At 53.5% G+C, this 64,790-nt stretch overlaps 1 protein-coding gene across 5 annotated transcripts; it reads left to right on the forward strand.

The window, feature by feature from the left end:
• Nucleotides 1-14,752: 14,752 nt before the first annotated feature.
• LDLRAP1 (low density lipoprotein receptor adaptor protein 1) lies at nucleotides 14,753-39,689 on the forward strand. Of its 5 annotated transcripts, none has more exons than XM_009202045.4 (10): nucleotides 15,517-17,297; nucleotides 17,481-17,623; nucleotides 24,390-24,532; nucleotides 25,330-25,442; nucleotides 27,570-27,684; nucleotides 33,165-33,237; nucleotides 33,591-33,674; nucleotides 34,182-34,312; nucleotides 35,682-35,713; nucleotides 37,652-39,689. In XM_009202045.4, the coding sequence occupies exons 1-10, from the start codon at nucleotides 17,227-17,229 to the stop codon at nucleotides 37,794-37,796; spliced, it is 1,050 nt and encodes a 349-aa protein (XP_009200309.1). In that variant the 5' UTR covers nucleotides 15,517-17,226; the 3' UTR covers nucleotides 37,797-39,689. The 5 variants fall into 5 exon arrangements, with proteins under 5 accessions (XP_003891403.1, XP_009200322.1, XP_009200309.1 ...); XM_009202039.4 differs by having other exon boundaries at nucleotides 15,519-17,297; nucleotides 35,679-35,713; XM_003891354.4 differs by lacking the exons at nucleotides 15,517-17,297; nucleotides 17,481-17,623 and adding an exon at nucleotides 14,753-14,954 and having other exon boundaries at nucleotides 35,679-35,713; nucleotides 37,652-39,685.
• Nucleotides 39,690-64,790: the final 25,101 nt, after the last annotated feature.

Below are 64,790 nucleotides of genomic sequence, written 5' to 3' on the forward strand. Positions count from 1 at the left end.
GTGTGTATATGCGTGGTGTGTGCATGTGTGTTGTGTTGGGTATATGTGGTGTGTGTGTTGTGTATATGTGTTGTGTGTTGTGTGTATTGTAGGTCGTGTGTATACTGTGTGTGCTACACAGTGCAAGGAGAACACAGTGCAAGGAGACAGCAGAGACAGCTCCCCTCCTCTCCCTTCCCAGCAGGGGAAGTGGCTTGGTGGTCAGGGAGGGGCTGTGAGGAGCCGGCCCTGCTGCTGGCACACCTCACCCACTGGAGCAGAAGAAGGAAGGGGTGCCCAGTCCCGTCTGCAGTGGGATGGGGGTACTGCCCATGCTCCTGCCACAGGGCTCCTACCCTGGCTCCACCATGGGCATCAGCAGGGGGTCCCTTTCTTCATTTGCAGATGGAGGCGCCTACGGCATCTGCTCCAGGGAATAGCGGAGAAGAGGGGAATGCGCAGGGCACGCCACACCGCAGGTGCGGGGCATTCTTCTGAAAACACCACCTTTGTTAGTTTTTCCTCTTCAGAATCCCTTGGTGCCCTCTGATGGAGTCAGTCCTAATTTTTCTCACTGGTGTGGGAGACCCTGGGGGCCTGGTCCCTCTGCTCTGTCTAGGGCCCCTCAACACCCCCTCCGCCCACCCCCACACACCTGGCTCATTCCACTGCCCTCCCTCCCCGCCCAGCCCCACCAAGCCCACCCGCCAGCCTCCAGCGCCCTCCCACCTGCTCAGGGTCCTCCTGTTCCTTCCCTGAGCGACGCAACCTCTAGGGACCTGCAGTGTCCTGTAGCCCCAACTAGACCCAGAGGGCGGGGCCTGGGCCTCCTCCAGCCTCCCGTTCCTGCAGTGCCTGGTGGAGGCTGCACCTGTGATCAGGTTGGATCCCGGGATTGCTGGATTCAGAGGATCTCATGTGAAGCCTCTGAACACCTCTGTCACGACAGCCGCTGCTCACTTGAGATGGGAGGACACGGCTGAGGCTGGGGGCGCGCTCAGGGCCCAGACATTCCCAGAGCCAGCAGTCTCCCCTCCCCAGCCGCAAAAGGTAGTTCTTCCAGCCACTGCCCAGGACTTCCTGGGAACGTTTTTCACGAGGAGGAGACACATTCATGAAGCATGTGGGCACAGCCTCCACATCAAGGGAGAAAGTGATTCCATCCCTGGCGAGAGGGGAGAGCCTCTGCGGGGCTGCGGGCCTCCTCTTTGAACAGAGGCTGGCCCTGGGTTCAGAGCCCTGGGGGCACCAGAATCCAGCCAGAAGGAAAAATACCCGCATCTGTTTATGGCAACCGAGTTGTTTTCTATTTGCATCGTTTCCTTTGAAAATAATTATTTAAGTAAAGAGGAGTGAGTTTTCCAAAACACACCACATAGCTATCAGTGCAGGCAAAGATGAAAGTGATTTTGGATGTCAGAGATTTGGGAAACACAGCCTAAAGGGTTTCTGGGATCTGGGAGGTGACACAGTCGTCTTGGTGTTCTCCGGGTGTTGACAATGGTAACTGACTCACAGGTGGCCTTGTATCTCAAAGCATCAGGGTGTCAGCCTCCGGGTCTCCAAAGCAACTGGAGGGAAGTGTACTGGGGGCCAAGAAGGCCACTCCTGGGTGGGGGCCGGCCTTGCTCGGGCTGTCCCGCTGGACCCTGTGTCCGCCCCAGAGTGTGAGCTCAGCCTGCAGAGCCCAGGTCTGCCGTGGCCTTCTCTCTTCCCCACCCCCTTCCCCACAGATTTTCCTATAAACCCCTTGATCACCCCTCGATCACAGCTGATTACCCGGCCCTCCCTTCACTCCTCGATCACAAGCAAGGGGACTGATTACCCGGCCCTCCCTTTGCTCCCCTCCCATGGGCGTCAGGTCACCCTCTTTCTAGGCAAGGCCGACTTCCCGGCACAGCGCCTCCCCTGGCACCCAGCTCCCTGGCCTCTGTCTCCTGCCCTGGGTTCCTCTTGCAGAGTCAGCCTCCTCCATGGCTCCCAGCTGCTGAAAGAAGCTGCCCGCTGGGAGTCTGAGGCGGTTTTCTGGCACTTTCCTTTAAAACACTGCCACCGCCTCCTATAGCTGTTGGGAATCCATAGAACAGACCGGGGTGAAGGTGAGGCCAGCGAGGTGCCTTGTGTGCGAGGTTTACGGAGGCACTCTCATCCTCAGCGAGCCCTGAAGATGAGTCTTGACTTTTGTACCCCAGGCCCCACACTAGTCCCAGCCCTGTTGCAGAACCCAGGAAAAAGAAAACCTGCTGGTTGGAAGGGTTGGCCGGGCACAGTGGCTCATGCCTGTCATCCCACCACTTTGGGAGGCCAAGGCAGCCAGATCACTTGAGGTCAGGAGTTCGAGACAAGCCTGGCCAGCATGGTGAAACTCCGTCTCTACTAAAAATACAAAAATTAGGCCGGGCGCGGTGGCTCAAGCCTGTAATCCCAGCACTTTGGGAGGCCGAGATGGGCGGATCACGAGGTCAGGAGATCGAGACCATCCTGGCTAACACGGTGAAACCCCGTCTCTACTAAGAAATACAAAAAAAAAAATAGCCGGGCGAGGTGGCAGCGCCTGTAGTCCCAGCTACTCGGGAGGCTGAGGCAGGAGAATGGCGTGAACCCGGGAGGCGGAGCTTGCAGTGAGCTGAGATCCGGCCACTGCACTCCAGCCTGGGCGACAGCGCGAGACTCCGTCTCAAAAAAAAAAAAAAAAATACAAAAATTAGCCAAGCGTAGTGGTGGGCGCCTGTAATCCCAGCTACTTGGGAGGCTGAGGCAGGAGAATCGCTGGAACCTGGGAGGCGGAGTTTGCAGTGAGCTGAGATTGCGCCACTGCACTCCAGCCTGGGTGACAAGAGCAAGACTCCATCTCAAAAAAAAAAAACAACAAGGGTTTTCTGGGGGTCATTGATGCTTAGACCCGTTCTCATAGCAGTTACGGCCTTGGGAAAATACGTCTCAGGGAGGCTGATTGGCAAGACTGCTGCCTAAACACAGCTGTGTGGGTTGTGCACTGCACAAGCGCATAAAGTGAACGGGTAGGGTGGCTGAAAGACAGCCTGTCTCCATGCTGATGTCTCAGCATAGGGGAAGGGACACCTGTTTGTGTTTTGTCCATTGGTGAGGGAACCTATCAGTAGTTCTGACATGGGTATCAAATATGCTACTGGTGACTGTGTAGACACAGTGAGGAAATTAGACAGGGGCAGGGACTTGCCCTGGGTGGAATACACAGAGCAGAACCCAAGTTTCTTGATCCTTTTTTTTTTTTTTTTCAGACAGGGTCTCACTCTGTCGCCCAGGCTGGAGTGCAGTGTTGCGATCTCGGCTCACTGCAACCGCCACCTCCTGGACTCAAGCGATCCTCTCACCTCAGCCTCCTGAGTAGCTGGGAGCACAGGCATGTGGTTTCGGAGCCAAAAAGGACTTGAAGCTGGAAGCAGATGGGGAAACCAGCAACGGAAGCTTTCCAACATGGAGAGATTAACTCAAGAAGTTGCAGCCAAAGACAATCGATGGAAATGACCTAAGGAATCCCAGGAAGGAGGGAAGCCCGGAGGTCCAGGCTGAGTGCCTTGCAGCCTGCTGGGCAGTCGTCATTCAAACCCACAGTCCCGGGGCTGGCAGGAAGCAGAAGGGCTGAATCACTCAGGTCTGGAAAAGAATGCTGGAACCACCAAGTTCTGATATGAGATATCGGAACCAAAATGGGCAAAACGGACAAGGGGAGGGACTGAAGCCTGGGCAGCTGGGGAGTGGAAAGACGAGGGACCAAAGTCAGGCTGGAGAGCATTCATCATGCCATACTCCCAGGATGTTTACTGAGCACCTACTGTGTACTGGGCTACTCTGTGCCCTGGGGCTATGCCCTGAACCCAGCATTCAAAACCCCATCCTCTAAGGGTCCACATTCCGGTGGCAGGAGCAGACCATAGACAACAACCTTAAAAAGTCAATCAGTTACACAGAGTGTCAGGATGCCATACGTGCTATTTAAAACAAATCAACCACAGGCTAAGAGGGATCAGGAGTGACCAGAGGAAGCCAGGTGCATAATTTACAAAGTCCAATCCCAGATGAAGATGTGTGTGGGCCTGTTGTTCAAAAAGCAGACAAAAGGGGCCATTAAAGGTACTTGTGGGCAGGTAAAGGTGCAGTGGTTCACGCCTGTAATCCTAGCACTTTGGGAGGCCAAAGCAGGAGGATCGCTTGAGCCCAGGAACTTGAGCCCAGCCTAGGCAACAAAGCAAGATCCTGTCTCTATTTGAGGGAAAAAAAAGAAAAAAAAAAAAAAAACAGGCACGGTGGCTCACGCCTGTAATCTCAGCACTTTGGGAGGCTGAGGCGGGTGGATCACTTGAGGTCAAGAGTTTAAGACCAACCTGGCCAACATAGTGAAACCTAGTCTGTACTAAAAATAAAAAATTAGCCAGGTGTGGTGGCGTGCACCTGTCGTCCCAGCTACTCAGGAGGCTAAGGCTGGAGAATCACTTGAACTGGGGAGGCAGAGGTGAGCTGAGATCATACCACTGCACTCCAGCCTGGGCGACAGAGCGAGACTGTCTCAAAAAAAAAAAAAAAAGAAAAGAAAAAAGAAGAAAAAGAAGGTACACGCATAATTATTTTTTCTTTCTTCTGAGGTTTTTCTCTTGTCACTGTGTTTTTTATTTGCTATTTATGTGGTTCTAAGTAAGGAGAAATTAAACATTTAAATTATTAGCATGAATTTTACCATTCATCTTTGTATTATGCAATGTCAGTTTACAATGCAAATATCAGAGCCTTTAACTTGTGTGTGGAATCACAGAAATTACTCAATTTTTATTTCACGGCTCATCCCTGAGGATGCCTCAAGCCGGCCGGAAGAGACAGACAGAAGTCAGACCCAGGAAGATTGGAAGGAGGAAGAGGTCTCCCCTCAGCACAGGTGAGAAAGTGCTTCTGGGCACAGGGAGACTCATAAAGACCCTCATAGGTGCCCAGGGGCACCACCCCCCAGTGGAGGACACTCCTACTCTCTGGAGCCTGACAATGGTCAAATTGTCCACGTGACCCATACTGTGAGCACTCAACTCTCCCGGGCTCCCCTCTAGTCAGACACCGGACTGAGGCAAGGTACGCCGGGTGTGAGTGGGGTGTGTTGAAGCCAAACCAGGCCTCTCCTTCCCACAGGTCCACTGCCCCAACCCTTTGGCAGATGGGCCATCCCCAAGGGTCTTTAAATCTCCATGCCAGGATGTGCTGTGTCCTTAGATCAGAGTCTTTCCCCCACTGAGATGTGGCCTCTAGCCAGCTACCCACCAGATGTGTCATGGTGCTGCCAGCCCAGGGTGGGGAGAGCTGCTGCCATGCCCTGCCCAAGATGATGAAGGGCGTGTGCACCTGGTTCCAAACCATCCCCCCTCCCCCATGCCTGGGCCCAGGGTCCTGCCTGGCACAGGAGACAGCACAGCTGCAGAGTGGGGCTGGGCAGAGGAGGCGAACAGGTGCTAACAGGCGGGGAGCAGCCGCGGAGCTGGCACACACTTAAACTGAGGCTCTAAATCCTCTAGGCATGCTCCGCTGTCCCATCAGACTTCATTTAAAAAACACAAATTCAAAGATGAAATTATGAAGAATTGGCTGGGTGTGATGGATCACACCTGTAATCTCAACACTTTGGGAGGCTGAGGCAGGCGGATCACCTGAGGCCAGGAGTTCGAGATCAGCCTGGCCAACATGGTGAGACCCTGTCTCTACTAAAAACACAAAAATTAGCTGGGCGTGGTGGTGCGTGCCTGTAATCCCAACTACCGGGGAGGCTAAGGCAAGAGAATTCCTTGAACCCAGGAAGTGGAGGTTGCAGTGAGCTGAGATCGCGCCATTGCATTCCAGCCTGGGGGACAGAGTAAGACTCTCAAAAAGAAAAAAAAAAAAAAAAAGAAATTATGAAGAATTGCAGGACGATAACGGCAGAGCATAAAATGCCAAGTGGGGACCCTTCTGAGCCTCGGAGACGAAGGGGTCATAGGAAAGGAGGCTAGAGGAGGTTGTGCACAAGCTTTCTCTGATCTCCATTGTGACCAGGTTTAGCTTATTCACTTGCAACAGTGGTGGGGACAGGGTTATCGCAAATTAGGCCCTGTGAGCCGCATGGCTAGCACCCTCTTGCCCAGGCCCCCAAGAACCATTGATGGATGGATCTGCCAGGTCCCTTAACCAGCCTCTGTTCTTCCTTCTGTGGGAGGAGACAGATGAACAATTTCACAGGCTTTTGTCTCAGAGAACAAAGGGGCTGGAGGCCTGGGGGAGGGAGATGAGTGAAGGCCTCTGTGTGGGGCATGGCTGACCCTATGGCCCTTCCCTGGGTGGTCCTCAATGTGCTGGCTGGGCAGAGAGCATGGGAGGCAGCCTGTCCCTCAACCGGGACCCAAGCCTGCTCTGGCTCATCTTCTGTTCAGCATAGTCACACCCAGAGGGGTGCAGGAGCCGGGTGGCTCAAATGAGCAGATTGTTTAATATTTAGCAGTTCTGCAAGATGGTTATTAAACTTCTGGTAACTTGAAATTGGCTGTGGTGGGTGTATTTGCATCATGGAAATTGGCAAACAGTACAAATCAGAAATGGGGTTAATCAGCACGTCGCTGACAAGGTAGCAGCTGCCAGCACCGTGGGGCAGGGAGCACCCAGAGACCCACATTCAACGCACAGCTCCGTGCAAGCCCTGGGCTGGGCAAAGGGAACATCTAGGCAAACCAGACACTCTCAAGTGCTTCTGCTCTCAAGGAGCACCCAGCCTAGTAGGGAGACAGAAAAGCGACGTGGAAAGTTATGAACCAAAGGGATACCATTGACAGCAGCTGTCATATCTGAGGTCTCTACTGTGTGCCATGGTGCTGGAAACTTTTCACACATCACCTCTAGACTCCACTGCACAGACGGGAAAATGAGACTCAGTGGTATTAAGTCACCTGCCCAGGATTGTGCAGCTGGTAAAGTTAGGTCTGAAGCCCACCTTGTTCTGACTGCTGAGCCTGTAGCCTTAACCCCAGCAATATCCTGTCCCCACACATGTTCCATGTGAAGCATGGAGAAGGGAGCAACCCCACCTGGGGTGAGTGCTGGGGTGGCATTGGGAAAGGCTTCCCAGGCTTGGTGACATTTAGTCTGGGCTTTGAAGGATGAATAGGAGTTCGCCAGTTGAAGGGCAAAGTGGAGAAAGGCATTCCAGGTAGAAGGAACAGCAAAGGCATGGAGAAGTAGGAGGATACAGGAAGTTTAGGGGAAGGGGCTACAGGGTAGTATCACAAGGCTGTGTGGCTGGGGAGGACGAGGGATGGGAAGGTGGGTTGGGACTTTAGTGAGAAGGGCCTTGAAAGCCAGGCTAAGAGGTTTGGTCTTTATCCCATAGGCTTCGGAGAAGTTAAAGGTCCTGGAAATCAAACCCTGGAACTATATAGATATTATGGCAAGATTGCCACCGATGGCTGTTTTATAAAGTCCACTAAGTCGTGCTTCTCAAAGCATCAGTGGAGCAGGACCGTTTTTAAAAGAATTTCTAATCTGTCACAGACCAATGCTTTTGTAAAATACAAGGAAAATGAATTACTAGAAAAATAAAATAAAATAAGACAGAAAACACAAGCCTAATTTTAAAAATGAGATTCAACAGACATAAAATTATCAAATTGCTCTAAAAGTTCTCAACCCTTAATATCTGTACTCTCTCTGATAGGACTGGGCTTGTCCAGGGATCTCTTTATAGGCCCAGATTCAGGACACATGCAGGTTGTCCTAGTAAGAGCTAAGTGCTCTCAGACGAGTCCCATTCTAGAGCTGAGGAACCTGCTGCCTGGAGACGGTAGGTAGGTGGGCTGCCCACGATCCCACAGCTGCTGAGTAGGGCTTGGGACTCAAACCTGAGGCTGTCTGCCTCGCACTCAACCAGTCTGGCAGGTGCAGCAGACCCCTAAGCAGAGTCCTCTTTGGCCTCGTCCCTTCACTTTGTCCCTCCTCCTACCTCTTTTCAGCACAAGGTCAAGATCCCTGTAGACGGAAAAGGGGAAATAGAGTCAATTTAAAAAGGGAACTTCCTTGCCCAAAGTGCCATTGCAAGAGGGTGGCAGAGGCGGCCAGCCCCCATGTCTCCTGACACCAGCCTGTGCTCAGTCACACCACTCTGCCTGCCTCCGTGTCTGTGCGGTGACCTCCAGGCCAGACAGTGCCAAGGAGGATGAGGGAAGCGGGGGCAGGAGGAAGCAGGGGACTCATCAATTGCTGGCAATTACACGGTGCTTTGTCATTCTTAATTAGCTCAGTGGCTCCACAGCCCAGAGATCTCCCCGTAGATGCCAGGCTGGGGGAGGAGACAGCTGCTGGTCCCACCATGGAGGGCGATTTGGAGGGGTAGGGACCAAGGGCCCCCCCTCAGGAGCACCTCCCCAGGCCCATTAGGGGCTGCTGTTTCTCCACCTGCTGTTTCTCCTCCTTCCTCACCCACTTGCCAGACACTGTGAGAACCAGAGGACAGAAGTTAAGCCACTGGATGCGTGTGAGACACCTCCTCTGCACCAGGCACCGGTCAGCAGCTCTAGGAGTCCCTGGAGCGAATGCTGATTTCCAGCCCCCATGCCTGAGGCATGCCCAGATGCTGGAAGAGGCAAACAGGCTCACCATCATCATAATAATGATCATCGGAGTTACTCTTTAAAAAAAATTTTATCTTTATTTTTATTTCTTTGAGACAGGGTCTCTGTCATCCAGACTGGAGTTCAGTGGCGTAATCTCAGCTCACTGCAACCTCTGCCTCCCAGGCTCAAGCGATCCCCCGACCTCAGCCTCCTGGGTAGCTGGGACCACAGGTGTGTGCCACCATACTCGGCTAATTTTTAAAATTTTGTTTTATAGAGACGAGGTTTTGCTTTGTTGCCCAGCCTGGTCCTGAACTCCCGAGCTCAAGCGATGATCCACCCACCTCAGCCTCCCAAAGTGCTGGAATTACAGGCGTGAGCCACCGTGCCCAGCCCTGTTACCATTTACTGAGCACTTGCCACACGCCTGGCACTAGACTAAGTATTTTCCATATATTATCCCACAGAAGCCTTACAAAGCCCTCTAAGGTAGGTATTATGCCCACTATACAGATGAGGAAACTGAGGCTCAGAGATAGCTAAGGTTACATATACATACATGGAGGATTTGTTTTAGAGCCAAGGTATGTGGAGCTCCAAGGTCTAACAGTTGTTTAGGAGTGTGTGTGTGTTGGGGAGAGATTACTGGTGTGTGGGTGGCTGTGACCATGGGTGTTAGGGAGGAGGCCAAGTAGCTGTTCAAGGCAAAAGTGGGGAGGCCAGGAGAGTTGAAGCAGTCTGGCTGGATGTTCCTGGAAGAAGCAGCTGCATGGGAAGGGTCTGAGGAAGGACGGGTTCAGAGGCAACTGGTTGGGGTGGTCAGGTCAGCGGGCACAGCAGGCAGGAAAGGCCCTGCATTTGAGGTAAAAGGTCAGAGCCCTGAGGCTTGTGACTCACCAGTAAGTAACCCAGGCTTCTTCCAATTCCCTGGGAGAGGACTGTCTCCAACCTGGGCCCCAGGGAGGGTGGCGCAACCCTATCCTGTCCGTTGAGGGTGTGATGTTAGCCTGCCTACCGCTCAGACTGGGCTATGCTGGTTCTAATCCCAAGACAGAGCGCTCCCTTCCCTGGGGCCCAGCCAAGAACTATGATATTCATAGGTGCTCCAGCCACGCCATCTTCATTGTCCACCCAGTTAGGAAAGCAATTTTAGTTTTATTAAAATATGTGGCCGGGCGTGGTGGCTCAAGCTTGTAATCCCAGCCCTTTGGGAGGCTGAGGCAGGAGGATCATGAGGTCAGGAGTTCGAGACCCGCCTGACCAACATGGTGAAACCCCTGTCTCTACTAAAAATACAAAAATTAGCTGGGCGTGGTGGTGGGTGCCTATAATCCTAACTACTCAGGAGGCTGAGGCAGGAGAATCACTTAGACAGGAGGCCCGAGGAGGTGACAAAGGCAGATGGCACACTGCGCTCCAGCCCTGGGTAACAGCTAGACTCCATCTCAAAAAAAAAAAAAAAAAATGCCTGCCTGTGTGTCTGTGTGTCATGTGTATGTATATATGCAACATATATATCACTTACTGTGACAGAATTCTAAACATATCACAAACATTAACTCTTTTTTTTTTTTTTTTTTTTTTCTGAATAAGTCTGCAGCTCTATCCTGGGCTGGAGGTACATTAGCTAATCTCAGCTCACTGCAATCTTCTCCCGGGCCAACAAATTCTCAATCCAGCTCTTAAGGATTACAGGCATAGCACCATGCCGGCTATTGTTACAACAAGAACGAGGGTTTCACCGTGGCTCGATCCTGACTTCGTGATCCACCTGCCTCATCAAGAGATTACAGGCATATTCCATGCTCGGCTATTTTTAGATGGGTCTCACTCCTGTTGCCCCGGCACGGTGGTGGTGCAATCTTGGCTCGCTGCAACTTCCACCTCTCGGGACAGTGATTCTCCTGCCTCCAGCCTCCGGTGGCTGGGCTACGGGCGCCTGCCACCACACCCAGCTAATTTTTATATTTTCAGTAAAGACGAGGTTTCACCACATTGGTCAGGCTGGTCTCAAACTCCTGGCTTCAGGTGATCTGCCCACCTTGGCCTCCCAAAATGCTGGGATTACAGGCATGAGCCACGGCACCCAGCCAGCATTAATTTTAATCCTCATGATGACTCCATGAGGTGTAATCCCCATTATTCTAGTCTATTTAGGCTGCTCTAACAAAATACCAAAGACCGGCTGGTTTATAAACAACAAAAATGTATTTCTCACAGTTGCAGATGCTGGGAAGTTCAAGCTCAAGGTGCTGGCATATTCTGTCTGGCGAGGGCCCGCTTCCTGGTTCTTAGACGGCTGTCTTGTCACTGTAAGAGTGAACAGGGCCAGGAATCTCTCTGGGGTCTTGTTTATACTCATGCCATTCATGAGGCCTCTGCTTCCATGAAGGGATTACCTCCCAACGGCCTCATCTCCTTATACTTTGAAGGTTAGGATTTTGATATACGAATTTTGATAGGACAGAAACATTCAGTCCATTGCACCAGTTTTACATTTTAGAGGAAACTGAGGCCCATGGAATTTAAATGACTTGCCAAAGGCCATGTAGTAAAGAAATAGGGAAGCCTGGATCCTGGGATCCAGCATCGGTGTGCTTAACTACTGCGCTCTGGTGTCTTCCACTAATAACTCCCATTTTACAGATGAAGAAACAGAGGAAGGCATTGGCTCAGGGAAGTAGGGAGGACAGACCACCTGAGGACCCCAGGGCCTCTCATCCCAGCTTAGGCTTTTGTCTTGGTCCCACTACAAGCCCAAATGATGGCTGGAGAGAGGCTGAGAGCCCTGTCAACCCCTTGGCATCCACTATCTTGCTGGGGTCCTGTGGGTCCGCTGAGGAAGAAATGAGTAAGATTGTAGCTGATGCCATTTGACTAAAGACAAAAGCCATTTATTCCCATAGGTAGCTCCCCCACCCCTTTTACTGTTCTTTTTCTGATCACTAAAGGAACATGATCACTACAGAAATGTTTACGAAGTGAGGGCAGATAAACAGAAAACCAAACAACAGAAGAGAAAAGAAAAATCCCCTTTCAAGCCCCTCTTGAATACTGAGCTACTTTCAGGACTTATTTTTTTCTTTTCTTTTCTTTTTTATTTATTTATTTATGTTTTTTGAGACGGAGCTTTGCTCTTGTTGCCCAAGCTGGAGTGCAATGGCGTGATCTCGGCTCACTGCAACCTCCGTCTCCTGGGTTCAAGCCATTCTCCCATCTCAGCCTCCCGAGTAGCTGGGATTACAGGCATGTGCCACCATGCCCAGCTAATTTTGTATTTTTAGTAGAGACGGGGTTTCTCATGTTGGTCAGGCTGGTCTCAAACCCCCAACCTCAGATGATCTGCCTGCCTTGGCCTCCCAAAGTGCTGGGATTATAGGCGTGAGCTACCGCGCCTGGCCCTACTTCTTTGCCTCCTCCTTGTTGTTATAAGCATCCAAGGTGGGAGGCAGGAGACCTGGCATTTGTTCCTGGCTTGCTGTGTAACCTTGCACCAGTCCCTATCCCTTTCTGGGTCTTAGCCTCCTCATCTGTGAAATGAGGGTTCGGCCACAGTGACCTCAGAGGAGGCCACTCACAGCTCTGACATTCTGTTTCTGCTTCTGTTTCTGCGACTGGCAGAAGGGGCACTAGCAGGCTGCCCCTCTGCAGGGGACACATGGCTGACAGCTCCCAGCAAGCCATCTCCGGGAAACTGCAAAGGCCGGTAAACAGCTTTCATTGCACACGCAGAGTTCCCAGGCCTTCCTGCTTATCAGGCCCATATGGTGCCCCCTGCCAGCCGGACACCACCAGCTGCCCTTGGCCAGTCTGCCCTGGGGGATCACTTTTCCTCCCTGCTCCAGAATGCTCTCTCTACTATTCCAGAATCTAGCTGGCTCGGGATAAGTGAGCCGGGGGGCTCAGCCCTGTGGACCCACCTACCTATTGCCACAGCCCTTTTGCAGAAGGCAGCCTGGTTTAGTGAAAAGTTGGAGAAAGGGAGAAGGGGAAGAAAGGAGGGAGGAAGGATAGGAACACTGACTGTGTTCCAACTCCATTTGGACCCCTTACTAGGCATTTGGGATTCAGAAATGAATCAGAAAAACTTCCTGCTTTTGGAGGGTACAGAGTCTAATGGAGATGAGAAGAGTATAAACAGGCAGCAGCAGTGCTTGCAGTGTGAAAGTTCAGGATTGTGGGTGCCCACAAAGAGAAACTTAATCCATGGGTGGTAGTCAGGGAAGGCTTCCTGGAGGAGGCAACTTTAAAGGTAGGTTCTCAAGAACAGGATTCAGCCATTCCAACTCCTGTTATTTAGTCCTTACGGATAGCCCCGTGAAATAGGTACAGTTGCCCCTTTTACAGATGAGGCTCAGAAGGGTGAGTTCACAACCACCAAAAGGACAGCTGAGTTCTAACCCCTGGCATTATACTCTACCCCATCGCCTATGGGCCTGAGTCTGATCCCAATCTCTGACTCTCGGAGACTATCAGTGAATGCTTCCCTCCCTGACCTAGGGCTCTCATCTGTTAAGTGGGTCCACCTAAGCAGTGTTGCTGGGGAAGCCAAGGACAGACTGGCTAACAAAGCACCTGGTTTATAAACAGGGGAATGTCAGTGAGGCCACCCTATCCAGCTGGGGACAGCACAGTGCTATGTTTCTCCCGACACAGAGAAGACTGCTGGCTTCTGAGCTGGGAGTAATTACAGAGGCTGAGGTTGGCCTTGCCTGCGGCACCCTCTTCTAAAAGAAGCCAGGCTGTGGCTTGGATGTGTGTATCCTCCCTCTGGCTACTTTTGGCACAGTTTGAAAGGAAGGCACGGCATCCTAGAGAGTTAGAATAAATCCTTCCAATCCTGGAGTTAGAACATCTGTGCCTGAGCAGTTCTGGGGTTCAGACTGCCCTCCGAATGCTCCTAGGAAGCAGCATGGGGTCAGGGTCAAGGTCATGCAGATTCTTGACCCTGGCAGGTTGGAAGGATCACTAGAGATAGCACTGACTGTCATTCACAGAAAAACAAGACTCAGAGAGGGGAAGGACTTGCCTGAGGTCACACAGCAAGTCAGTGTCAGGGGCACATTCCAGATCATACCATTTCTGAGGCTACCTAGGAAGTTGCAGGGGCATGGGGTGGCCCAGCATGCTCAGGTGGCGCCAGGGAGCAGCCAGGGAGCTATGTGGATGAGTAAAGTAAGGGCAAACTTTTATATACCGACCCTGCGCCTAACAAGGGTCTATACTGCAAGCTTGTCCAACCTGTGGCCCACTGGCCATGTGAGGTCCAGGACGGCTTCAAATGGGGCCCCACACAAATTCGTAAAGGTTCTTAAAACATTATGAGACTTTTTGGGCCGGGTGCGGTGGCTTACAGCCATCCAGCACTTTGGGAGGCTGAGGCAGGCAGATCACTTGAGGTCAGGAGTTCGAGATCAGCCTGGCCAACATGATAAAACTCCATCTCTATTAATAATACAAAAATTAGCCGGGCATGGTGGTGCATGCCTGTAATCCCAGCTACTCAGGAGGCTGAGGCACGAGAACAGCTTGAACCCGGAAGGTAGAGATTGCAGTGACCCGAGATCGCACCACTGCACTCCAGCCTGGGCGACAGAGTAAAACTGTGTCTCAGGAAAAAAAAACAAAAAAACAAAAAAACAAAAAAAAAACTCATGAGTTTTTTTTTTTTTCTTTTGAGAGATATATGTGTGTGTATATATATATATTTTTTTTTAGCTCATGGGCTGTTGTTAGTGTATTTTATGTGTGGCCCAAGACACTTCTTCCAATGTGGCCTAAGGAAGCCAAAAGTCTGGATATCCCTGATTTACAGCCTCCACTCTTTCCTAAGTCTCCCACTGCCCTGGACATCGCATTGTTCTTGTCCCTGAACAAGACCTTTCACCATTGGAGGAGCCCTCAGTCTTCCCATCTGTAAAATGGTCACTGGAAATCCTAGGCCGCTGCTCTCAGACCCTCAGGCTCCTACGGGGTGGGGATTAGGGAGAAGGAGGAAAGCGGGGGCGTCTGGGGCTTGCGATTCGCTATCTTCTGGCGCCTTCGGGCGGCCTCAGAAGCTCTTGGGGCCTGGACCCTGGGCCTGGACAGGGACCGGGCGGGGCGAGATCGGCGGTCGGGGGCGGGGCCCGCCTGGGGGCGTGGCCTGTCCTTCCTTGCCCCGCCCCGTCGGACGCCGCGGCGGAGCTCGCGCCGGGAGGGGAGGAGCGCGCAGTCCGCGCGCTGCAGGGCCGGGCGGAAAGTTTTTCCTGACGGAGTTTTGGTGGCGGCAGCGGCGGCGGCGGCCGGAGCGGGCCATGGACGCGCTCAAGTCCGCGGGGCGGGCGCTGATCCGGAGCCCCAGCCTGGCCAAGCAGAGCTGGGGGGGCGGCGGCCGGCACCGCAGTGAGTGTGCGCGCGTCAGCCGGGCCGGGCCGGGGTCGGCGCGCGGGGCCTCCGCCGGCGCCCGGAGTGCGGCCAAGTTGGGCAGAGGCGGGGCCTGACCGGCGCTCAGGTCCCGGCGTGGCCCTTTCCCGGCCCTGCGGGGCAGGGGGTCGGCCGGGGTCAAGTTGCGCACCTACTCCCCGGCCGCTCGGTGCCGCTGCGAGGAGGGGCAGCGCTGAGGAAGGAGCCCGAGCTCGAGGTCCCCAGGTGCAGCCGGCATGGGGTGGGGTGCAGGTTGGGAGAAGAGGCCCCCGCCACCCGCGGCACCTCCCGCCCTGCTGCCCTGGCCAGCTAGGGGGAGGCAGGCCCTGGTCGTCGGTGCCTGGGGGAGGAGGAAAGGGCGCAGGAGCTTGGAAAGACGCCCCCGTCCCGCACCCCTGCGCCCCAGCCAGCGGCTGCGGCGGGCGGGAGCCCACTGGCCCGTTCTCCCGCCCCCTGTCCGACCCACCGGGCCAACTTTTGACTCCGGGTGTCCAGACACCCACCCAGGTGTGAGCCCGGGGTCGCAGGTACGTACTTGAAATTGGGAGAGAGGCCCCGCCTGGGGTGCCTCGGGAGAGCCCCACATCAGGCGGTCTAGACCCCTGCGTCCCTTCCTCTAGTCGGGTCCAGGTGACGAGCCTGGCGTCCCAACTATTTTTGAAACCTGTTTTCTCTCGCACCTTTCCCTTCGGGCTTCTAAAGTCCCTTGGGCGCCCAGGCAAACGGCAGACTCGCTGTCACCTCTCCCTGGAGCGTCTGGGAGGCTGGGAGGGGCCTCCCCGTGGCTTCTTTCTCTCCTTGTCTCTGGTTACGCTCAAGGAACTTGTCACCTGGCACCTTCCCCTGAAGCCAGAAGACCAGCCCAGCGCAGGTCGCAGGTCTCGTTGTTTGGGAGGGAGAAGAGAGTGGCTTGCCTGGGGTCACACAGACCTTCCTGCCGGTTTTGGAGCCAGAACCCAGGACTGCTGCACACTCCCACCTCCCTGCCAGCCACTTCGGGCCACAGCCTCTCCCCTCATCAGGAAACAACTGACAGTACAGCACCCCCTCACCCCATTCCGTCTTGGCCTTACAGGGCTCCACCAGGGGAGCCCGAGCTCCCTGGTCCCAGGAATGCCAGCGTGTCTGGGCCTAGAGGGCCCGCCTTGCTCCTCCTCTGGCCCCACTCTGTTGTTCAGCTGTGGCCGCCTCCCAACTGAGACTGGCATTGGCATTGGGAATGTGGGGTGGTGCCTGCTGGTGGGGGGTGGTGTCAGAGACCCATTAGGGCTGGGCCAGTGGGCCAGGGGATGTACCGTTTATCACCCTGATTGCCTCCCAAAATAGACCCTTTAAAAACTGGCAAGATTTGACCAGAACTTCTGAGAATGGCCATCTGTTCCAGCGGGAGAATCCTGCGGTTTTCTCCAGGAATGAGGGAGGGAGTGTGGCAGGGCAGCCCCCGGGGAAGTGGTTTTGAAGGAAGGGGGGCTGGCAAGGGAAGGGAGGCTAGAAAGAAACATCTCTGAATCTGGGGACGCAGAAGAGGTAGCCACTTTGGATGGTGGAAGAGAATTTCTCTTGCCATCTTCAATCTTGGGCAAGTCACTTGTCCTTTCTGATGCTTGGTTTCCTCATCTGCAACATGGGGATAAAAACTCTTACCTGGCAGGAGTATCAAGGAGATTATTAGTAATAATTCTCCCTCCTAACTGGTGGCTTTCTTCTGCCCTGCTCCTCTTCCCCCTGCCTATCCTTGGGACACCGCTAGCATGATTAGTACTGTGGTGAGATGGGTTTTGGGGGCCCAGAGCTCGTCTGCACCTTTGGAGGAAAGGAGAGGAGCACCTCTCCCCCTCCTCCAGGCCCCAGTAAGCCCAGAGTGCTGTCCTGGAGCCTCTGGACCTGAAGGAGGGCGGGCCGAGCCCCACCTGTCCCTCGTGATGAAGTCTCAATTTCCTCACCTGTAAATTGCAAATAACAGTAGTACCTGCCTCCAACTGTTTGTGGGGATCAAATGAAATTGCGTTTGCCTGGCATAGAGGAAGACTTTGGTAAATGGTAACTACTTTTTTTGTAACTGTTTTACCACGTGTTTTTGCTTCCATTCTCTCATTGACTCCTGTGAGGTGACAGAGCAGGCCCATTTTAGAGACAAAGGAACTGAGATTCTGAGCATTGGAGTCATTGGCCCCAGACACAGAACGTCTAAGAGGCAGAGCTCCACATTCCTAGCGCAGAGGTCTTGCCAGTGTGCTTGGTGGATTCTGCCATGGGAGGAGCTGGGAGCAGTCCTCACCCACCCCAGGTTGGGCTGGCAGCCTCTGACAGCAGTGGCCACAGGTTAGAGCAGGGGCCATGGGGTATGTGGGGGTGGGGGTGCTAGGGTCACCTTGCTCAGGGTTGTGACCCATCCGGGCCTTGGACCTGGTCCCTGTGGTTGAGTTTTGAGGCCAAACTGAAGCCAGTGGAGTTAAAGTTAGACTGGAACGCTGCTCTCAGTTGTGACCTGTTCCTCCCCGTCAGGGTCCCCACTAGGATTAGCATGAGCATTGCTTATTTGTGGAGAAACAAGCCCAGAGAAGGGCAGCACCTTGCCGGAGGGGAGGACTCCTGGGGATGGGAGATCTTCATTCCCCAGTCTGCACCGGCCTCAGCATCTCCAGCAGGTAGAGCGGCAGGTGCTGGCAGTCAGCACAACATGGAAGTGGTATGCAGAGGGGGTAAGGGTGGCCATTGACAGCACCAGGGAAGGTCCCTGTGAGAAGGTGACTCAGTACACACCGGTGAATCCCAGGAGGGAGGAGTCTGGGAAGAGCGTTCCAGCCAGAGGGAACAGCAAGTGCAGGGAATGGTGAACTGGAGCCTAAGACTCTGCTTCTCACGGGCCTGGGGGCTGTGTGAGGGGCATGTGGCTTGAAGGAGTCAGAGGTCACCCACTGCCCACTGAGGGTCAGATACTCTTTTTGAGCAGCCCTACAGGGCTCTGCCTGATCCCACCAAGGGGCTTGGGCTGCAGGAGGCAGGTGTGGACTGTAGTCCCAGTGCTGTCAATTGTGAGCCATGGTCAGACTCCTCTGGGCTTCTCTATCTGTGAAATGGGAACACTGATCTATCTTGGACTCTTCTTTCAGTATGAGAATGGCCATGGACATGTTAAAGCTCTTTGCATTTGACCATTGGTAATGACAGTAGTTCACACTTGTGATACTTGGTATGTACCAGACAAGGTTCTAAGCTCACCTCAGGTGTGAACTCAATTCATCCTCAAGACAATCCCATGGATGGATACTCTTTTTTTTTTTTTTTTTTTTCTTTTAAGAGGGAGTCTCCCTCTGTTGCCCAGGCTGGAGTGCAGCATTGGGATCTTGGCTCAGTGCAACCTCCACCTCCTTGGTTCAAGTGATTCTCCTGCCTCAGCCTCCCAAGGAGCTGGGATTATAGGTGCCCGCCACCACGCGCAGCTAATTTTTTTGTATTTTTAGTAGAGATGGTGTTTCACCATGTTGGCCAGGCTGTTTTGAACTCCTGACCTCAAGTTATCCACCTGCTTCAGCTTCCCAAGTGCTAGGATTACACATGAGCCACCATGCCTGTCTGAGGTGGATACTCCTATTGTCCCTGTTATTTATTTATTTATTTATTTATTTATTTTTGAGATGGAGTCTCGCTCTGTTTCCCAGGCTGGAGTGCAGTGGCCGGATCTCAGCTCACTAGAAGCTTCAGCTCCTGGGTTTACGCCATTTTCCTGCCTCAGCCTCTCAAGTAGCTGGGACTACAGGCGCCCGCCACCTCGCCCGGCTGGTTTTTTGTGTTTTTTTAGTAGAGATGGGGTTTCACCGTGTTAGCCAGGATGGTCTCGATCTCCTGACCTCGTGATCCGCCCATCTCGGCCTCCCAAAGTGCTGGGATTACAGGCTTGAGCCACCGCGCCCGGCCCCCTGTTGTTTGTTTATTTATTTGAGACAGGGTCTCACTCTGTTGCCCATGCTGGAATGCAGTGATGTGGTCATAGCTTACTGCAGCCTCGACCTCCTGGGCTCAAGGGATCCTCCTGGGTAGCTAGGACTACAGGTGCACAACTGCCATGCCCAGCTAGTTATTTTTTGTAGAGATGAGGTGTTAACATGTTGTCCAGATTGGTCTTGAACTCCAGCCTCAAGCAATCCTTCCTTCTAGAGCACTGGAAGTACAGGCATGAGCCACTGTGCCTGTCTTGTCTCTGTTTTAAAGTTAGGACACTGAGGTCCGGGGAGGTTCAGTGACTACGGACTCCAGAGCCCATAGCATATTTTTCTCTTACTGTGTAAGTAGGTACTTAGGACGTGGTAGCTGCTGCAATTTATCATTTTAAAACTTATTTTCTTTTGATAACAATCTCAACAGCTTTGACTTCCAAAATTTTCCTAGTACTTTTCACATCCAGAAACTTCTGATGATGCTCCTGAGGGGCTGAACCCATTTGTCAGATAGAATTATAGCCCAGAGAAGCAGCTACACTCCAGGTCAGGGCAGAGCTTGAGCCCTCTTGTGAGATGTTGTCATTCTGGCCTCTGAGGCCATTTCCCCACCAGGCTTGGGGAGACTGGAGGCCAGAGCCCCGGTCAGAGGCTCCCCTGGCCCCTGGGTTTGGCTGCAACTCTCATGTTGCAGACATACCAGCCAGGCTGGGTCTCTGGGAGCAGCAGTAGGGGCACAAGGGCATTCAGCCCAGCTCTGACTCCTGGGTGGTTGGGGGGACCTTAACGAGGAAAGAGCACGTGTTCACAGCTGTAATTTAGACCAGGCATATGGTCTGTCCCCAGCTAACTCCGGGAGCAGGTCATCTGTAAAATTGCAGCGTTAAAATAGCACAGTCATTACCCACTACAGGGCCAAAAATAACTAGGACCGGAACAGGGCTGTGCAGTCAGGCCTGTATTTGCCCGGGTCCTCCGGGAGCACCGGGAATAAGGCCTCCGGCTGTGGCTGGCAAGGAGGGCGGGTGTGGTCCTGAGCCCTACCAGTGAGCCTTCACTGAGAGCTCCCAGGTGCTGGTTTCTGTGGGGAGGGTGTGGGCATGAGGGGCCTTACGCTCTAGTGAAGAGATGAGTCACGTGCACAGACCACAGGAGGGAAGCAGCTTCCTAGAGAGAAAGGAGCATCTCAGTGGGGCCTGGGAACATGGGGGACAAGGGAGAAACAGGACCAGACTGGACGGCCACACTGGGCAGGCGTACACCTCCGTGCCAGGTCCTGGGGAAGCAGACATGAATGGCAGGTTCTTTAAAGGGAAGAGACGTGCGGGCAGTGCTTGGCAGTGGGTGGTGTGGCTGCGGGAGGAAGAAGAGATTTACGTTCAAGAAAGGCACCAGCAGCCTGCCCACAGTAGGGATGAGGCCCCATTGGAAGGTGTACTGAGCACCTACGATGGGCCTGCCTCTCTGCTAAATTCTATAAACGTATCCACGGGCCACAACAGCCCCCAGGAGTCAGAGCTGTTGTTTCCCCCATTTTAAAATATGAGAAAACTGAGGCTCACGGAAGGTAATGAACTCACTCAAAATGACTCAGACATGAAGCATCAGAGCTGATATCTTAGGATTAAGGCCCTTGCTGTTAACCACAAGGCTACATTGCCTCAAAGGAGGCTTCCTGGAAGAGGTTGGATGTGTGGGATTTGATCAAGTGAAGAAAGGGCATTTGGGATAGAGGGAACTACCTGAGCAAAGGCACAGAAGTTAGACAGTAAATGTGACATTATTAGGAAGAAGCTCTGCATGGTTGGAGCTTCTTGGGGTAGGGAGCGTGTAGGGATATTGTGGGAGAAGAGACAGGGAAACTTAAAATCCCCTCACAGTCACTGGTCATCGTGGGGATTGTCTATAGTGGGCTGGGTGGGGTGAGGAGGGGCCCTCTGACTTGCCCTGTGACCTTGCACAGGTCCTGTCCCTGTCTGGGCTTCAGTTGTATCATCTATCAAGTGAGGGGCTTGAGCTGAGGGCCTAAGGCTGATGAGTGGCAACCAGTCTGTAAGGACGTGGTTAGAGGAGGGGAAGGGTCAGTCCAGGGAAGGAGGAATGCAGAAAAATGCTGAACATTTCAGGGGTCAGGGAGGACTAGGGAATGTTTTGACAGCAAAGAGATCACCAGTGACCTTGGCAGGCTTTGGCTCTTTGGAATGGAGGGAGCGGAAGTGGCTTTGGAAAGGGGCCAGGAAAGGGCTGAACCAGAGGAAGTGGGAGAATGGGGACATGAAAATGGGGGCTGGAGAGGGAGGGTGGAGAATGTTTGCCAGGGGTAGGAATGGATAATGAGATGTTCAAAACTTGATCAATCAGTATTGCCCGCCTGGGGCCTTGTGCTGAGAAACGGTCAGAGGGAAGTAGAGCTGCAATTGATTATCAATGTCTGCCAAGGGCACGGGCCATAGGCACAGTAGCACTTCTCTCCATTGCTGTCCTTGCTTAGATGGGTCTCAGGTTGAAAGTGGTGGTCTGGATATCCTAGCCTGCAGATGGGAAACCTTAAGTATTAGGAATACCTAATTCCAGGTGAGAAGAAATGCCTCCACCTCCAAAAACCTGATCTTTTGCTAGAATTAAGGTAGTTTGCTGCATGATAAGGTAGTATGGTCTCATGGTCAGGAGCTTGGGCTTTAGAGTCAGTCTGTTTCCTCTCTGTAAAATGGGAATGAAAGAATGCCTGCTTGCAAGGTGGCTGTGAGTGTTAGAGGTGATGGTAATAGCTACAGCTTTATTATCGTTGTATCTTTGTTATATGAAAGCGCCGTTTTTCCCTGATGATGGTGCTGTTATTCTGAGCTTGAGAGCAGGGTCTGTGTCTGAGTTGCTCAGGGCCCCATCACTCAACCCAGGACTGGGGACACCTCAGGGACTTTCACATTCTTTTGGAGGATCAAATGGAATAGGCTTGTGCTTGATGGGACAGAGGATAAGGTCATGTTGGGCTTTGGGGTCATCTCAGTGGGGGCCCGGCCTTATGCTGAGGTGGAAGCCCGGGGATGAGGGCTAGAGCTGAAGGGGCAGTGGGCCTGGGGCCAGGGCTGGGGATGGGAGGGGGTTGTCCTCGTCATTTCTTCCTTGAGCAAGTATTGAGCGCTAGCTGCATGCCAGGTTCTAGATGACAGTCAGTAAGTCCCTGCTCACCTGATCTCAAGGCATGAGGGGAACTGGGCACATCTGTAAGTTCCTGTATAACCCTCCGCAGCCCTGACACCTGTACCCTCTTTCAGATGAAGAAATGGCCTCAGAGAGGGACAGTGGCTTGCTCAAGGCAAATCCAGAGAAATGTGGGTGTACAAGGCCCCTTCTGGCTGTGGAGAGGGGGACCAGAGCCCCTGGAGGCCCAGAGCTCTAGGACAGGAGCTGAGAGGGGCAGCAGGGATCCAGACTGGGTAGGGGACCTGGTGATGCCACCTGGACCCAGACTTCTGCTCTTGACAGAGCCAGAACTCCAGAGCCAAGCGGAGCCTTGTAGTAGGGGCCCACATCCCTGCTGGAGCCTCAGCTGCCCTGGAACCAGCGATACCTAAACTTTCTTCCTGTGGCTTTTCTTTTTTTTTTTTTTTTTTTTTTTGAGACAGAGTCTCGCGCTGTGTCACCCAGGCAGGAGTGCAGTGGCGCGATCTCGGCTCACTGCAAGCTCCGCCTCTCAGGTTCACGCCATTCTCCTGCCTCAGCCTCCGAGTAGCTGGGACTACAGGCGCCCGCCACCACGCCCGGCTAGTTTTTTTTTTTTGTATTTTTAGTAGAGACGGGGTTTCACCATGTTAGCCAGGATGGTCTCGATCTCCTGACCTCGTGATCCACCCGCCTCGGCCTCCCAAAGTGCTGGGATTACAGGCTTGAGCCACCGCGCCCGGCCCCTGTGGCTTTTCAATCGGAGCCAGTGAGGAAGGCCCCAGGCAGAGGTAGGGAGGGCCCAGGACATCTCCCAGCCCCTCCCTGGGGGATGGTCTAGGGAAGCTGGCCCTGGCTACCTCTCATGGCCCCTGGAAACTGATCCCTGGCTGGATCCTGCTCTGTCCTTAACAAGATTGTGTGTGAGGCTGAAGAGCAGTTTTCTTTCTCATCTGTAAAATGGTGCAGTCATAACAAACACCTCCTACAAGCACAGCATCTGTGAGGGGATGGTAGAGGACAGGCAGGGGCTCTGGCAGGTGGAAGTGTGGGATGTTCGTTCATCTTTGTTCATCTCCTTCCAAGGAGCCGGGGATGGTCAGAAACCACCAGCATGGCCCGATTTTCCCCTCATGCCCATCTGCCTCCGCAAGGCCCTCACCCATGTGGTGGGGCACTCTTTCAACATGTCCCTCCTGGTCCGTTTGCCCACCAGTGAGGCAGGCTCATCCCCTTATTTCCTGACATGTGTGTGGTTGGTGCTTTTAGAGGACTCTCCTTGTGGACCCTGCTCTGTGCCATTGCCACAGCCCAGAGAGGGGGGTGCAGTGTTAGTCCCAAAGAGGAGAGGGGACTTCCCTAGGACCATCCAGGGAGTGGGAAGCAGAGTGGGTCTCGAGCCTTCTCAGATTTGGGAAATCACCTTCTCCTCTCCCCACCTAGCCTTACCCTACCCTGCTCTCCCTGGGCTACTGTCTCCTTCCCAGCCTCCTGCACGCCCCCGTTGGTCTCTACCGATGCGCACAGGGAGGAAAGCAGTGCAGGCTGGGGCTGTGGGAACCACTCAAGGTTGAAGTCTGACTCATTGTATGTGGCCTTCATCTCATGACTTTGCCTTCCTGAGCCTCAGTCTTCTAATCTGTAGAATCACTATCTCACAGGATTGCACTAAGGATTCAGTAAGAAATGGTATGATTTGCCCTCAACAAGTGGTAGCATTGAAGTAAAGAGGGCTCCGGGCTTGAAAACGGGGCTCGAAACTTGGCTCTTGCACTTCCTGGCTCTCTGGACTTGGTTATGTGATTGAGTCTCCATGGCCTCCATGTCTTTGTCTGTCAATGGGTTTGATAAAAGCGTTGACCTCATAGGTTCTTAAGGAGGATTAATGAGAACATTTTAGGTAAAGCTGCTTACATGGAGCCTTGATATGTGCCAGAAAGCTTTAGCCTTTTATTAAAAGTGACAGTAGGCCCGGCGTGGTGGCTCATGCCTGTAATCCCAGCACTTTGGGAGGCTGAGGCAGGCAGATCACTTGAGGTCAGGAGTTCGAGACCAGCTACTCGGGAGGCAGAGGCAGGAGAATTGCTTGAACCTGGAGGGCAGAGGTTGCAAGTGAGCTGAGATCGCACCAGAGCACTCCAGCCTGAGTGACAGTGAAACTCAGTCTCAAAAAAAAAAAAAAAAATGACAGTAGTGGTGGGGGAGACCCCCAGCCAACTTGCTGGGGTTTCCTAGGAAAGAAGGCTGGTGAGAGCTGTTGCTGGTGGTGGGCCCTGAGCCGCAGGGTCTGAGGGCCTTCCCTGTCCTACCCCAGAGCTGCCTGAGAACTGGACGGACACTCGGGAGACGCTGCTGGAGGGGATGCTGTTCAGCCTCAAATACCTGGGCATGACGCTGGTGGAGCAGCCCAAGGGCGAGGAGCTGTCGGCCGCCGCCATCAAGAGGATCGTGGCTACGGTGAGCACCCCAGTTGGGAAGGGCGGAGGGACCAGGGACCAAGGACCAGCTTCTTCCCAGGGTGCCCTTGTCCCAGCTTGTTACTCCAGTTGGGTGTGTCTGAGCCTGGCCCTGCCCTTGATTCTCCTTCCATCCAGCTTTTGGGCCTTGATAGAGGGAACCACTGGACTTGAAAGGTCACGGTCAGTGGCTTCCCTCCAGCCGTTATGACCTCTTCCAGCCTCCCCACCCCCGCCTCAGGCTCCCTGCTGATGCATTGGTGACTTATCAGCGCCAGGAAGGGTGGGGAGGTTGCTTTCCCTTGACTACCTGCTCAACGGCCTGAGAGACAGCATAGCACATCCAGGAGCACATTGCCCCCTCCCTAGCTTTGAGCAAGGGTGGGCCTTTTAAATCCACTTCCCTTGGTGGCCTCGGACCCCTCAGCTCAGTGGATGGAGCAGAGTCCCCAAGAGTCATCCTGCTGGGTTGTGCTAGCTCATTCAGTGCCGAGTCTGTGTGCCCTCCTAGCTGTGTGTCCTTGGGCAAGTCCCTTAGCCTCTCTGAGTCCATCTCCTGCTGGGGAGACGGAGGATGACTCGAGGTCCACGGTGCCTGACAGATAGCTGGTGCTCAGCAGATGCTGCTCCTGTTTCTGTTACAAGAGGGTGCTGGCTGAGTGGTCTTCCCCATGCCGCTGCCAGTCGCCTGAGCTGAGATGGGCCCCGCGTCTGGCTCCTAGGAACAGTGCGGTGTAGGCCATAAGCGTGGGTCTCAAGTGAGGCTGGCAGACTCCTCTGACTCCTGTCTGCCCCAAGGCTAAGGCCAGTGGGAAGAAGCTGCAGAAGGTGACTCTGAAGGTGTCTCCACGGGGAATTATCCTGACAGACAACCTCACCAACCAGCTCATTGAGAACGTGTCCATATACAGGTACGCTCAGCATGGGGTTGACCCATCGACTCTGCCACTGGAGTGTCCCATCTGAATCCAGGCTCTACTGTTTCCTACCTGGGTGACATTGGAGCCTCAGTTTCCTCATCTGTAAAATGGGGGTAGGAACAGGTCCTGCTGCACAGCGCTGTTAGGAAACGCCGAGTGCATGGCACCTGGCTCACGATGAGCACTTGGTTAAGTGGCAGCTGCTGCTGTCATCATCACCAGTTACAGAAGACAGCTGAGCCTGCCTGTGCCCCGCCCCCTAGTCCCCACCAGCATGCCTCTGAGCCGGGCTTGGAGCAGAGAACTGCAGAGTCACTGCCTTTTCCTCCTTCTGTGAATGCAGCGGCTCAGCTCTGGGTATCTGGCCAGGCATTCCAGGGAGGCCTCAGCCAAGATCTGAGGTCAGTATGGATGGTCTCTCTAGCGGGTCCTCTGGTCAGCCCTTAGAGCCTCAGGCTATCCCCACCTCTCTCAGCTGGTCAGTTGTAGTTTTTCAGAACCGGAAGGGATAGCTCAGGTCCATTTTACAGATGGAGAATCTGAGGCCCGGAGAGGGGATTGCCTACGGCTGCACGGTGAGGTAGTAGCTGAACTGGAACTAGGATACCCAGGACAGAGCCCTGTCCAGCAGGCTCCCATCTTCCAGGCATCCCCCCACCCTCTTGCTTTGTCTCCAAGCAGATGGCTCAGCCCGTTGGTGCACAGGCCAGTAGTAGGGTGGATAGATGTGTGTTGTGGGGGCCCGGGTGATGTCTTCCTCTCACTGGCCTGATCATACCTGCCTGCCTTTAGTCAACAGTTTCAGATACCTGTTCTGCCAACATCTGTGCCAGATGAGGACTCCAATCCTGCTCATGCCCTCAAGGAGCTTCCACTCTAATTGGGAATAGTTGGGAGGAAACAGGAGATAGAGCATAGTGTTTTCCAAGAAGGCAAGGAGAGGGTCTGCCTGGGGAAATCCAGGAAGGCCTCCCAGGGGAGGCGGCACCTTGCTGGGGCTTGAGGAATAACAGGATCTAGTTTATTGATACCAAGGACCCAGTAACATTTAGAGCAGGAAGCTGGATCCCCTGGGATGGAGAATAGGTAGGAAGGGCCCTAGCACCTTCACGCTCTGCCCACCTGGAGTGTTGATGCCTGTGATTAAAGCTGGGGCCACGTGGTTGAGGGATGGGTCTGTGGTACTCCGGTCCCACCTCTGGGCTGCCGGCCCCTCCCCGATTGAGACTCTGAGGCTGACTAGAGGCAACGAGCTGGGACCAGACATGTGAGGGAGGGTGGGAGGCCAAGGGCTTGGGTGGCCCCAAGGTTACGGGTGGCGACTGGGGGCAGAGAGGGTGCTCCATGCAGAGGGAGTTGCTGTGTGTCTCCTCCCAGGCCCACTAGGACTCCTTGTTGGGTCCTTGTCACACACACACCCCACCCCTACTCCCAACTCTTCCACCCCTGGCCACAGCTCCAGAACATGCAAATGGTCCCAGCCACCCTGAGAGAGACGGACCCGAATCTCACTAGACCTCTGGGCAGGGGCATGGGTCGGAGGGCAGGTGGGATTGGAGAGGCCAGGTGAAGGGCATCGGTGAGCAGGGGAGTGTCCTGCTTTCTGCTTCCCCTTCCAGCCAGTTGGCACATAGCCTTAAGAGGCAGCATGGCAGTCATGGCCTCTGGAGTCCTACAAGTGAGTTCAGGTCTGGGCTCCGGTCTTTAGCCTCAGTTTATTTCATCTGAAAAACGTGGATAGTGATAGAACCCATCTCAGAGGGTAGCTTTGAGAATTACACGAGGCGAGATCTAGAAAGCTCTTGGCACATTGCCTGGTATGTGGTAAGGGTTCAGCTATTACTGTTTTGGGGTGTGGCTCAGTGTGGGATGGGAGGAAGAGGGGAAGTGCCCTGCTTCCAGTCTTTACCCCATTCCTTCCTTCCTGCCTGGCCTCGGCCCCTCCTGCACAGATGGCCTAGGTACCCACCCTGGAGGCCAAGGCTGGACCTCAGAGTCTGCCCTGGTGGAGTGGGAATAGCAGGTTCTCTGCAACTCAGGGGAGCTGCCCTACAGGGCATCCCACATGTGCTCAGGCCCCCGTGCCAGGTCCGGTGATACTTCCTCCTTGCCTTTCAGGATCTCCTATTGCACGGCAGACAAGATGCATGACAAGGTGTTTGCATACATCGCACAGAGCCAGCACAACCAGAGCCTCGAGTGCCACGCCTTCCTGTGCACCAAGCGGAAGATGGTCAGCGGGGAGGGCTGGGGCTGGGGCAGGCTCCAGCGGCCTTGGCAGCCCTGCTGTGGGTGGGGGGCTGTCTGGTGTGGGAGGCAGGACCCAAAGGTGACCATTACTGCAGAAGAGGGTGAAATCCCTGGGAACCCCAAGTGGGTGCTGAGAGCTAAGTGGTACAGTGGTGAGGCTGCCGGCAGGCAGATGACCCGGCAGTCAGCCTGGTGTGGGCAGTGGCTAGCCCGTGTCCCCAGTGTTTGTCTGGGCCCCTTTCTCTCTGTAATGTGATTTGTTGGGTTGAGGCTGTTTTGGATCTGCTGTCTTTAATATGGTCTAGGGGTGCAGGGCCTTGTAGGGATTGGTCCTCGGAGATGGGAGATCGGGGGGCCTGGGGTGGAAGGCAAAGGCGAGAGCCATCAGAGAACTGGGCTTGCTGTGACCGGAGTGAGGAGGGCAATGGCCATTTCTTGGTGCCTCCTGCGTGTCCATTCCAGCTGTGACCGGAGTGTGGAGGGCAGTGACCATCTCTCGGTGCCTCCTGTGTGTACATTCCAGTGCTAGGTTCCAGGTCTTTACTCATTTAATCCTCACAGCTCTGCAAGGTGGGAACTGTTACTCTCTCCATTTTTTTTTCTTCTTTTTTTAAATTTTCAATGAGGAAACAGACTCCCAGAGGCCAGCTATCTTGCTGAGGGTAACACAGCCAGTCAGGGTTAGAGTGGGGGTTTAAACCCACGTTTCTTCCCCTCCCTGCATGACTGGGAAATTCAGAGTTCCTTGTCTCATTTCCAGGACACCCCTGACCACATCTTAGCCAGGATGAGTGGGAACCTTGGTGGTCACTGGGGATTCGTCCTGAATTTGGGGGCAAGGAGTGGAGTGGGTCAACCTTTGGCATTGCAGCTTTTGTTTCTGAGACCCCCAGGATCTGAGCATCCTTCCTATAAGGTGCTTCCTGACACCCGTTGATGGAGCATTGACACCTGTTGACCTCTGTTGACAGCTCAGAGCCCCAGTCCCCATGCCCTGTAGCCCTTGGAACCTATAGGAGACAAGATCCCCTTCCCTCCGCTGTCATCAAAGGACATGTCAGGTCCATCACAGTCTTTGTGGTCCCCAGGCTTCCTGCTGCCCATCAGGGCACACTTCAGATATTGTGTAAGTTGTAACAAATGATGACAAACTTAGTGCCTTAAAACAAGACAAATTTATTATCTTATGGAGAAGAAAAATGTATTCTGTGACAGAGGTAGATGAGGAGTCTAAACTAGGTTGGCAGGTTTGCGGTTTTTTTTGGAGGTTCTAGGGGAGAATCCATTTCCTTACCTTTTCTACCTCCCAGAGACCGACCACCTGCACTTCCAGGTTCGTGGGCCTGTCCTCATCTTCTGAGCCAGCAATGTAGCATCTTCCGGTCTCCTGATTTTGTTGTTACATTGCTGCTTTTAGCTCTGACTCTCCTACCCCGCTCAACACTCCTTGTGATTACATTTGGACACACTGAGTAATCTGGGATAATCTCCATCGCCAGATCCTTAACCCACATCTGCAAAGCCCGTTTGCTGTGTAAGGCAGCATTCACAGGTCTCAGGGATTAGGATGTGGACATCTTGGGGGCAGACACACAATTCAGCCCACCACAGGTGTCATGGAAGAGGCACTATAGGAGGAGACAGTCTAGCCATCTGATCCTGGCTGATTTGCTGTGTTACCTTGGAGAAGATCCTGCCCTTCTCTGGGCCGCTTGCCTGTCAGCAGAATGAGAAGGTTGCCTCAGTGACCTCCAGGGTTGTTCTGAAAGGCCCCAGGTTCTTTTGAACACCTTGTTTCTTTCCTGCAGACTCAGTGTCACTGGACATTTGCCTCGTGAGGTCCCAGGGCTCCAAGTTGCTGTGGCATCTCCTGTGAGTTCCCACAGATGTGACTCGTGGCTTTGTCTTTTAGGAGCCCACGCAGACTTAAAAATACAGCTCCTTATGTCCCCATTGTTCATCTCTTCCTCCCTGCTGACCAGGGCAGGCCCTGGGCAGGGACAGCTGGCCTTGGGTGGGAGGGGCCTTCGACAGTGCAGAGGCTTCCTCTGGGATGAGGGGTCTGGGAGTAAGAGAGGTGCAGGCCCAGCTCTTACAAGGGAGACCTGGCCTGTGGTCAGAGGACTTCACACAGACTTGAGCGAAATCAGCCTACTCTCAGGCCATGGGGTCAATTACCGAGGAAAACAGAGCCAGGCCACTGCTCAGCCACTGACTGCAGAGCCCTGACCGGGCAGCAGGAAGGGCCCCTGCCGGACACCCAAATTCTTCATCTTTCTTAGTGTGTTCTTCTCTGGGGTTGGGTTGATGGCTGGAGTGGCTTATCTATCTCCCTACCCTTTGCTACCTGGCCTCCCTGCTTCAGGGGCCCTGCGGAGCCCTCTCCAAGACAGCCCAGCCCAGCATGGTGTAAATACATCACCTGCTGCCTCAAGGTCTTAGCCCAGCCCGGGCTGACAGTGTGTTGATGACCTCGTCGTGTTGGAAATCCTAGATTCTTGAGCTAAGTGGAAGTGTTCTTGGGGGAGGCAGGAGATGGAATGGCTGTGTCAGCCTCCGCACCTGCTGGCAGCTCCGCCACAGATGTTTGGCACCGTCTGTCCTGGTCTGCGCCATGGAGAAAACATCCAAGGCGGTAGAGAACAGTCCAGCTTCAGTATCTGGAACCCAGGGGGGCTTAGTTCTGGGGTGGAAGTTAGTAAATCTCACGGGAGAGTCAGTGAGACTTCCCTGAGACAGACACCTCGAATGGGGCTTTGAAGGCTGAGGAGCCAGGAGGAGTTTGCTAGGCCAAAAGAAGGGGGTGGGGTGGTGGGTAGCGAGTGCACAGCAGCACGGGATTAACACACGTGCAAGCACAGAGGGGCAAAGTGAAATGGTTCCGCTGGGGTGGGTGGTGAGGCGGCTTCCGTTTGCAGCAGGCCTTGAATCAGGATGTTGAGGGCCTTGAATCGGGATGTTGAGGGACTTGAATCGGGATGTTGACAAAACCGCACTCATCGTGACTGGGGGCCTCCACATCCCTACTTTTCCTGGCTGGGCTGCCTGAATGAGTTCATGACCCTTTCAGGTTGGGGGAAAGGGGCTCTTTTCTACATCACCCACCAGTCAGTTGAACTCTGGGGCAGCACAACCACCGCAGCTCTCCCCTCCCTGGTGCTGCTGGGCACAGCCAGCATTGGGTTCCTCCAAGAACTCCCTTCCATCTGCCCAACTGGGAGGCCTCTGGGCTCCAAAGTGAAGGTGTCATGCAGCTGCTGGCCTGGGCTGATGGTAAGCAAAGTGCTACCCGCATTTCCACCTGGGGGGCACATGGCTGTCTTGGTCCGAGTTTCTGGCCCCTTTTGAGCCATGAGCAGCCTGGTTCCTGGGAACAAGGAATATGAAAAACTGGGCAAGGTAGCATCCAGTCAGGATAGTAAGGCAGACCTGCAGGCCAGAGGCAGTCAGGAGGGGCGGGCATCCCGCCCGGGCAGGCCCGAGCAGTCCCTCACCTAATGCTGGTCCTCGGATTCCTGTAGCCACCCCAGGAAGCAGGGCCCACCCCACTCCCAGTCCCTGCCCAGCCTGGGCTTGCAGCCACCTGCACACATCCACCTCTTGGGTTGTATTCAGTTTAACTTACAGCTTGGGACTTCAGGGCAAAAGGGTAGGAATGTATGCAAATGAACAAGCAGATTTATGCAAACAGAATTGGAAGGGCTGGGCCCTTCCAATTCTGGCTTTTCTGTTCTTCAATTCCAAGGGCTAAGTCCACAGGTAATTAGGGAGGGCTTCTTGGAGGAGGTAAGCCTCACAGTTCGTTGAATTTAGGGAAGCCCAAAGGGGAAGGAAAAGACATGGAGGTGAACAGCCTTTGCAGTCTAAGCTTGTGTCTCCAGATTTCCAGCAGGCTTAAATAATGGCATTTTCATATCCCTGCCACATTGGGTGACCAGCCCTTGCTTGGGTGGATAGTGATCTGACTTGGGCTGGTAATTAGCCCATATTTTTAGTTCATGGGCAATTCTCAATGGTAACTGGGTCTATTAAACTTGATTCAGATATGACAGCTTAAATTGTAAACAGCTGCGAAGAGTTTCATACTTAATTACCATATTTAAGTTTTGCCATAAAGTGCCTGTACTTCCATCAAAAATGTAAATGTTGGAGACATTCAAATGAGGTTTTATACTTTTGTGAAGTTTAATTGGCACGGATCCATCAGTTTGTTTAGGAATTTTAAATATTTTTTTTAAAGGAGTTTTAAAGGCAGTGGCCACAGGTCGTCTCTCAGTTAAATTGAGTTGTCTGGGGGAGGGCAGGGAGTGGGGCTAAAGCTGGTAAGGCCTGAACTTGTTGTGAACTTGAAAGAGGCTGGTGCTTTCTTCTCTCAGCCAGGGCTTCAGAAGGAAGCTAGATGTTTCCGGCTGTAGCTGCGAACTCTGGGACTTCCACTCCCAGAAGCTGAGTTGATTAACCCTGGACTGGAATGGCTGAGAGAGCAAGGTGTTGAGATGAATATGGGCTGGGGATAGGTCCTGGCTGGAATGAGGCCTGCCCCTCAGATGAATGTAATTCACCCAGCATTGTTGCCACCTCTGGGAGGCTTTGGCCCGCTCCAGAGGGCGGGGGTGTTCAGACTGATTCTTGCTTTTAGGGTGCACACAGCTGGGGGAAACACAGGCAGGGGAGCCAGTGACACTTTCACATGCATGGTGCCAGAGGGAGGTGGGTGGGGCTAGAGGAGTCTGGGGCTGGTGATAGGAGAGAGGTGGTGACAGATATCTGAGCTGGATTTGGAGGGGTGTGGGGGGAGTTCCCCCCGGGTGAAGGGCCGAGGTGTGGCCCTTCCTTACAGGTGGGTTATAGCACTGACCGGTTTTGGTCCCTGGGCCTTCATTGACATCTTGCTTCTATCAGGAAATTGACAAGCCTTCTACTCTGTGGGATCCAGTTATAAACCCTGGCATAGTCCCAACCGGAACCTAACTTTCACCTCTCTGGCTGTGGCTCATTTGGGGCAATAGCTGGGCCCTTCCAATTCTGGCTTTTCTGTTCTCCAATTCCAAGGGCTAAGTTCAGTCCACAGGTAATTAGGAAGGGCTTGGAGGAAGTAAGCCTCACAGTTCATTGAATTTAGGGAAGCCCAAAGGGGAAGGAAAAGACATGGAGGTGAACAGCCTTTGCAGGCAGGGGCCCTAGAGTAAGGGTGAGAACTTTGGTGGGACCAGAGATGGTAAAGATGAAGCCCCTACTGCCTCTGCGAGGCTGTGGCCTTATGACACGCCAGGCTGCTTTGGAGACCTGGGAAGGGCCAGGACCCTTCTCTGCCCAGGAGGCATTCCAGAGCCTGGGATGGAGCTGCAGAAGCTGCAGGGAGGGAGCCAGGGGTCCTGGCCTGGAGTCCCCAGCCCTCCAGTGCAGACTTGCTCTGCCCTGGCTGACGCTGCACCCCTCCCCATCCCCACTTCCTGTTTTCAGGCACAGGCTGTTACCCTCACCGTAGCCCAGGCCTTCAAAGTCGCCTTTGAGTTTTGGCAGGTGTCCAAGGAAGGTGAGACTTTGCATCTACATTGTGGGTGTGGTGGGAGGTGGGGAGACTCATGAAGGCCCTGGGGTCAGACGTGGACCGACTTCCTGCTTTATCACCCACCTGACTTGTGACTGTGAGCCGGTCCCTTCACCGCTCGGACTCTCAGTTTTCCCATTTGAAAAATGGGAACAGCTGTCTCCCTCCCCAAGGGTGCTTGTGAGGATTAACTGACATCCGAAAGGTTTCTTTCCTCCTGGCTGGAAACCTGAAACTGTCCCCTGAGATTGGCCACAGCTAATCACCCCTGCCCGGTGATTGCTGGGGACGGAGTGCTGGGGTCTGAGGCTCCAACATGTTGTGCCTTCATCCTGCAGAGAAAGAGAAGAGGGACAAAGCCAGCCAAGAGGGAGGGGATGTCCTGGGGGTCCACCGAGACTGCACCCCCGCCTTGAAGAGCTGTGAGTCCTGACAGGGAAGCGGGGTTTGGCCGTGGGGTGTTGGGGTTGTGCTTCACCAGGGGGTCCCGCTCCTGCCTGGGCTGGGGCAGCCTCTTGGTTTTCCACTTTTGTTTTGTTAGATAAATAATACACGTTCATTACAGATTAATTAGAAAATGTAGATAAGGGGAAGAAATAACTCATTTTAGTACATTTTCTTCTAGAGATATATCCCTATGCAAATATATAAATATGTGTCTACCTTTGTATATACTTAACATACTGTTGTGTGGTCGCTTAAGAAAACTTAACTACTGTGAATACAAAAGTGTCAGTCTAAGCCATTAGTCAGGTTCTCACTCTGTGGGCAGCTGTGCACCTGCCGTGGGGAGGTGCCAGGGCTGGGCTCTGCTAGGAGGCCTGGGCAAGGCCACATCAGAGGGGAGGGTCAGGGCCAGGACAGCCCAGGAGGGGGCCAGGAAGGAAGAGGCTGATCTCCCACTGACAACCTGACCGGATCCCTCACAGTGGTCGCCACTGGGAACCTGCTGGACTTAGAGGAGACGGCTAAGGCCCCGCTGTCCACGGTCAGCGCCAACACCACCAACGTGGACGAGGTGCCACGGCCACAAGCCTTGAGTGGCAGCAGTGTTGTCTGGGTGAGTGGTTGTGTGGCCAGCAGATTGGTGATCCTCAGCCTGACCTCTGGGCAAGCCTTGGGCTGCTCCAGGGACCAGGCCCTGGGACCCGTGACTTGTGGGCCTCTGGGAGGACCAGACCCAGCCGGGTAGTGCCCAGGCCCAGGATGGGGAATAAACAATGTCCCTTTTGAACCTGAGGCTGCGTCCCCAACAAGCTTGGCTCCCAGCACAGCTGTCTCCTCACAATGCTTGGCCTCTTGGCCTGAGCGTCCACGGCTCTGCCCACCACAAGACCAGCCAAAGGCGCCCTTGTTCTTGGCGTGGCAGAGCTCGCTGCTGCCACCCCTCCCCCTCAGCTGCCTGAATGAGGACCCAGAGACTTGGGCAGTCACCAGCTTGGTCCCTGACTCCCTCAGGGACTCAGGACAAGCCCCCTGACCTCTCTGTCTCAGCTTTTTCATCTCAGTGAGGGTGATGACCTCTGCCAACAGAATCTCCCCGAGGAACCTGAAATTTTAATTTTTCATTTGGAAATAATTTCAGACTGTGTTATAAAAGTAGTACAAAGAATTCCTGTTCACCCTTCATCCAGATTCCCCAATTTTTAACATCCTGAATAACCACATTACAGTGGTCAGAATCAGGAAACAAACACGATACCATGCGGTTGTGTATAATCTGTAGAACTTACACATTTCTCCAGGTGCCCCTCCGGTGTCCTGTTTCTGGCCCAGGATCCATTGCAGAATCACATGTTAACTTGTCTCTTTAATTTTTAAAAATCTGGGTACTGGGAGTTCCCCAGGTGTCCCTTGAGCCTGTTCTCTGCCGTTCAGGAACTACCCTTGCCACTTGCCCATCCTCACCAGCAGGCCATGGAGGGACCTCACCCATCGCTCTATGGGACTCCTGGCATCAGTTATCCCTCATGAGCTTGGAATTTTGGCTTGGCTTTTGGAAATAAATGAAGGCAAGAAAACTTCCTTCCCCACCCTCTTCCTTTTGGAATTTGAAAGCCATAGAAATTATCAGGTCCAACGCCCTCCTCTTACGGAAGGACAAGCTGAGTTTCAAAGAGGAGCAGTGACTTGCCCAAGGTCTCATGGGCAGGTAGCAGTGGAGCAGGGCACTGAACCCACCTGGGTCTCCAGACACTCTAGGACATGGCCTTTCTCCTCTCCCACGTCTCCAGCTTTGGGTCCTTGGGCTGAGATGCTGGCAATGCACCCAGGCAGGAGGCCTGCCTGAGCCCGTGCCTCCAGGCGCCTACCTTGAGCTTGTGTCCTGAGTCTCCCTGTAGCTTACCCAGGGCTGGGACAAGCTCCAGCTGTGAGCGTGGGCTCCCCCAAACAGAGTTCTTATCTCCTGCTTTGTTTTCCCCAAGGAGCTGGATGATGGCCTGGATGAAGCGTTTTCAAGGTAACGTGAGCTTCCTGTGCTGGACGGTGGGGTTGGCGTGCGTGGGCTGGCCCTGCCACCCTTTCCCCTGGGGATGTGATTAAGAACACAAGCGGCCGGGCGCGGTGGCTCAAGCCTGTAATCCCAGCACTTTGGGAGGCCGAGATGGGCGGATCACGAGATCAGGAGATCGAGACCATCCTAGCTAACACGGTGAAACCCCGTCTCTACTCAAAAGAATACAAAAAACTAACCGAGCGAGGTGGCAGGCGCCTGTACTTCCAGCTACTCGGGAGGCTGAGGCAGGAGAATGGCATGAACCCGGGAGGCGGAGCTTGCAGTGAGCCCAGATCGTGCCACTGCACTCCAGCCTGGATGACAGAGCGAGACTCCGTCTCAAAAAAAAAAAAAACCACAAGCCACTCGGACCCCTCCAGACCAACAGACCCATCCCTCCACTCAAATGCTTCCAGGGGCAGGGAGCCGACTGTCTGGGGAGGGAACCCCTTCCAATGTTGTCCAGAGCTGTTAGAAAGTTCTTACTGTTGAGTCAAAAACTATTCCTGGTGACTGCTCTGCCTCAGTCTGAGCTGAGCGAAACACACTGCAGCTCAAGTTGATTTCCTCCGCCTGTCGTGGCCTTCAAAAAGGGGCGTTTTTTTTTTACAGGCTTTGCTCTCCAGAGGTCTGCATTTATGAAAAAGGGAAGGGAGAAAGTGCTTAATGAAGCTGTGGACTGTTCCACAGCGGGGAAGGTCAGGCACAGTGGGGAGGTGTTTTGGTAAAGCCTGAGGGTGGTGGCATTTCCCTATTTTCCCAGGGGCCATCCTTGTGGTCCCCTGCAGCTTGGGGACATGCCACTGAGAAGGCTGTGGCTGAGGAGAGGCCTGGGCAGGTCAGGGTTCCAAGCCCTGGGTCCCCGTCTGTCAGGCCTCCCTTTCTCCCTTGAGACCCTCAGCAGCCTCCTACAGCCCTCCCACATCAGGGGCTTTGTTTGGGGTTGCGGTCCGTGATTTTTGGTCCAGCGAGTGGGGACAGAGTCAGGGTCTTTGCCCTCCTGCTTCCTCCTTCCTCTTCCTTGCCTCCTCCTTGCCAGGGACTGGTGGAAACCCCTTGGTCCAGCCTGGGGCTAGGGCAACACCTTCCCTGCCTCACTGGCTGACTAAACCCGCCCTCTGAAGAAAATCTTTCACACACTGTTTCATCTTTCCACACTGTTTTGAGCATCGTGTGCCCTTTATTAACAATTTTGAAAATCAGCAAAGCGTTAAACAGAAAGTAACACCATCCCATAATCCCACAGCTCAGAGTTTTGGGCTTAATTCATGCTAATCCTATACATATACATTATTTTGCATTGATCAGCTCATCGTATTTGCATTTTGGGATCCTGATTTTTCACTTAACAGCATTGTGTCAGAAGCATTGCTCCAGGCTGTTAAAAACTCCTCGTAAACACCCCTTCCATTGACTGCCTAACATTCTCCTAAGGGAAGCGGCTGTAATTTACTTGACTCTCCTCTATTCTTTTGGACATGTAGGTTGTCTCCCTTTGTAAATTTATTTTTCGAACAGCACGGTGTTGACACAGTTATAGCCAAAGAATCTTCCGTGTTCCCTCCCACAGCTTGTTCCCCACCCCACCCCACCCCTGCCGCTCCCTTTACCAGCACTGCCCCTTCTCCTCTTTCCTGGGCATATCCTGACTGAGCTGGGCCACAGAGTGGGTGCTCTGGCCTCTCCCAGGGGTGGGTGCACCGCTGGCTGCCCCAGACTTTTCTGAGCTGTTTGACTTTCAAGGGAGGTGCTTTGATCTGAGGCTCCTCCACCTCCACTGTACTTGGGGCTTCCTTTTTGGGCCACCTGCCCTGCTGTTCCCCACTGGTGCCTCCTCGCATCTGACCCCGCGGCCCGCCAGCCCTCACCCAGGCCCTCGGCTCACACAGCTCTGCCTTCCAGGCTTGCCCAGTCTCGGACGAACCCTCAGGTCCTGGACACTGGCCTGACAGCCCAGGACATCCATTACGCCCAGTGCCTCTCGCCTGTCGACTGGGACAAGCCTGACAGCAGCGGCCCAGAGCAGGATGACCTCTTCAGCTTCTGAGGGCCCGGGGCCAGCCGGACACAAGCGACCCTGACATCTGACGGACCAAAGCCACCTGCTGCGGGGGAGCCGGCTCCGGAACCCGCCCGCCACCTCTCCCAGCCCTCAGCACTGTCAGCCTGGAGATCAGAGCTGCAGCCAGTCAGGCAGGGGAGAGATTTTTTTAAAGCCCTGCTCTTTCTCTGAGAACCAAAAGATGCCTTGAATATTTATTCAGTGACTTCTGGCTTATGCTCGGAAGCCAGTCTGCGTCAGGCACGTCTCCTGCTGCATGATGTGTGCAGTGCTGCAGTCGGCTCCCGCTTGCTCTCCTGTAGCAAGCTCTGCCCTGGCTGTGGGTATCAGGACTGTGACCAAAGCATTTCTAGTCCCTTCTCTCTCTCTAAGGACCCAAATTTCCCTGGGGGCATCCTGCTTTCTGAAAGCCGTTGGATTTCAGTGATTTTTTTCCCCTCACCCCCCAGCATAGGAGAGCACCCACAGCCTCAGAAGGGGAATGTGTCCTCCTGCTCTCTTTCCTCAGGGCCCAGCAGGCGGGACTTGAGTCCTGGACCCCAGGCTCTTAGAGACTAAGGGGCAGCTCCTGACCAAAGACGATACAGCTTGGCACTTTAAAGCATTCACAGCAGGTGTGGCCCTGAGGGCTCCTCCATGGTGCTGCATTGAATCCAGCTTTCCTTCTGCCCTTCCTCCAGGAGAAGGGGCCCAGGGTCCCTGTGGATGGTCTCCACCTGTGCTTGGAACCAGTGTAACTGGCTGCTCCCCGCTCCCAGGGACTGACTGCGGGGATCATCTCTGACCGCCCTCCATCGGGCCCCTCCCTGCCTTCTCCCCTGCACGCAAGGCTGTGCTCCTCCTCTGCTCTCTGTGTGTCCCTTTGAGTGTCTCTGCCCCGCCTCCCCATACTTCCTGGGATGATGTGTGAAACCTGACACCTAGATTTATTTGGAAATATTCTATGACCACTTTACAGATGAGGAAACTGAGGCCTCAAGCATGGCGGGGTAGAGTGAAGAGTAGAACCCAGGTCTGATGCCAAAGCTGCTTTCTTCTCTGCCTCCTCCTCACACAACTCACACCTCCTTTGCTTCTAGCTTTGTTGTCCTCCCAGGAACCAAAAAACCCCAGCTATTTTCTGACCAAAATGTGTTTCATAACAAACCATCTGGTGCCTTTCCACACAGAACTGGCAGGAGCCCCGTGTCCTGCTAGCTGTCTCTCTTGTTGATTTCCGTGAAAATGCAGTGTTTGAAGTCTGCTCATCCCGAGGGTGAAACAAAATCCAACCCTGTCAGAATCGTGCTGTTCTCTTTGCTGACACTGTGACCCTGGGTCGGGACATACCAGCAGCAGTCTGTCTTTAGAATCTCTTTCCTTCCTCCCCTTTTGCCCCCGTGGGGCTCCCGGCATCCTGAAAGCCAGCAAAGCCTCCAGCATCTTTGCCATCCTGAGGTGCCTCCCAGTGGCCTGGCTTGTCTGAGCAAGTTTCATCAGCCCCAGGGAAAACACAGCCCTCCTTAGAACCTCCTTACCTGGAGTAACCGGACACCTTAGATGGAGGTGCCTGAGGGTGGGGTGGGATTTGTAGGGTCATTATCAGAACAAGAGGATAACTTTCTTGCCCCAGCTCTGTAGCCACCTCCTTGGCATCAGCCTCTGTATTTGTCATAAGGCGGTGTGGGCGAGGCCTGACACAGGCCAGCCTTGGCACGGGGGGCCAGGGGTTCTGAGAAGCGCTGCCCTATGAGAGCCACACTGGCCTTCGTCTCCATCTCTCGTTGACGGACTGTCCGTGTGCCTCCTGTGTGTCTGCAGACAAGTCTTGCTGTGCTTTATTTGTGAAAGTTTAATGAGGAAAAAACAAATAATAAATGTTCTCGTTTTGAAACGCAAGCAGCGCTCATTAGATGGAGTAGACCGGCAGCAGCGTCCGGCAGCTCCTGCCCTTTGGGGATGGCAGCAGCAGTGACTGCAGGCTGGGTGGGGCCACGTGCCCAGGTGCAGCACTGAGCTGGGGGGTGATGGTCTTAGGTTCCCGGCGTTGAAGGCCCAGTGGGGCCCCCTTTTCACCCAGCAGCTGGGTGTGTGTGTGATGAGGTCACCTCTGGATGACTCACGGAGGCCACACCAGGGATCTGGTGCATCAGCTGAAGTGTCTGTGAGCCTGGGCGGGGGACCCTGGGCAGGGGCTGTGAGTTCCCCGCAATGTACGTGAGGTTGTGTACGTGTCCACATGGGCGTTTTCCCCAGAGAGGATGTCCGTTATTTCCATCACTTTTTGGATCCGCAACACTTTTTCATTCCACAGCCTTGCTCCAGGCCGAACGTGAACTGGGCCTGGGTCTCAGTACTGGGGACAGGGGTCCAGGCGTCCCCCGATGGACTCAGGATGTGTCGTTTCAGTGTGTTGGGGGATGGTGGGAAGTATTTCAGTGTCTTGGGAGACTCGAGGTCTAGCCCTAGCTCTGCCACTTGGAAGCTGTGACGCTTGATCAGTCACCTCTTCTCTTGAGCCTTGATTTTCCCATCTGTGAAAATGGTGCAACGACCTCCCCGCTTTTACCACCCTGGGTTTTGTGTGACTCAGCAGTGACCATGATCACGTTGTTGGTAGAACACTTGTGCATTCAGGTTATCTCAGAGCCAAAGGCAATTGGAACTCAATATGTTCAACAATGGCAAAGTAAAATGGTTAGCAACTAGTGTTAACTGAGCTCTTGCTATGCGCCAAGGGCTGTGCTGAGCTCTGCACCATATCGGAACGGTTGTGCTGAGCCCAGATGGTGTTAGATGGCATTAGTTCCCGCTACTGCTGAGAGGAAGTAACGGGAGAGGAAGGCAGCTGTGCTTCCAGTGCCGGGCAGGGCCACAGCCAAGCCTCCGACCTGTGTGGCCCTCACCTCACCATGTCCTGGCCTCCCGGGAGCCCAGTCTGGCTATATGCTGCCTGAGGCCGCCTGTTGAGCTGTGCGGTGACCTTCACAGAAGGACCACTCTTTTCAGGTTCTTTCAGCCACTCCCAGAGACTCCCCTGCCCGTCAGCTATGGCTTGTGGGGGTCCCCTTGGGCATGTATCTCTATCTCTTTGAACCGGTGGTATTTTAAGTGTCCAGAACCCAGAGGCAGAGCCCTCATATCAGCATCAGGCCGACTCCCTGTGAATTCTCAGTGGATCGTGGATGACTTAAGAAATTCTCCCCTTTCTTCTTTCCCTCATAATCTGAAAAGACAGCCAACAAGTTCATCTTTCGGTTTAAATTTGGCCAATGTCTTTAGTCTCCGGATGTCTCGGATTATGAATCCTGAGCACCCACCGTGTGCTCTTTCATGCGTAAGGGATGAAGCCGGGAGAACAAAGTCGCCTTTCAGATGTGATGTGACCTTCAGCTTCACTGGGTGCGTGTTGGGATCTTCTCTCCCAGGAAGAGATCCTGTCCCATGTAAATCTCTCTGGGGACTTTTCAACAAGCCTGGCTAGGGAATCGGGGCAGATTTGCATCTGGGGTGCCGGCTTGGGGCCTGGTCTTCCTCCGGCCTCCCTCCCCGGACCATTCCCAGGTACTGATCAGAACAGGTGCCCATTTGTATATTAAGAAGTAACCCAGCCAGGTGCGGTGGCTCAGGCCTGTAATCCCAGCACTTTGGGAGGCCGAGATGGGCAGATCACAAGGTCAGGAGATCGAGACCATCCTGGCCAACACGGTGAAACCCCGTCTCTACTAAAAATACAAAAAATTAGCCGGGTGTGGCAGCGGGCGCCTGTAGTCCCAGCTACTTGGGAGGCTGAGGCAGGAGAATGGTGTGAACCCAGGAGGCGGAGAGCTGAGATGGCGCCGCTGAACTCCAGCCTGGGTGACAGAGCGAGACTCCATCTCAAAAAATAAAAATAAAAGAGGTAATCCTTGGGCTTATTAGGTCTTTTGCACCTAACACCAGTGATACTAGTCCTCGCAGCCTCACATGCTACCAGGTAGGTGGTCCTAGTCCCATTTTCCTGATGAGGCAGCTGAGGGTGAAGGAGGATCAACAAGTTGACCAGTCTCACATCCACTCGGGGATCTGGGATTTGAACCCTGCTCTCTGACTCCAGCGCTCCAGATTTCCACTGCACAGTGCCTCTCCGTGTAGATCAAGGTAAACCCCAACCGAGCTGCCGTGCCCTGCTCTGCCTCGCCAGCAGCCCCAGCTATCACGGAAGACACTAGAAGCTGCTGGCCAGTGGGTGTCTCCACAGGCAAGGGCTGACTTCCTAGCTAGACACCAGAGCAGATCCCACCTCTTCCCCAGTGGCTGCTCTTTGGGGCCACTTCTCTGGACATTAGTTAAGAACTCCACAGGGGTGTGTCTCATTGCATTGAGACCCTGCTTTGTCCCCAGTGGCATTGCTCAGCCTGCCAGTGGGGCCCACAGTGAGTGTTGGTGCCCCTCAGAGAAGGAAGGCTTCCTCTGGGAGGTGAATGCCAGCCTCGGAAGGGCAGGAAAGGAGGGTGCACATCTTGAACACTAGCAGCATCCACACATACCAGCTAGTTTAAGCTGCTGCACAGCACCTGTGCCTGTAGGTATTGTTAGCTCATTTTAGAGATGATGATACTGAGGCCTTTCAGAGATGATGATACTGAGGCCTGTGGAGGTTACATGATCGGCCAGCCTCACGCAGCTATTCGGCGGCAGGCCTGAGATCCAGAGCCTGTGTGTTCTTCACTGTGCTGGGTGGCTACCTCTGCAGGCCACTTGGAACATTGGCAAATCAGGATGACCTTGCTTGCTTAGGAACTTCTGAAGGCAGCGCAGAGTAACCTTAGCCAAGTGTCCAGCACAGAGGTACTGGATCAGATGGTGCGCCAGGACAGATGTGGGCTGTGTCATGAATCCTTGTTGCCAGACAGCAATTCTGACTGCACCTGCTGAGCCCTGGCACAGCCTGTCTCAGGTGACTGAGGTACAGCTGCCCTTGACCCCCTCGCAGTCCAGGGGTTGTAGTTCATGGTACCCTGGAAAGCCCCCGGGTATGGGCTGGGCTTGCACCAGGCCAGCGGGACATTGGAAGTCAGAGCTGAGGTATGGCAGCTGGGGAAGCCGGGGCAGGCTCCTAGAAGAGGGACTTATCCCTGGTGGGCCTCGAAGGAAGGGTAGAATGGTTGTGACTGCATGTGCTAGCCTGGGAGCTCCTTGAGGACAAGCCTGTCTGATTCGCCCCATGGCCTCAGTGCCCAGCCTACCACCTGGCACAGAGTGGCCATCAGTGAGTTCATCAGGAGGGGAGAACCAGCCTGGCTCCCATGAGAGCTGCGAGAAGGGGCAGCCCTGGCTCAGCAGGCGGCGCTGGAGCCCTGGAGCCCGGGGGTCCATTTTGCCAGCTGTGGGACACATCCTGTGACAGCTCCCCGGTGTGCACTGGGCTTAGGCACTCTGGGTCTCCATCACACACAGCCCGTGGCGTGGCACACCCATCCCGGTTTGGTAAAACATATTGTGTGGTCCACCCTCTGCCCCGACTAAAGATCTTGGTTTTCATGCTGTCTTCAAAGTAAGATTCTAGAATGTTAGTACTGGGAGAGCCCCTGATGGTTCCCAGCCCACCCACTGTGCTTATAATGGGGAGCTGAGGCCTGCAAAGGGCACAGGACTTGCCCGGGACTCACAGCAGTTAAGAGAGCTGGGATCTGAGCTGTATTTTCCACCGACTCCATGCCCAGTCCTCCATCCCCTGGGGGAGAGGAGAGAGAAGTCCCGCTAGAAGGGGGCCACGCACTTGTGGGGAACTGGATGTAATGATAAGAAGAGGCTGGAGAAAGGACGTTGGTGGATTCTCGAGCATGTAATGAGCACCAGCTCATCATCCGTCTCTCCACTGTCCCCCTCAAGGGCCCCGAAGTCTCATCTGCCGCTCAGGCTGCTGGCCAGACGCCTAGAAGAGGGGGCATGGAGCTGCGGTTCTGAGTGCAGCCTCTGGGGCCACAGCAGTCAGGACTGGGTTTCAATCCCAGACCGCTTTTTAGCCGCAGAAACAACTTAGTATCCTGTGTCTCAGTCTTCTCACCTGTTAAATAGGATAAAGGTGCAGTCCAAACAGAGAGGGGCTGCTTTGCGGGGCCGGGGGAGGTCAGATGGGGGTGGGGATGACCAGTCTCTCCTGAGGGGTAAGGCCCACCCAGGGTAGCCGAGGTGGGGAGGAGACAGGTTGTGTCCTACCGGCTCCCCTGATGCACCCAGGTGCACACTCAGGCCTGCCACGTTGAGACCACCACATTGTGCCCTCAGGAAAAACTCAAAAAACTCCACGGTCTAGCCAGGAAAGCATTCCAGTCTAGCTGTTCCAGTAGGAAGGTATTTAGTGAAGAGCGCCAGATCACAAAAGCCCTGGCAGGGTGAGGGTGCAGGTGGTCCCTGCAGGGGCTCAGGGATCTGGCGGCTGCTGCTCCTGCAGGTCCCGGTGGCTGCATCCCAGGGCAGGGCTGGCCTGAAGCTGCTGACAACAGAAGTTGGAAAGAGGTGGTTTGCAGACATCCAGCCCCTGTGGCTCAGGAGGGCACAGGGAAGGGAAGGGAAATGGTGCTGAGATGCAGCAGACCCTCTGGCACCCCACCACCCGACACTGTTGCGGGGCAGGGAGGGTAAAAGAAGCTGGGGGAGGTTAGCCCCGAGAAAACCTGGCTGCCACACCTACTGTGTCAGGAGCTATGCCGAGGCTTTGCACACATTATCATGTAAGCCTTAGGATAGCAACGTGAGGCCGTGAACTGATCTGATTGAGATGCGAAAAGCTAGGATAGCACCCCAGGGCTGTTTCATATGGGTGGGGCCTGCTCCTGCCTCTCCCTGAGCCAGGCTTGGGTCAAGGGTCATTCATCCAATGCCCAGCAATTGAGTGCCCACTACATGCCAGGATGCATGCCAGGCGCCTGGAACATGGCAGCAAACAAAACAGCAGAAATCCCCATCCTCATGGAGCTGACGCTCCTCCAAGTATGTATAAATATGTATAAATATGTGAAAATAAGTGTGGTGTAAGCACTTCGAAGGAAAAAGGGCAGGGGAGGGGACGGGAGTGGCCTGGCCAGACGTGCTGCTGCACCTGGCGTGGTCGATGGCGTTGGACAGAGTCCTGGAGGAGGTAGGGAGGCCCGAGAGAGAGGCACCTGAGAGGGCAAAAAGCAAGCACAAAGCCCCAGGATTGCAGTTTGGAATGTGCCAAGGGCAGGAGGAGGTCTGCGGCTGGAGAGGAAGGAGGAAGGAGGTGAGCTGGGAAATGGGCTCAGAGCAGGCACAGCGCCTGGACCAGGGGGCAGTGGCAAGGCTCAGACCTGCTGTGCAGGGCTCAGTGTGGGGTCTCGAGGACACGAAGGCTGCACAGCCAGGGGCAATGCAGAGACGGAGGCTCTCGGAGAGTGAGGCTGTCATCCAGGGTCGGACCCAAGAGAGAGCAACCTCCGGGCTTGCAAGGGGGCAGGTGGAATGTTGGAAAGGCAACCCCGTGTCTTCCCGCTCTGTTGTCCAATTAGGAGCTTCCAGGTTTGTCGAAGAAAAGGATGTGTGCGTGGCCAGTGGCCTGGGTTTGGTGGTGGTCCCAAGTCTGTGTGTCGGGAGTCCTGTGGGTGTCTGTAGGCCTCTGGCAGTGGCCTGAGTCAGAGATTGATGTATCCCCGTGTGATGTGGAGGGCTGGTGTCTCTTGGTTCCTGCCAACCATGTGAAAGGCTGATGTGGCGAGTGTTCTGGGCATGCTATACCATTTCTCTGGGTGTGTGTGAGTGGGACTGTGTATGTGCCAGGGGCGTGTAGACCTGCAGGTCTGTACATGAGTTGAGGGTGAGAGGTCTGTGTGTTTCCTTGTGCATGTCCATGGGTTCCTGCTTGTCCATAGTGGGCAGCAGTGAGGGGTGTTTTTGACTTTGGCCTGTCACTGTCTGGGTCATGCTCGCTTGACATTCCACAACTCAGCTCTAGTTCTTGCAATGAATCGAAACAGACAGCCCCAGGACCCAGTAGGACTGGCCTGTGCCTCTTGGGGACTTGGGTTCAGGGTCTGCTCCCCGGGCATCTTGGGGAGGTAAGGAAGACTTACTGTCCCGGTCCCCAGATGCAACGCTTTAAACCCAGAGACCCTCCTTTCTGGGTCACAAGGCTGGACCAGGGCTCTCACCACCCGGCTGGGAAGACTCTATGATGTTTGAGCCTTGCCAGCCCCAAGGAAGAGTCAGACTCCTAACCCTGGGGGCCTCCTGGGAAGGCCAGGACTCCGGCATTGTGGAAAGAGCACAGAGTTAGAAGTCAGAAGGACCTGAGTTCCAACCCCATTTCTGGCCAGGCACAGGGGCTCACGCTTGTAATCCAAGCACTTTGGGAGGCTAAGGCAGGTGGATCGCTACAGTCCAGGAATTTGAGACCAGCGTGAGCAACATGGAGAAACCCTGTCTCTACAAAAAATACAAAACAAAACAAAGCAAAACAAAAACCCCCCCAAAAAAACAACAAGCCGAGTGTAGTGGCATGCACTGGTAGTCCCAGCTACTCAGGAAGTTGAGGTGGGAAGATCGCTTGTGCCTGTGAAGTTGAGGCTGCATGAGCTGTGATTGCACCACTGCACTCCAGTCTGGGCCACAGAATGAGACCCTGTCTAAAACAAACAAACAAACAAACAAACACTCGCTCTGTCATTTCCTAGTTCCAAAACTTTAGTCAAATGGCTGCTCAGTTTCCTTATCTGCAGAGGCAGGACTGGCCTCTTGGACCTACTGTGGAGATTAAATGACCACTGACTATATACCCAGCCCTGGGCTGAGAGCTTTGCACAAACCACCCCATTGCCTCCTCATGATAACCATGGAATGGGTACTGGCCCCATTTTGCAGAAGAGGAGACTGAGGCCCAGAGAGGCGGTGTGACTTGCCCATGGTCATTCAGCTGGGAATGAGCAGAGCCTGGATTTGAACCAGGCAGCCTGACTTCAAAAGTAGCAGTATGAGGCTAGATGCGGTGGCTCATGCCTGTAATCCCAGCACTTTAGGAGATGGAGGTGGGCAGATAACTTGAGGTCAGGAGTTCGAGACCAGCCTGGCCAACATGGTGCAACCTTGTCTCTACTAAAAATACAAAAAAAAAAAAAAAAATTAGCTGGGTGTGGTGGCACATGCCTATAATCCCAGCTACTCAGGAGGCTGAGGCAGGAAGATCGCTTGAATCCAGGAGGCAGAGGTTGCAGTGAGCTGAGATTGTGCCACTGCACTCCAGCCTGGGTGACAGAGACTCCACCTCAAAAAAAGCAAAAGTAGGCGGGTGGATCATCTGAGGTCAGGAGTTCAAGACCAGCCTGACCAACATGGAGAAACCCCGTCTCTACTAAAAATGCAAAATTAGCTGGGCGTGGTGGCACATGCCTGTAATCCCAGCTACTTGGGAGGCTAAGGCAGGAGAATCGCTTGAACCCAGGAGGCAGAGGTTGCAGTGAGCCGAGATTGTGCCATTGCACTACAGCCTGGGCAACAAGAGTGAAACTCCGTCTCAAAAAAACCAAAAAAAAACAAAAAAAAAAACCCACACACTCACAAAAACAAAAGTAGCAGCACGAGACAGTGAAAGGAAAGCAGAGCACCTGGCTTTGCGTACCTGGCTAGTGGTAGCTGTTACTACTGAGGCTCAGAGAGGTGAAGCAACTTGCCCCAGGCCACACAGCCAGGAAGGAACAGGGCCAAGATTTGACACACCATCCACTTTCTCTTTCACAGAGGCTCTTTCCCACCCCATCTGGCCTGCCCTTCAGTGGAAACTGAGATGGGGCCCAGATTTGGGGTGGGACTTGGCTAAGGTCACACAGAAGCAGTCCTGCAGGCCCAGGGCTGCTGCTGCTTCAGAGAGCAGGGTTGAGGGGCAGACAGACACCCATATGCTTAGCAAGCCCCCATTGTAGGCCTGGAGTGGTGCCCGCCCCTCCTGGTGTGGAGGAGGCAGGATGGTGCCATCAGGCAGAGGCACTAGGAGTGGCCTGAGACACAGACCCAAGGAGGAGCCAGCAGGGTGGTCCAGGCCCGCACCTGCTGTCTCTAAGAGCAGAGAAACTTCTGCCCGGCTCAGGGAGTCTGGGGCGACTCCACGTGGGAAGGTCCCGCTGGGCCATGGATATCCAGCCAGTGGTTTCCTCCTGTGGCGATGTTCCTGTGAGCGTGGCAGTCAGTCCTAGCCCCACTTAGTCACCCCAGGCAGCAGAGACCCTGTGCCATCCCTGCATCCACTGCCTGAGAAAGATTGGGAGGAAGCATGTTCTGAACGCTGCTTTATTGCAATAAGTTTGTGGATTCAGCTCATTACATTTAATTAGAATTATTTAATTAGAATCTTAATAAAAGAGTAGAGCAGGAAGGAGGCTGATGAACGGAGGTGAGGGGAGCTTTGCTGAGCATGAGGAGCAGACCCAGCTGGGAGGTGGAGTGGGGGAGGGCTGCCAGGATGAAGGCCTGGATGGCTAGGCAGAAGGGACGTGCCAAGACCACCAGGACCTGGGCTGGGCTTTCCTTGACCTGTTCCTTACCAGGTGGCCCTGTGGGCAGGTCCTGGGCTGGTTTCCTGTCCTCAAGGAACTCAGGGTTCATGCAGACAGTTACCACGCCCAGTGCAGGAGGCAGAGTCACGTGCCAGCCAGAGATGGGCGTCGAGCCTGGCGTGCGGTTAGAAAAGCTTTCTAGAGCAGGGAGGCCTGCGGTGAGACCTCACTGTGTTGAAGTTCGACGAGGAGGGGAAGGGCTCCAAGCAGGTGTGAGGGAAGGCGGAACGTTTGAGGCACCTGGCGGGGACAAGACAGGGTGCAGAGCAGAGGCCTGGCGCCGGGTGGCTGGCTCACGTCCCGGTATCACAATGAGTTGGCTCTGGCAAGTGACCTGGGCAGGTTATGCCCCCCTCGGAGCCTCGTCTTCCTCATCTGTAAATGGGGGTGATGGTGAGGCTCTTGCGTGGATGAGAGGAGCTGCAGAGAGCACTTGGAGCAGCGCCTGGCACGCGTCAGTGCGTGTGCACGAGCTGTTGGGACTGTTGTTAGGATTGTCGCAGTGGAGGTCTCCAGCAGGTCATCAGTTACATAAGTCAGGAGCTCAGGGGGCTCGGGGCTGGGGACGTAGCTGTGTCATCGGTGAAGCAGCAGGTGTGGGTGAGCCCCCCCACCTCCATTTCCTCTTTCCTCATTCCCTAAAAAAAAAAACAGTTTTGTTCAGAGATCTGACCCCAACAGGGCTCTTGCACTTCAGGGAACACTGGGAGAGTTATTTCCTCTCTCTCTCTCTGTCCCCCTCTCTTGAGCACACAAAGAAGCGCGTGACCATCGACTAAAGACAAAAAATCAAGCTTTTAAATAATTAAAATTAGTTTTATACAGAAGTCTTGCTGATGACTATAGACAGAGGCCTATGGCCCACAAGCAACCCTCCAGAGAGGGTTTGTCAGACGACTGCGGCACAGCATTTGAGCCCACTGCTGATATGCAACTGGTGGAGGTTCAGTAGTGCAAAATCACATCGAAGTTTGGGTGCAGGAGCCCATCTGGTGACAGATTACAGAGGCATCATCGCTAACCCCGTTAGATTAGACATCATTACCTTATGTGCAGGAAAAGGCAAGGACTAGGGTTGTTTATCTTTCTTTTTTTTTCTTTTTCTTAAGACAAGGTCTCACCCTGTCGCCCAGGCTGGCGTGCAGTGCGGTGGTGTGATCATGGCTCACTGCAGCCTCAACCTCCCTGGCTCCAGCGATCCTTCCACCTCAGCCCGTTAAGTAGCTGGGACTACAGGCACACATGCCATTGCACCTGGCTAATTTATATATTTTTTGTAGAGACAGGGTTTCACCATGTTGCCCAGGCTGGTCTCAGACTCCTGGGTTCAATCAGTCCACCCACCTTGGCCTCTCAAAGTGCTGGGATGACAGGTGTGAGCCACTGTGCCTGGTGTGTGGCCATTTATCTTTTTTTTTTTTTTTGAGACGGAGTCTTGCTCTGTCGCCCAGGCTGGAGTGCAGTGGCGCCATCTTTTGGCTGTCTGCAAGCTCCGCCTCTCAGATTCACGCCATTCTCCTGCCTCAGCCTCCCGAGTAGCTGGGACCACAGGCGCCCGCCACCACGCCTGGCTAATTTTTTTGTATTTTTAGTAGAGACAGGGTTTCACCGTGTTAGCCAGGATGGTCTTGATCTCCTGACCTCAGGTGATCCACCTGCTTCGGCCTCCCAAAGTGTTGGGATTACAGGCATAAGCCACCACCCCGGTCTCGTTTATCTTTTAAAGAATATAGTGACTCAGGCAAGAGACGTAGGGGGGCTTGTCTTTAAAGCATCTTTCTGGAGAGCTGCACGTTGTCACAGAATCAGGGGCTTGTGAAATTATGCTGGCATGCAGAAATGAGAAACATGGCTTCTTAAATTCGTTACTTTGTCTTACATGACCCATGCTACCCCTTCAGAGGACCAGATCTGGGAAGAAGCTAGCAGTATGCAGTATGCCACCTCTCCATGTGTTGTTTAAAACCTTGATTTGTAGTGTTTGTTTATTTCCTAGTATAAATATGGCCAATGTCAAGCTACCAACATGACATCACTTAACCTGGAGTTAAGATGCACACAGTCTGTTCTTGCAAGCCAGGAAGAGTCGGCTCCAGCACCCTACTCGGTGAGGCCAGCCCTGAGAACAGCAGAGCTGGGAGCGAAAAGCACCTGCACACAGATCTGCACCACGGATCTGCCTCCGTGGGCAGCTTTCTGTTACTCGGGCCAAATGCATCCCACACCCTGGAGGACTGCAGGGCAAGAAGAGAAGAAAACCCAGGAGCAGCCCAGAGGAACGGACAGGATTTGTGCAGCAGGCAGAGGAAGAGGAGGCCGTGAGCTCAGCTGCCACAGTAATGTGGTGATGCCAAGGGTCAGATTTTACATTTGTTTTTTCACAGACTTAATCCTGCTGCCATAAAAGATAAGAGCATTCTTTTTCAGCACAGTTTTAGAAAGTTCCTAGGCTCCAGTCTATGCCTTGAGCCAAGAATTTAGGGATTTAAGCTTGTTATTCTTTTTCCTTGAATTGCCCAGTGCCACAGAAGCAGCTACCCCATCTCTGAAATCTTCATGCCATTCATGTGTTCAATAGCAGTGTCGACTCAGACCCTCAAAGCTCTACCTTCAATGGCGCTTTTTTCCCAGATGGCCAGAGGCCATAATTAAATTAATTAATATAACTTAATTAGCTGTTTCACCACTACATACCACAGCTGCTAGATTCTCATCCCTGAACACTAACTGGATTTTCCCTTCCTTCAGCTCCAACTAGACCAGATCATCATTTTCCCGAGGGTATGGAGTGTGAAACCACCCCCTCCAACCAATTTCCAAACCCACCAGGTTTCCGAGTTGAAAACAGTGGAAACTGACCCTTGCTAATTTAAGCAGAAAGGAACTTATTGGAAAGACACCAAGGAGCTCAGGCAATCGGCTGGAGAAGTGGGCTCAGAGAGAGAACAGCTGTTGAGGGAGGCTGGCAGTCAGGACACAGGCAGGGTGCCCCTACAGATGTCTGCTTCTGTCTGTTCTGTCTGTTTTCCACAGATTCAGGGTAGGCTCCTGGTGGATGGAGTCGTTGTAATGCCTGCTTCTAGCTGACTAGGGTGAACGTCAGCTTCTGCACGGGAAGACAGAGCTGTCTCCTGTAAGGTTCACTGGGCTTGAGGCCGGGCACGGTGGCTCCTGCCTGTAATCCCAGCACTCTGGGAGGCTAAGGAGCACCACTGCACTCCAGCCTGGGTGACAGAGTGTCTCTAAAACAAACAAACAAAACATTTTTAAAAAGGGGTTTGAATGCTGAGTGAGAAAAACAAAACAAAACCAAAAGCCAGAAAATATTTACCTAAGGCCGGGCGTGGTGGCTCACACCTGTAATCCCAGCACTTTGGGAGGCCAAGGTGGGCGGATCACGAGGTCAGGAGATCAAGACCATCCTGGCTAACACGGTGAAACCCCGTCTCTACTAAGAAATACAAAAATTAGTTGGGTTGTGGTGGTAGGCACCTGTAGTCCCAGCTACTCAGGAGGAGGAGCTGAGGCAGGAGGAATGCGTGAACCTGGGAGGCTTGCAGTGAGCGAGATGGCGCCACTGCACTCCAGCCTGGGCGACAGGCAGAGACTCTGTCTCAAAAAAAAAAAAAAAAAAAAAAAAAAGCCGGGCCTTGGTGTTTCCAAGCCTATAATCCCAACACTTTGGGAGGCGAGGTGCAGGCGGATCAAGAGATCAGGAGGATTGAGACCATCTTGGCTAGCGTGGTGAAACTCCGTCTCTACTAAAAAATACAAAAATTAGCTGGGCTTGGTGGTGAGCCTGTAGTCCCAGCTACTACTGGAGGCTGAGGCAGGAGAATGGCATGTAGACCGGGGCCCAGGAGCTTGCAGTGAGCTGAGATCCGGCCTGCACTCCAGCCGGGCAGCAGAGACTCCGTCTCAAAAAGAGAAAAAAGAAAATATTCACCTTAACAAGGCCTTTGTGCTAACATTTTGGCTTCATTATCTCAATTTAATCTTCACAATTATTACTATTTTTGAGACAGGCTCTTACTCTGTTGCCCAGGCTGGAGTGCAGTGGCACAATCACAGCTCATTGCAGTCTTGACCTTTCTGGGATCAGGTCATCCTCCCTCCTCAGCCTCCCAAGTAGCTGGGACCACAGGTGTGAGCCGCCATACCTGGCTAACTTTTTAATTTTTTTGTAGAGATGGAGTCTCACTACGTTGCTCAGGCTGGTCTCGAACTCTTGGTCTCAAGCAGTCCTCCTGCCTTGGCCTTCCAAAGTGCTGGATTATAGGTGTGAGCCCCTGCACCTGGCCCACAATTATCTTTCAAGAGGTGTTGCTTTTATCAACCCCATTTTATAGAACCTGGTAGGACACCGTGAATCCTGGATGGCTCAGAACCAGGCTCTGGAGGGCTTTCCCTAAATTTAGGCCAGCCTTAGTCTGTTGGCCTTAGCAAAGGCAGGAAGAGCTTGTCTAGACTGAGTACTTCCTAATTCTAGATGTTACGCCATTGGCCTGCTTGGGGGCCAGTCCTGGACCAAGAGAGTGCCGTGCTGGGGTGGAGAACTTCTCACCAAAAGCAAATATGGTGTGAGGAACATGTGTTCTCCGCCGGGCCTCAGCACATGGGCAGTCTGTCGTGATGCTCGCTGTAGCCAGCAGCCTGGGGTGGGGGCCCTGCTGAGTAAACTAGGAGAGCGGCTGAATTCTGAGGAGCAGAGAGGTAGATACGGGCCCCTGGCCTCTTGAGCCGGGGAGAGGAGAGAGTTTCTGAAGAAGAGAGATACCAGCCAGGGCCCAAGCACTGACACAGGAGACCCTGTGATGGCGATGGCTCAGGTCTCCCCCATCAGATCAGGAGTTCCTGAATCCGGAGTGGTCCGTTTCCCTCTTTGCGCTGGAGGCTCCTAAGGGCAGAACTCTCCCTCCTCCGACACATCAGGAGCTCCTGTGTGCGGGGCTCTGTCTCCAACCTCGGGCTGAGCCTTCTAACGGCAGCACGTCTCTTCCCTCCGACTAGGGCAGTGAAGCGCTAAGTATTCCAAGACAGCAATGTCAGGAAAGGCTGCTCAGGTCTGAGGAGTGGGACCGGCAGAGCTGGATGAAACCTGACTATGCTGAAGCGGAAATGGAGACCCTGGGAGGGGCAGGGACCTGCTGAGTGCCTCCCCCAGGGAGTCGCTGACCTGGACTGCATCCTGGTGCTCCTGCTGAGGGAGGAGGATTTGGGGTAAGGAGAGTAAGTGTGGCCTTAGGAATACAGCCCCCAGAACCAGGCAGGAGTGGGCAGCCCCCCAGGGCCCAGGTTCAAGTGCGAGGCTGCCAATACCGCCCCTTGGAAGCGCCTCCGTTGTTCTGTCCTGGATGTTTGAGTCCTTGGCCAGCTTCCTGGGCAATGGCCTCATCCCACTGAGACGGACAGATGTGCACAGCTGGGGGAGGGACTTGGTGAAATCCAACCCCGCCCAGCACAGGCCTGGGCTTCCCGGGGCTGGAACTTATCTGGATTCTGGTCTGGATCTCTGCCTTGGCCCTGTTGTGCAGCCCTGGGCAGTGCTGTGGCTTCCCCTTGGGCCTCAGTTTTCTTGTCTCTCAAATAGGGGAAGCTCTTCATTCTTTCATCAGACATTGACTGCGGTGGTCCATCCTTGGCCCACTGACTCTAGTATTTGGGGGTGCATTATCTGGTTGTAGGATACTTCTGCCCCTCTATTTTAAAATTTGTCTCAAAAAATTATGGTAGAATGGTCTGGGCGCGGTGGCTCATGCCTGCAATCCCAGCACTTTGGGAGGCCGAGGCGGGCAGATCTCGAGGTCAGGAGATCAAGACCATCCTGGCCAACATGGTGAAAACCCGTCTCTACTAAAAATACAAAACTTAGCCGGGCGTGGTGGCGGGCGTCTGTAGTCCCAGCTACTCGGGAGGCTGAGGGAGGAGAACCACTTGAACCCGGGAGGTGGAGGTTGCGGTGAGCCGACATTGGGCTACTGCACTCCAGGCTAGCGAGAAAAGGTGCATTCTTCTTTATAAAAAAAAAAAAAAAAAAAAAAAAAAATTACCATTTTCACCTTTTTAAGTGTACAGTTCAATGGCATTACATACACTGACATTGTTGTACAGCCTTCCCTGCTATCTCCAGAACTTTTTCATCACCTTAAACTTGAATCCCCCTCCTTTTAAAAATAACAGCTTTGTTGTGATATTATTCACATATTATACAACTCATTTAAAGTGTACAACGAGCTGGGCACGATGGCTCACGTCTGTAATCCCAGCACTTTGGGAGGCCGAGGTGGGCGGATTACCTGAGGTCAGAAGTTCGAGACCAGCCTGGGCAACATGGTGAAACCCTGTCTCTACTAAAACTACCAAACTTAGCCAGGTGTGGTGATGCAGACCTGTAGTCCCAGCTACTTGGGAGGCTGAGGCAGGAGAATCACTTGAACCTGGGAGGCGGAGGTTACAGTGAGCCGAGATCACACCACTGTACTCCAGCTTGGGGGACAGAGTGAGACTCTGTCTCAAAAAAAAAAAAAAAGAAAAAGAAAAAGTCCATTCCACTCTCTTTTTGTTTGCATGGTTTCTGAGAAGTTGGATATAATTCTCTTTGCTCCTCTGTAGGTAAGGTGTTTTTTTCCTTTGGCTTTTGTGGGGATTTTTTTTTTTTTTTTTTGGTAGAATCTCACTCTGTGTCCCAGGCTGAAGTGCAATGGAGTCATCTCAGCTCACTGCAACCTGCATCTCCCGGGTTCAAGTGATTCTCGTGCCTCAGCCTCCCAAATAGCTGGGATCACAGGCACCCGCCAACACGCCTGGGTAATTTTTTATACTTTTTTAGTAGAGACAGGTTTTCACCATGTTGGCCAGGCTGGTCTCAAACTTCTGACCTCAAGTGATCTGCCCACCTCAGCCTCCCAAAGTGCTGGGATTACAGTCGTGAGCCACCGCGCCCAGCTTTTTTTGGGATTTAAAAAAATCTTTGATATTCTGTTGTTTGCAAACAATATGCTAGGTGTAGATTTGTTATTGTTGTTGTATTTATCCTGCTTGGTATTCTCTGAGCTTTCTGGATCTGTGGTTTGATGCTTGACATAAATTTGGAAAAATTCTGTTGTCATTGTTTCAAATATTCTTCCGTTCCTTTCTCTTTGTCTTCTCTTTCTGGTATGCCCATTATATGTAAGTTACACCTTTTGTAGCTTCCCATCCCCATCCATTATAAACCCCTATGCCACCCCCCACCATGTCTCTACACTCCCTACTCCCCCAGCCTTAGGCAACCACTAATCTGCTTTCTGTCTCTACGAATTTGCCTGTTCTGGACATTTCATATAAATGGATTCATATGACCTGTATGATCTTTTGTCTGGCTTCTTTTGCTTTGTGGGATGTTTTCGAGGTTCCTCATGTTGTAGCACATGCCGGTGCTTCGTTCCTCCCTATTTTTAACATCTGGCTTCTCCGGCACGGGCTGAGAGAACAGGGGCTCGACAGGCAATATCTCCTTCTTCATCCACCCGGACCGTGCTCCTGTCTGTGGGTCGAGCCTGTCAGCAGCCAATGTCCTCTGCATGGCTGGTGTCTGAACGCTGGCTCTGTGGGAGCCTGTGTGTGCTCTTTGGAGGTCCTGTGGGAGCCTCAGCCTCCACAGTCACCTGATGTGGTTATCTGGCTCCTTGATAACCTATTCCAATGCCCCCCCAACCCTCTGCCCTTGCCTGCAGCAGTCCGCCCCATGGTTCCTGTTGCTGGGGCCCCTTGTGTGGTGGGTGTCTTCTTGGTTGGGTCCCAAAAGATGGTACAAGTTCAGCTCTTTTTTCTGTGTTCTCTGCTGGCCTCAGCAAATGGCAAGCATGCAGACTGTCTTACTGCCAGCCCCTTCCACCCTGCCATTTCTCTCCACTACTCTCTTCCCCTGCTCAGAAGGCCTAGGGACAGAACAAGTTGGCCACACCAGCAAAGGTCCCCAGGAGGGAGATACCAGTCTTGCCTCTCAGCAGGGGCCTTCCCACCTCCATAATAACATGTGATTTTCTTGGTGCCTCTCCCACTGGGCTTGGTTGAGAGGGGTCTCGGGTGGTGGGGAAGAGGAGAGAAAATCCACAGCTTCCATATGAAACTGAAGCTTCATATCCCTGAAGAATCCCTTCCCCCACATAAATCTAGAAGTAGAGGGATGGGAGGGCCAGTCTTGCCTTCTCAGCAAGCCCTAGAGGGAGCATCTGGCCCTATTTGTTGGGGCCTGTCTTCAGGATTTGGGGTGTTCTGCAATACTTCACCCTGGCTCTGCACCCCAGTTGTCAGTTTTGGGGCGAATGGAAAAGCTCCTGCTGCTATCCTGTTCCACATAAAACCCCAGCCTCATGTTACAGTCCTGGCAACTGCGACAAAGGGCAGGGCAGAGAATGTTCTGATCTCATCTGGGGGCGCTCTGAGGAAGTGACTTTTGGAGGTCAGACCAGGTCAAAAGAATGGCATGTCCCAAGGTCCTGAAGCAGGAAGGAGGGTGGCACATGGGGAGGTGGGAAGACCGGTGAGTGTGGGGTGGTGAGACCGAGGACACAGCGGTGAGAGTTGAGGCTGGCAGTGGCGACAGTGGCAACAGCAACATTTATAGATCATTTCTGTTTATGCATTTCTTATTTAATAATCCAAAAGAGGAAGTAGCTCTGATTATCTCTCTGTCGTAGATGGAGGTTCGAATCTTGCTCAGAGAAGTGAGGCAATTCACCTGACGGCACGCAGCAGGTGTGTGGGGAAGCTGGGGTTTTAACCCGGGTCCAGAGCTGGAGCTGGCCTCTGGGCCTATTCGACTCTCCTGTGCTCCGAGATCCTAGCAGAACCGAGGAGGGGGCAGTCTGTCCCGCCCCTAACCACCCACCCCTTCTTCTTTTCTACTGCCTACTCCTAGGAGCCTGCATGAGGGGCTGGGTGGACATGAACAGGTCAGCCTCTGAGACAAAAGAGGCCTGATTGGCAAGAGAAGTAAGGCCTTTGCTGTCAGCAGGCCTGGGTTTTAGTCCCCACACTGCCCCCCACTGGGCTGTGAGACCCTCGGTCAGGTTCTTCCTTTTTCTCTGATTGTGAGTTTCTTCATTTGTCAAATACCCACCCTCCTTGAGTGTCATTTTATTTCCATTTTACAGATGGCCCAGAGAAGGGAAGCAAGACAGTGGCACCCAGGAGCCCAGCACCAAGCCCAGGGCTGTTTTCCCTATACCTGGCCATCATCTTTCCAGGGGTCTGGGCAATGCCAGTCCAAGGGGCCTACTTGTAGGCAAGGCGGATGGTTTTTGTAGAGGCCCAGATTTCTGAAGACAGGTGGCTGAGGGGCTCTCGTGATAGGAGAATGGGAATGGCCAAGCCAAAGGAGAGAAAGAGTGACCAAGGACTGGTATTCAGACTGGGTGGCCCGGGGCTCTCATGGTAGGCTGGCTGGAGAGTTGCAGCCTGAGCCCCTCGCTGTCCCTGCACTCATCTCTGGGCCTGCCTGAGAGCTCATTGTGCTGCAGCCACATCTGATCTGGGCGGACTGGTCCCTGCAGATACCAGCGTCCATCAGGGCCACAGCACTTCCCAGTGCCATATACCTAGATCTCTGTTTCCCACGTGTGTGTGCGTGTGTGTGTGCGTTTGTGTGTGTTTTGGGTCGGGGAGGGGATGAGTTAGGAGGTCTGGAGTACAGCACTGCAGCAGGGGTGGGGCTCTGTTGACGTGTGTCTTTACCCTCACTGGGCTTCTCCCGCCTCACTCCCACTCTGGGCACAGCGCACACTCCAGGCCTGAGCAGATGGGGGCCCTGACCAGGGATGCCTGAACCCTGATAGTCCTCAATCCACTCTCAGATGCAGATTCACATATCTGAGCTCCAGCCTGAGCTGAACCCTGACTCTAGTTCTAAGTTGAGACCCAAAGTTGACCCGAGAGTGAGCTTGACCCCAGCTCCATGCTTAGTCATGAACATAGTCCCAGACTGAGCCCTAATCCTGGTTCCAGGGTGGATCTTCAATCTGGTTCCAAGCTGAGCCCTGAACTTGCTCTAAAACTGAGCCCTCATCTTTTAGACAATTATTTGAACCCTGTTCCAGGCTGGGCCCCTATATACACTAAACTCTAATCCTGGCCCCTAACTAAACCTTGACTCTGATCAGAAATTCTGTAATGATTCACTTCTATTCACTTTTTTTTTTTGAGACGGAGTCTCACTCTGTCCCCCAGGCTGGAGTGCAGTGGCGCGATCTCCGCTCACTGCAATCTCCGCCTCCCGGGTTCACGCCATTCTCCTGCCTCAGCCTCCCGAGTAGCTGGGACTACAGGCGCCCGCCACTACGCCCAGCTAATTTTTTGTATTTTTAGTAGAGACGGGGTTTCACCATGTTAGCCAGGATGGTCTCGATCTCCTGACCTCGTGATCCACCGGCCTCGGCCTCCCAAAGTGCTGAGATTACAGGCATGAGCCACCATGCCCAACCTGGTTTTTTTTTGGACAGAGTCTCAGTCTGTCACCCAGGCTGGAGTGCAGTGGTGTGATCTTGACTTGCTGCAGCTCCAGCCTCTGGGGCTCAAGCTATCCTCCTGCCTCATCCTTCCAAGTAGCTGGGACCACAGGCATGCACCACCATGCCCTGCTTTTATTTTTTATTTTGTAGAGACAGGGTCTTACCATGTCGCCTGGGCTGGTCCTGAACTCCTGGCCTCAAGTGGTCTTTCTGCCTCAGCCTCCCATAGTGTTGGTATTACAGGTGTGAGCCACTGCATCCGGCCATGAGTCACTTTTAATTTCAGTCCTGACCTCCCTCCCTAGCTGATCTGTGCCTGTGACCACAGTCTAACCCCTAATTTCCAAACAACCAACCAACCGTTAACCTCAAACCTAGCCCAAATGGGAGCCCAAGATCCCTTCTCATGGCAGGACTTGTGCTGGAACCAGAAGGAAAGTTAGTGTTTCACCGAGCAGAGCCGTGCAAACTCTGCACAGAGGCATGGAGTGGGAATGTGGAGAATGGAAATGGCCAACGCAGAGAAGAGAAAGAGTGACCAAGAACTGTTATCCACAGTGGGAGCGGGTGCGGTGGGAGGACTCTGGATGCAGTCACAGCTGGGGTTCAAATCTAGGCTCCGCCGTGTGTCAGTAACCTTAGTTTGGATGGGTCAAGTGGCCTCACAGAGGTTCTGTGTTTCCATCGTAAAGTGGGTCCGCCCTGCTTTTCTCTTGGGTCATGGAGCTCCTTGAGAGTGTCATTTCCATCTTGCCTTTAGGTCCTGTGTGCTCTCACCGCTGCCTGGACCACTCCTCTTTCCATGCCCACTCTGCATCTGCAAGATGAAGTGTTCCTTCCTCTAAGAAGTCTTCCTGGGCTGGGTGTGGTGGCTCACGCCTGTAATCCCAACACTTTGGGAGGCCAAGGCAGGGGGATCACCTGAGGTCGGGAGTTCGAGACCAGCCTGACCAATATGGCAAAACCCCTTCTCTACTAAAAATATCAAAATCAGCCAGACGTGGTGGCACATACCTGTAGTTTCAGCTACTCAGGAGGCTGAGGCAGGAGAATTGCTTGAACCTGGCAGGTGGAGATTGCAGTGGGCCGAGATCATACCACTGTACTCCAGACTGGGCAACACAGCAAGACTCCATCTCAAAAAGAAATAAACATATCAAGGGCTGGGAGTGAGCAACACTAAGGAGTAGGCTTGTCAAGTGTGATGGTTGATTTTATGTATCAACTTGACTGGGGTAAGGGATGCCCAGATAGCTGGTAAACCCACTATCATTATGGGTGTGTCTGTCAGGGCGTTTCTAGAAGAGATTCAAATTTGAATCCACAGACTAAGTAAAGAAGATCCACTCACACCAATGTGGGTGGGCACCATCCAGTCTCTCACAGAATGAAAGAATGGAGGAATAATATATAGAATAAAATGCTGGAGGAAGGGTAAATTCTCCCTCTCTCTCTGCTTAAGCTGGGGCATCCAACTTCTCCTGCCCTCCAGCATTGAAGCTCTTGGTTTTTGAGTCTTCAGATTTGGGCTGAATTACACCAAGGCTTTCCTGGCTGTCCAGTTGGCAAATGGCAGATCATGGAACTTCTTGGCCTCCATAATTGTGTGGGCCAACTCCCATAATAAATACCCTCTTACAGGCCGGGAGCAGTGGCTCACACCTGTAATCCCAGCACTTTGGGAGGCCGAGTCGAGCGGATCACGAGGTCAAGAGATCGAGACCATCCTGGCCAACGTGGTGAAACCCTGTCTCTATTAAAAACACAAAAAATTAGCTGGGCATGGTGGCACGAGCCTGTAGTCCCAGCTACTTGGGAGGCTGAGGCAGGAGAATCACTTGAACCCAGGAGGCGGAGGTTGCAGTGAGCCAAGATTGCACCACTGCACTCCAGCCTGATGAAAGAAGGAGACTCCATTCCTAATTAAATAAATACCCTCTTATATGTATATCTCTCTATATCCTATTTGTTCTGTTTCTCCAGAGATCCTGACTAATACACCAAGGCCCAGGGCTGCATGCCGAGGACTCAGGAAGTCTCTTGAAGAATCCTCTGCACACAAGAGCGCTGCTATCCGCCAAAGCTGATGTCAGCTATTCCCTGCAGCCTGGCCTGGTCCAGCGGAGACAGCTCTGCTAAACTACCAAAGGCAGGAAGAAAATGAGCCACCAGGGGCCTCCACACTTGTCTCTCATAAAAGATATATGCTCCACAAGGGCAGGGTTGAGTCTGTCTTGTTCCCTGCTCAATAATTGTGTGCTATGGATAAATAAATGAATGGATCAGGAGATAAGGATGGAATAGCAATTTACAAACCCTAAGCATTGTGCAAGGCAGGGCATAATTGGGTAGGAATGCTTCTTCTAGAAGTTATTCCTTAGGAAAGGCCAAACAAAAAGTCTATTAATAGACCCGATTAATAAACATCAGCCAAGGTAAATGTTAACAGGAAGTATTTCTGCAAACGTTGGCAGTCTCTTAGGCTGGGCTCAGAGTAGGCTGGCGTGCTGACTGGCATGCTGGCGAAGAAGGCTTCCTCCTTCCTGTTTGCTCAGAACATGTTCTCAGGCCTAGGGAAGCCTCCTTCTTGAATTCCAGAATGGGTGCCACAGTCCCAGGCTTGCTGCATCCTGGAAGCTCACTCTACTTCAGTATGCAGTGAGACCCAGGTGCGCAGGGACGCAGTGTGCGGTCAGACCCAGGTGTGCAGGGACGCAGTGTGCGGTCAGACCCAGGTGTGCAGGGATGCAGTGTGCGGTCATATCCAGGTATGCAGGGATGCAGTGTGCGGTCAGACCCAGGTGTGCAGGGATGCAGTGTGCGGTCAGACCCAGGTGTGCAGGGATGCAGTGTGCGGTCAGACCCAGGTGTGCAGGGATGCAGTGTGCGGTCAGACCCAGATACCCAGGGATGCAGTGTGCGGTCAGACCCAGGTGTGCAGGGATGCAGTGTGTGGTCAGACCCAGGTGTGCAGGGATGCAGTGTGCGGTCAGATCCAGGTATGCAGGGATGCAGTGTGTGGTCAGACCCAGGTATGCAGGGATGCAGCAGTGTCGCGGTCAGACCCAGGTGTGGGATGCAGTGCGGTCGAACCCAGGTGAGATGCAGTGTGCGGTCAGACTAGGTGTGCAGAGGATGCAGTGTGCGGTGGAGCCAGGTGTGCAGAGGTGCAGTGTGCGGTCAGACCCAGATACCCGGGGTGCAGTGTGCTGGTCAGACCCAGGTGTGCAAGTGCAGTGTGGTCAGACGGAATACCCAGGGATGCAGTGTGTGAATTCCGACCCAGGGTGTGGGGATACAGTGTGTGGTCAGACCCCAGGTGTCAAGAGGGATGCAGTGTCTTGGTCAGACCCAGGTGTGCAGGGATGCAGTGTGCGGTCAGACCCAGGTGTGCAGGGATGCAGTGTGCGGTCAGGCAGGTGTGCAGGGGAGTGCAGTGCAGAGTCAGGCCAGGTGTGCAGGGGTGCAGTGGTCGAACCCGGAATACCCAGGGATGCAGTGTGGTGAACCCAGGTGTGCCAGGATGCAGTGTGCGGTCAGACCCAGAGTATACAGGGATGCAGTGTGCGGTCAGACCCAGGTGTGCAGGGGTGCAGTGTGTGGTTCGACCCAGTTAGGTGGTCCTTAAACACGCCATGCTGGTTTGCCTCTGGGGGCTTCACCTGTGCTCTTCCATTGTTCCTCTTTTCCTCACTTCCTTCAGGTTTCTGTACAAATGTCACCTCCTCAGAGAGGCCTCATCTGACCCCACTCAAAATTAGCAGCCACAAAGAGGTATAATATACTGAGAAAAATTTAAAAATAAAAATAAAATAGCAGCTGTTGTTGCCATCATTATCCTTAAAAAAAAATCCCCTAACCCTGTTTTAATTTTTAATTTTTTTTTGAAATGGAGTCTCCCTCTGTCTCCAAGGCTGGAGTGCAGTGGCGTAGTCTCACCTCACTGAAATCTCAGCCTCCCAGGTTCTCGGCTCAAGCAATTCTCCTGTCTCAGCTTCCTGAGTTGCTGGGATTTACAGGCATGCACCACCATGCCCGGCTAATTTTTCAATTTTTAGTAGAGACAGATTTTTGCCATGTTGGCCAGGCTGGTCTTGAACTCCTGACCTCAGGTGATCTGCTCACCTTGGCCTCCCAAGATGCTGGGATTACAGGCGTGAGCCACCGCACCCTGCCTTAATTTCTCGAAAGGGTTTATTAGAAGTTGAAATTGTCTATAAGATACATTTGTTTTTATTAATTTTATCTGATTCCCTTTTCATTCTAGAGGGGAAGTTGGACAAAACACATTTTTTTTCTTTTTGTTCTTTTTTTTTTTTTTTTTGAGATGGAGTCTCACTCTGTCTCCCAGACTGGAGTGCAGTGGTGTGATCTTGGCTCACTGCAGCCTCCACCTCCCTGGTTCAACCAATTCCCTTGCCTTAGCCTCCCGAGTAGCTAGGATTACAGGAGCTCACCACCACACATGGCTATTTTTTTTTGGATTTTTAGTAGAGATGGAGTTTCACCATGTTGGACAGACTGGTCTCGAACTCCTGACCTGAGGCAATCCACCCACCTTGGCCTCCCAAAGTACTGGGATAACAGGCATGAGCCACTGCTCCTGGCCTTTTCTTTTTGACAGAGTCTTGCTCTGTTGCCCAGGCTGGAGTGCAGTGGCATGATCTTGCTCCTGTAACCTCCACCTCTGGGTCTCAAGCTTCCTCCTACCTCAGCCTCCTGAATAGCTGGGACTACAGGCATGCCACCATGCCTGGCTAATTTTTGTATTTTTTGTAGAGATGGGGTTTCGCCATGTTGCCCAGGCTGATCTTGAACTTCTGAATTTAAGTAATCTGTCCACCTCGGCCTCCTGAACTGCTGGAATCACAGGTGGGAACCACCGCACCTGGCCATTTTTCTTTTTTTTCTTGAGATGGAGTCTTGCTCTGTCACCCAGGCTGGAGTGCAGTGGCATGATCTCGGCTCACTGCAACCTGCACCTCCCGGGGTCAAGTGATTCTCCTGCCTCAGCCTCTCAAGTAGCTGGGACTACAGGCGTCCACCGCAACACCCAGCTATTTTTTTTCCTATATTTTTAGTAGAGAGAGGTTTCACCGTGTTAGCCAGGACAGTCTTGATCTCCTGACCTCGTGATCTGTCCACCTTGGCCTCCCAAAGTGCTAGGATTACAGGTGTGAGCCACCGCACCTGGCCCATTTTTCGTTTTTTTTTTTTAAATAAGTAAGTTTGTCCTGTTTACTGCTCTATCTCCAGCACCTAGAACAGTACCCGGCACCTAAGCAGGCATTTGGTAAAACTGTGCCAAATGAGTGATGAGGACAGGGTCCTAGTCCTTCGCCAGCCCCCTCTCAGCAGTGCAGGCACCTGGCCCAGCTGTGTCTCCCGCACGGGCCAGCGGGCAGTGTGAGGGAGGCAGTGCAGGATGCTGTGTGAGACCGAGGAAGGACTTGCAGCCCTGCTGGGAGGATGAGGCAAGGCTTCTTGAATGACGCCACATCTAAACTGAGATCCGAGGGCTGAGTAGGAATTCTCTTAAAGAGGAGGAGAGAGGGCTGGGCGTGGTGGCTCATGCCTGTAATCCCAGCACTTTGGGAGGCCGAGGTGGGTGGATCACCTGAGGTCAGGAGTTTGAGACCAGCCTGGCCAACATGGGGAAACCCCGTCTCTACTAAAAATATAAAAGTTATAGCCAGGCGTGGTGGTGGGCACTTGTACTCCCAGCTACTTGGGAGGCTGAGGCAGGAGAATTGCTTGAGGGTGGAGGTTGCAGTGAGCCGAGATCGCACCATTGCATTCCAGCCTTGGTGACACAGCGAGACTCTGTCTCAAAGAAAAAAAAGAGAGAGAGAAGGAGAGAGTTCAGGATAGAGGGACGTACAGGTGCAAAGTTCTGAAGGCAAGAGAGAGTCTGGCAAGTGGGTAGAAAATAAAGATTCATGGGTGTGTATGAGAATGGGGAGAGC

Source organism: Papio anubis, chromosome 1 (assembly GCF_008728515.1).
Source record: "Papio anubis isolate 15944 chromosome 1, Panubis1.0, whole genome shotgun sequence".
Classification (NCBI taxonomy): domain Eukaryota; kingdom Metazoa; phylum Chordata; class Mammalia; order Primates; family Cercopithecidae; genus Papio; species Papio anubis.

Excerpts from the sequence above, each read along its gene's own strand:
- LDLRAP1 (XM_009202039.4), top strand. The coding sequence starts at position 17,227 with ATGGGAGGAGCTGGGAGCAGTCCTCACCCACCCCAGGTTGGGCTGGCA. Across the intron at positions 25,443-27,569 it reads GAGAACGTGTCCATATACAG|GATCTCCTATTGCACGGCAG; the intron begins GTACGCTCAGCA and ends CTTGCCTTTCAG. Across the intron at positions 33,675-34,181 it reads CACCCCCGCCTTGAAGAGCT|TGGTCGCCACTGGGAACCTG; the intron begins GTGAGTCCTGAC and ends GATCCCTCACAG.